Source organism: Carica papaya, chromosome 3, assembly GCF_054855325.1.
Source record: "Carica papaya isolate Zhongbai chromosome 3, ASM5485532v1, whole genome shotgun sequence".
Lineage (NCBI taxonomy): Eukaryota > Viridiplantae > Streptophyta > Magnoliopsida > Brassicales > Caricaceae > Carica > Carica papaya.
In genome coordinates, this window is record NC_142311.1 from 19,110,164 (window position 1) to 19,182,252 (window position 72,089).

The 72,089-nt window shown below is 36.7% G+C and overlaps 3 protein-coding genes and 1 long non-coding RNA gene across 6 annotated transcripts; 1 reads left to right on the plus strand and 3 right to left on the minus strand.

The window, feature by feature from the left end:
• The first annotated feature begins 11,792 nt into the window (after positions 1-11,792).
• LOC148266768 (uncharacterized) lies at positions 11,793-13,513 on the plus strand. The gene is made up of 2 exons (XR_015817901.1): positions 11,793-12,492; positions 12,570-13,513. It is a non-coding gene; the product is annotated as an uncharacterized LOC148266768 (long non-coding RNA).
• A 6,520-nt stretch (positions 13,514-20,033) lies between these two features.
• Positions 20,034-23,903, minus strand: LOC110826362 (Peptidase M20/M25/M40 family protein). Its single transcript, XM_022056985.2, has 10 exons — positions 23,495-23,903; positions 22,919-23,163; positions 22,716-22,824; positions 21,652-21,790; positions 21,512-21,569; positions 21,394-21,411; positions 21,125-21,247; positions 20,831-20,984; positions 20,699-20,732; positions 20,034-20,247 (listed from the first exon to the last, which is right to left on the minus strand). Exons 1-10 carry the CDS (start codon positions 23,825-23,827, stop codon positions 20,144-20,146), a joined length of 1,317 nt encoding a protein of 438 aa, XP_021912677.1. The 5' UTR covers positions 23,828-23,903; the 3' UTR covers positions 20,034-20,143.
• Positions 23,904-24,874: 971 nt separating this feature from the next.
• LOC110826363 (uncharacterized) lies at positions 24,875-29,392 on the minus strand. Its single transcript, XM_022056986.2, has 9 exons — positions 28,911-29,392; positions 28,333-28,484; positions 27,832-27,927; positions 27,209-27,271; positions 26,611-26,679; positions 26,385-26,487; positions 26,228-26,299; positions 25,567-25,655; positions 24,875-25,335 (listed from the first exon to the last, which is right to left on the minus strand). Exons 1-9 carry the CDS (start codon positions 29,254-29,256, stop codon positions 25,186-25,188), a joined length of 1,140 nt encoding a protein of 379 aa, XP_021912678.1. The 5' UTR covers positions 29,257-29,392; the 3' UTR covers positions 24,875-25,185.
• A 1,088-nt stretch (positions 29,393-30,480) lies between these two features.
• LOC110826360 (basic helix-loop-helix (bHLH) DNA-binding superfamily protein) lies at positions 30,481-52,015 on the minus strand. 3 transcript variants are annotated; one of them, XM_088216186.1, is made up of 6 exons: positions 51,444-52,015; positions 48,221-48,537; positions 44,695-44,826; positions 32,832-32,897; positions 31,626-31,694; positions 30,481-30,859 (listed from the first exon to the last, which is right to left on the minus strand). In XM_088216186.1, the coding sequence occupies exons 1-6, from the start codon at positions 51,823-51,825 to the stop codon at positions 30,806-30,808; spliced, it is 1,020 nt and encodes a 339-aa protein (XP_088072312.1). In that variant the 5' UTR covers positions 51,826-52,015; the 3' UTR covers positions 30,481-30,805. The 3 variants fall into 3 exon arrangements, 2 of the variants coding, with proteins under 2 accessions (XP_088072312.1, XP_088072311.1); XR_015817902.1 differs by lacking the exons at positions 30,481-30,859; positions 31,626-31,694; positions 32,832-32,897; positions 48,221-48,537; positions 51,444-52,015 and adding exons at positions 32,904-34,514; positions 34,740-38,375; positions 38,810-40,068; XM_088216185.1 differs by lacking the exons at positions 30,481-30,859; positions 31,626-31,694; positions 32,832-32,897; positions 48,221-48,537; positions 51,444-52,015 and adding exons at positions 32,904-38,375; positions 38,810-40,068.
• Positions 52,016-72,089: the final 20,074 nt, after the last annotated feature.

Sequence of the window (72,089 nt, forward strand, 5' to 3'; positions counted from 1 at the left end):
AAAGTGAGTCCCAAAAACCCGATTCAAGTAGGTGAGTTAAAAAATCCTGATGGTTTACCGTTTTAAATTTAAGGTTAATTAATCATATTTAATTTTAACACGGTAAATTATTTACTCGATTTAGAATTAGGAATAAGTATTGGCGTAGGTGTTTAAAATTAGGAGATACCTAATTCACTATCTACCCAGTGAGAATATCATTGTAACAGGTTGAATTGGTATCACGGGGATAATTTCAAGAATTAGATTCAAGAACCAAAATAAGATAAATGTGTAAGTGTTTATAAAATGTAGTTTAATATGTTTAAGAAATTAAAATTATAGTGTTCTAATAATTAATAAAATTATTTTTAAATTATAAATTAGTACAGGATTCTGATGAAATTTTATTATTGACTCTTATATTCTTATTAATGTTTATTATTGAAATTGATAATGCGTTGCTATGTTCTGTTTTGTAACTGAATCTAAATATGTATTAATTACTAGGTATTAATTGTGAGTATATCAAGGGTATGAAGAAGAGTCAATGATGATGAATGTTTACAGTATACGTGTTACATGTATAGGAAGTATTAAAGCACAAAATTAGAGAATTTATCAGTAAATCAAAATAAATAAAAATATTAAAAGACTTCGAAAATCAATTTAACCAGTATCACCAATGGGTTGGTGTGTATTCAGCTTTTTGGCGTGTGATTGTGGTGAACCCTACTCATGAATATGGCTTTAGCTAAACATAGCAAAGCGATAAGTATTGTGAAACTGTAAACTGTATACTGAGTACTGCGAACTGTGAATTGAACTATGATGTATCCATGCAATAGAGGGGAGTCGTACTACCTTTATTGATGATGACAGAAATGACATTGTGTAATAAAACTATTTTTAATATGATATAAACTGTTAGGAATGAATAGAAAGCATGTATAAAGTTTACGACACTGAAATACTGAATTAATATTTACTGAACTACTTATTGCTTAAATTGTGATACTAAATACTGAATTCTGATATTTATTGAACTGTTTATGCCTTGAGTTATGATATTAAAATACTGAATTCTAAATGTTTACTGAATAAACTGATTTAGAATGTTTGGTGAATAAATTATAGTGTAGATACCATGTGTTTTCCAAATTAAAGAGAAAAGTGATTTGAACTCTCTCATTCTGTAGTCTTATATTTTCTATTAACTTTGCATGATTTACTCTATTATTTGCTAATACTTACATGCTTACTGAGAATATTAAGCTCACTTTATTTATTATTTATTATTTATTTTTTTCTAGATCAGGATAATCACAATCCCGCTCTTGAATAGTGAAAAACTTGTTAGAAGATCGTTTAATTTTTATTTTAATTTGAACAGTACTTAAGGTTAATTATTTCTTTTGTAGTAAGTATTTATTTTAGAGTTTACACATACCTTATGAATACTAGATATTTTGAGCTAAGTATGCAATAGATATACTTTTATTATTTTAAGATTTGGTGTGAGAAGTTTTCATATAAACTATTTTATCATAACATAGTGTGCGTATGGTTAGTATTCTGGATAAAAGTTTAGTCTGTTACAAGGAGCTTTTCTTGACTTTGACTTTCCAAAACCCTATTTTGGCATATACAAAAAAAATTAATTGCATAAAGAATGGCTTCAACTAATTTGATCAATAAAATCATTTGTTATTTAAGATAAAGGAATATGTTTCCTTATCTCTTTTTTTATAATTTAAACTTTTTTCATGATAGGTTCAAAGGTCAATGTAACACCCAAAATTTATTATTTTTATTTTTTAATTTATTTTAATTTATATTAGAACTTTAGTTTAATTTTTTAATATTTAATTTATAAGGTTTTAATTTGATTTAATTTAATTTAATAAAAATAAAAATAATAATAATGATAAAATAGGGTAAAATTATTTTTGAGATTTAATTGAAATTGATTTTGGAAAAAATGGGTAAAAATTTAGATTCTGTGGGTGTTTTTGAAAAAAAAATCAGAAACCGGGGATCAAAACGCAATTTAAGAAAGTTGTGCCACGTCAGCAGCCCAGTCAGCAGCCCCGGCCAACCAGAACACGCCGCGTGGTAAGGAAGCTGACGCGGGAGGCCACGCGGGACGGAGCCACGTGAGCGATCTGCGTGCACGCGATCGTACAGTCCAGATCTCACGCGTGCGGACGGCCCAGATCTCACATGCACGGACAGCCCATATCTCACGCGTGCGGATGGCCCAGATTGAATCACGCACGGACGGCCCAGATCGCATCGCGATGGACGGCTAAGATTTATTCCCATTTTAATCGCGATCGGACGGCCCAGATTAAATCGTGATGGACGGCTGAGATTAAAAGGGAAAGGTTATAAATAACCTCACTCACATCCAACCCCAAACCCTAGCCGCCAGTACCCTCGCCGGAGAAGAAGAACCAGTCGCCAGAGGAGCCGGCCGCCGTCACCCGCCGCAGCACCGGAGGGTTTTTCGACCGCCAAACGAGGTAAATTTTCTCCCATTGGCTCGTTTTTCGATGCTAAATCCACCTATGACCAAATCGGAGCCAAACCACCAGCCAATCGGTCGGAAAACACTACCAAAGTCCAGCGGCGCCGTCGCAGCTTCCCTCGATTTTTGCCTCCGATAAGACCCTTTCTGATTCCCGTTCGATGCAATTTTTACATCACTGTGATCACCGTCCTTTTCTCTACAGGTTGACCGGAGCAAAACATCAAACCGCGACTCGCGCCGGAGAAGCCACCGCACCCGATAGCTCCGCCGCTGGTAAGTCTCGATTTTTCGTAATTTTTTTGGCTCACCGAGGGCCTAGGGTTGTTTTATCGCAGGAAACAATGCAAGTTTGGTCGAATTCGGTCAAAAATAGCCAAAAACGGCGAACTCGAGGCGGATCGCCGCCACGGGCGGCGATGCCGACGACGAGCATGGCGGAGCCGCCGTGCCAAAATTTCGATATTGGCCGAAAGGGGGCCCTGGGTCTGATTTGAAATTTTTTGGAACATGTGCAGGTACCGGTAGTGCGTTTCAGTTTTTCGAAAAAAATTCAAGAAATTTAGGGACAACCCGTAGGCGCATTGTAGAGCCGATTTTAAACCCCGAAACAAGTAAGGATTTCTCACCCTATTTCCTATCACGGTATTAAAGCTCAATAAATAATAAAACGACATTTCATGAATTAATATGTGTATAATTAATTAAGGTTACTAATAGAGCCCGAACCTGATGTATTTTTCGGTCAGTTGTTGTTTGATCTATCTTTCAGTTTTAAATGCAGTATGGTATTTGATGTATTTATTTTATGATTTCGTATGCATGAATCATGGTTTCATTTATTATGGTTTGAATTATGGTGAACTCGATATTGTATTGTTTGTTTGGTGTTCATTACTGGTTTACGTGTTTATGTTTGATTTGATAATTGAGACCAAGGAAAATGAAAAAAGGTTATGTGAATTGAAAAATAGATAATGTGGACAGCCTGACTAGATATCTTGGGAGATGGTGGACGGACCGGGTCCGTAGGGAACCCTACCAGGAATGTGGTCTCTCATATCGGACGGGGTATGAAGACCTTATGTGTTTTGGCGCCCATACCGGACGAGGTATAGGGCCGACTCGTTTCACCCTCATATCGGACGGGGTATTGAGATTTATGATTTTGGCGCCCATACCGGACGGGGTATTGGGGACGACCCGTTTCACCCTCATACCAGACGGGGTATTGAGGTTCATGGTTTTTAGGCACCCATACCGGATGGATTTCTTAATGTTAATGGTTCACGTGTAGCGGGGACCTCCTATGGATCCCCATGGATACTAGTAGGCTGGTAAAAGAGGGAATTTGTTGTCTGATTATTTAAATACAAAAGTATAACATGTGTTATGTTACAAAGTGTATATGATTTTATGATGGTTATAATGTTATTGTTTTCATATGTTATTTTCACAAGTCTCACCGATGTAAGTGGACGGTAAAGGTTTTTATCATTAATAAATGAGTTTGTTATAAATTATGCTCCATTGGTCGTTTTTGTTTTCTACCAACCTTTACTTCTGTGGCATTGAGATAGTGTGATGTCTTTACTGGGCTAGTGTATCTCATTCCTTACTTAACCATTTCAGATCAGGAAGACGTGGTTCCCGAGCCCATTCCGCAGGAAGACGGCGAGTTAGACGCCTAAAGATTTTATAGTTCTATTTATAGTTTTTATTTCGAGTATTTCTTTTGATTAGCTTATTCTTTCATACGTTGAATACGTTTATGGTTATTGTGTAAGAGATGTTAATCAGAATTTTTATTTCGCTTCCGCATTTAAAATTTTTAATACATACATCTTCATTTAAATTTTCGGGGCCGTTACAGTTGGTATCAGAGCCGCATTCCTTGGACTCATCCCTTACACAAAAATGCTTAGAGAAATACCCACCGATAAATCGTTACCCAACTCTTCCTTGTGAAATGCAGGTGCAAAAAAATAAGGAGAGGAAGACCCCCACTAAACCGAGCATCCCAGGATGATTCGCTTCGGAAAGATGTGGACAGAATATTTGAGATGCTGGAAAGGATCATGGCCGCTTAGCAAGGTCGAGAGGAGAGAAGGGAGTTACCTGAACCTCCCCCACTACCACGGGTTGAGCCACCGCTACAGCAAGCAGATCCCGAGCCACCCCGGCACGAGCCTGCTCCACCACAGTACCACCCGGCACCACCGGCGCAGTATGAACTAGTGCCCCAACCACCGTACTACCCAGCACCGCCACAGTACAATCCGGTGCCCCCACCATATCAGCAGGTGCCACCACAGTGCCCCCTAGTCTATCCCCAGCCAGGCCCAGTCCCTCTTCCACGGGACCCAGCTCCTTCCTTGATCGACCCAAGCTACATAGAGAGGTACAGGAGACTGAACCCTTCCACTTTTGTAGGGGGATCCTCTTTCGAAGATGCCCAGTACTGGTTGGCGGAGACTGAGAGAGCTTTCAAGACCTTGGGAGTAATTCCTAAGCAGAGAGATGCCCTTGTTTCCTACATGCTGGTATGGGAAGCAGGTCGTTGGTGGGAGCTCAAGTAGACCACCCTGCCTACACCAGCCACTTGGGAGCAGTTCTTAGCAGCCTTCCATGCGGAGTATTTCCCTGAGCACATCCGACACCTGAAGGAGATGGAGTTTGTTCAGCTGGTCTAAGGAAACATGACGGTATCGGAATATGCTCGTAAGTTCCTAGAGCTGGGCCGATACTCCCCGGAGACATTGATGGATGAAGGCAAGAAGGCCAGGAGATTCCAGTGGGGCCTCCGCCCAGAAATCAAGCAACACTTATTGGTACTGGAGCTCAAGACATACTCAGTCGTTCTAGCAAAGGCACAGATTGTGGAGAGGAATTTCAACACCCGTCCTCAGTCAGTAGGGAGTCACCGACCCTCAGCTCCACCCCGCAGACCAACACCTACTGCGCCGGTCCAACTAAATAAGAGGCCTAGATCAGTGATCCAGGCCCCTCCTCAGGCTCCAGGGGCAGCACGTGGAAAGATCTGCCAGTACTGTGGCAGGGATCACGGGGACCGACCATGCTACTGCTTCAACAACACCTGTCGCATATATGGTAGTGCCCAGCACTATACGAGAGAGTGCCCGAGGAACCAGAACCAAGGAAGACCTCTTTTTCAGGGCAAGGTTTACAACCTTACCCAGCAGGATGCCGACGCCGACCCGGACGTGGTACAGGGTATGTACACTATCTGTTACCATATTGCTCATGTTCTATTTGACACTGGTGTAACGCATTCATTTGTTTCACACGTTTTTGCTTCCAAACTTAATGTATCACTTGATAAACTTGATTCATTGTTGTTTATGTCTACTGCTGGGGAAGAAACACTATTAGAGAAAGTTATCTACAGGGCTTATGCCGTGGAGATAGCAAATAAAAAACTGAGTGTAGACCTGATAGAGTTAGAAACGGGAGATTTTGATGTAATTTTAGGAATGGATTGGTTAGCGGCGCATCACGCCACCATAGATTGCTTTAACAAGAAGGTTGTATTTAATCCTCCCAATTAGGAGCCATTTACAAATTAATAAAATTATTTAGTACTTATTCCTTGATGGTAAGTTTTCTTAATTTTTAATATCTTAATCTTGTTATTTTCTCTAACTAGGCAAACTCAAGAAGAAAATTTGTATCCAAGAGATTCCGGTAGTCCGAGACTTTCCAGATGTATTTTCGGACGAACTACCTGGACTGCCAATGGACAGGGAAGTCGAGTTCACTATAGACTTACAGGCAGGCACCCAGCCCATTTCGGTTGCTCCTTACCGCATGAGCCGCATTGAGATGGAAGAGCTGAGGAAACAAATCACTAAATTATAAGACAGTAGTTTTATTAGACACAGTGTGTCCCCTTGGGGTACTGGAGTCACTCTTGCCAGGAAGGGAGATGGAACGTTGAAACTGTGTATTAATTACAAAGGATTGAACAAGGTTACGATCAAGAACAAATATCCCCTTCCCAGAATTGATGACCTCTTCGATCAACTGTAGGGTGCACAGGTCTTCTCTAAAATAGACCTGTGATCAGGTTACCATCAGATGAAGATAAGAACAGAAGACATCCCCAAGACGGCCTTTCGAACCAGGTACGGACACTATGAGTTCCTAGTCATGCCATTTAGGCTAACCAACGCCCCGACAATCTTTATGGATCTGATGAACAGGGTCTTCAGAGAGTTCTTGGATCAATTTATTATCGTGTTCATCGATGATATCTTAGTCTACTCAAAAAGCAGAGAAGAACACGCTCACCATCTTGCCCAAGTTTTGCAGGTCCTCAGAAACAACAAGTTATATACAAAGTTGAGTAAGTGTAGATTCTGACTTGAGCAGACCGCCTTTCTAGGACATATCATATCGAAGGAAGGAGTATCAGTGAATTCCGAAAAGGTTGAAGCGGTACTTGGCTAGGAGAAATTGACATCAATTAAGAAAATTCAGAGTTTGGGGATGGCAGGTTATTACCGCAGGTTTGTTGAAGGATTCTCCAGCCTAGTAGCTCCTCTAACCTGACTCACAAAGTAGAATGCCAAATTTGAGTGGAATGAGGACTGCGAAAGAAGTTTTTCAGAATTAAAGAAGCGGCTGACTACTGCACCCGTACTGGCTTTACCGAGTGGATCAGGGGGATATACAATTTATAGTGATGCCTCCTATCTAGGCCTGGGTTGTGTCCTGATTCAGCATGGAAAAGTCATAACATATGGGTCCAGGCAGTTAAAGAATCATGAGAAGAATTATCTCACCCATGACTTGGAGCTTGCCGCAATCATACACGCTTTGAAAACTTGGCGCCACTACTTATACGGAGAGACCTTTCAGATCTATACCGATCATAAGAGTTTGAAACACATATTCACTCAGAAAGATCTCAACATGTATCAGAGAAGGTGGATAAAACTCCTTAAAGACTATGATTGTGATATCTTATACCATCCGGGTAAGGGCAACGTGGTAGCATATGCTCTCAGGAGGAAAAGTGCAGGTATCTTATCCCATTTGATGGTTTCAAAATGCAGGCAAATTAGGGCCACACAACAGGTTCAACTTCAAGACTTGATGAGAGTCACATGTTTGGGCCGCCTGACAGTCCAGCCCGAATTAATCCAAAGAATAAGAGAAGCCCAGTCAGTCGACCTCGCCCTGGTAGCCCGCAAGAAGGATGCTGAATAGGGAGTGAGCTCAGAATTCTGAATCTCTACCAATGGATTACTTTGTTTTCAAGACAAGGTGTGTGTCCTAGATGACAGTGAGTTAAAGAGAGACATCATAACAGAGTCCCATAGCTCGAAATTTGCCATGCATCCAGGAAGCACCAAAATGTACCAAGGCATGCGACCTCGGTTTTGGTGGAATAGGATGAAGAGAGACATAGCCGACTTTGTATCCAAGTGCTTGGTATGTCAGCAGGTCAAGGCAGAGTATCAACGCCCAAGTGGGCTACTTCAGCCGTTACCGATTCTTGATGGAAGTGGGAACACATCACCATGGACTTCGTAACGGGATTACCCAAGGCACGTTCAGGACATGACGCCATCTGGGTTATCGTTGACCGGCTTACCAAATCTTCTCACTTCTTGGCCATCAGAATGATCGACCCCTTGGACAAGTTGGCAAGAATGTATATCCGAGAAATAGTCAAATTGCACGGAGTTCCAGTAACAGTTGTATCTGACAGGGACCCCAGGTTCACTCCTCGGTTTTAGAGTAGCTTTCAACAAGCCATGGGAACAAAGCTGTCTCTCAGTACTGCATTTCATCCTCAGACTGATGGATAATCAGAAAGGACAATTTGTACATTTGAGGATATGCTCCGAGCATGTGTCCTTGACTCCGGGGGTCATTGGGACGACCATCTACCCCTGATAGAGTTTGCCTACAACAACAGCTACCAAGTAAGCATCGACATGGCTCCATATGAGGCGTTATATGGGCGCCTGTGCAGATCACCGATTTATTGGGAAGAAGTGGGTGATAGAAGATTGTTCGACTCAGAGTTGGTAGAGGAGACCACGTTTAAAATAGTTAAAATCAGAAAGAACATTCAGACGGCTCAAAGCAGGTAAAAGAGTTATATGGACACCCGAATGAGAGATCTAGCGTTTGAGAAAGGCGACCGGGTGTTCCTTAAGGTCACTCATTTCAAGGGAATTAGTAGGTTCGGCATAAGGGAAAAATTGAACCCCCGATTTATTGGACCTTTGAAAATCTTGGACAGGATTGGTACTGCTGCCTACAGACTATCACTACCTCCAGAGCTCTCCAAGGTCCACAATGTGTTCCATGTATCCATACTATGTAAGTACAACCCGGACCTCTCTCATGTCTTGGCTCATGAACTGCTTCCACTATAAGAGGACTTATCTTATGAAGAAGTACCAGTCGGTATCACGGACCGAAAGAGCAGGATACTCCGCAACCGAAAAATATCATTTGTAAAGGTCGTGTGGCAGAACCACACGCCAAGGGAGGCTACCTGGGAGCTAGAATCAGATTTTAGAGCCCAGTATCCTCATTTGTTCGATCAAGAGTAAAAGGCAAATTTGGGGGACCAAATTTCTTTAAAGGGGGGAGAGTTGTAACACCCAAAATTTATTATTTTAATTTTTTAATTTATTTTAATTTATATTAGAATTTTAGTTTAATTTTTCAATATTTAATTTATAAGGTTTTAATTTAATTTAATTTAATTTAATAAAAATAAAAATAATAATAATGATAAAATAGGGTAAAATTATTTTTGGGATTTAATTGAAATTACTTTTGCGAAAAAAGGGTGAAAATTTGGATTCTATGGGTGTTTTTGAAAAGAAAATCAGAAACCGGGGGTCAAAACACAATTTAAAAAAGTTGTGCCACGTCAGCAGCTACGTCAGCAGCCCTGTCAGTAGCCCTGGCCAACCAAAACATGCCGCGTGGCAAGGAAGCTGACGCAGGAGGCCACGCGGGACGGAGCCACGTGAGCGATCTACGTGCACACGATCGAACAGTCCATATCTCACGCGTGTGGACGACCCAGATTGAATCACGCACGGACGGCCTAGATCACATCGCGATGGACGGTCCATATTTATTTCCATTTTAATCGCGATCGGACGGTCCAGATTAAATCGTGATGAACGGCTGAGATTAAAAGGGGAATGTTATAAATAACCTCACCCACACCCGACCCCAAACCCTAGCTGCTAGTACCCTCGCCGGAGAAGAAGAACCAGTCGCCAGAGGAGCTGGCCGCCACCACCCGCCGCCGCACCGAAGGGTTTTCCGACTTCCAAATGAGGTAAATTTTATTTCCTTGGCTCGTTTTCGATGCTGAATCTGCCTATGGCCAAATCGGAGCCAAACCACCGGCCAATCGGCCGAAAAATACTGCCGAAGTCCAGCGGCACCGCCGCGGCTTCCCTCAGTTTTTGCCTCCGATGAGGCCCTTTCCTGTTCCCGTTCGATGCAATTTTTACATCACTGTGATCACCGTCCTTTTCTCTACAGGTTGACCAGAGCAAAACATCAAACCGCGACTCGCGCCGAAGAAGCCGCCGCACCTGAGAGCTCCGCCGCCGGTAAGTCTCGATTTTTCGTGATTTTTTTGGCCCACCGAGGGCTCTAGGGTTGTTTTATTGCAGGAACCAATGAAAGTTTGGCCAAATTCGGTCAAAAACGGCCAACCCGAGGCAGATCACCACCGCAGGCGGCGGTGCTGTCGCCGGAGCACGGCGAAGCCGCCGTGCTGGAATTCTGATATTGGCCGAAAAGGGACTCTGGGTCTGATTTGGATTTTTGGGACACGTGCAGGTACCGGTAGTGCGTTTCAGTTTCTCGGAAAAAATTCAGAAAATTTGGGGACAACCCATAGGCGCATTGTAGAGCCTATTTTAGACCCCGAAATAAGTAAAGATTTCTCACTCTATTTTCTATCACGGTATTAAAGCTCAATAAATAATAAAACGATATTTCATTGATCTCGATCGTCCGATCACACCTAAGGGAGAAACGAATTCGGGTCATTCATACGCACAGGATCGATCCTAGGCCTCTGATTGCGGGGCACGCAAATCGCTCGCGTTGCACCAATGTCAGCATGCCTTGTCACGCGGTACGCTCTGGTTCGTCAAGGCTGTTGATTGGGCAGTCCTACATGGCCGAACTTTCTCTATTTATACTTTGATCCCCTATTTCTAATTTTTTAAAAAAAAACACCCACCGAATTTAAATTTTCATTCCTTTCTTCCAAAATTGCTTTTAATTATATCCCTAATTTATTTTTTCAATTAATTAATAAAACTAAATAAAATTAATTTATAATTAAATTTTTTTATTTATTTCTAAAACATTCAAATTGATCATGGGCCAAATTTCGGGGCTGAGTATTACAAATTTTTTTGTTGATCCATTCACACAGATTAACTAATTCAGTTTAATCATTCTAGTTAAGATTTTTTAAACTATTTTTCATTTGGTTTCTTGAGTGTTCAAGTGTATTTTACTAATTTTTTAGACTAGTTTGGTTAAATTCACATCTTACAATTGCTTTTAGTAAGATAGTGGTAAAGATAACAACTTGACAAAAGTCCAACAAAATTTAGTTATAGTTGTTCATATAATCTACTCAATCACATATAACGCCTTGTTCCAAGTCTTGTCTTTATTGATGCATAAAATATATTGAGATAAATTCTCAATTAATTTGTATTCAATACCAAAATATTGAAGATGTTGTCGTAGTAATAATTATTTGGCATCCATGATGTGTTCTATGTGTTAATGGTACACAAGTATAATCCTGATATGTTTCATATGGTACAACACAAAGCCCTTCCACTAGAGAAGAATTTGTCCTATGAAGAAATACCTAGAAGCATATGGATTGTAAAAAGAATGTATTGAGGTCCAAAATGATTCCTATAGTCAAAGTTTCATGGCAACACCACTCCCAAGAAGAAGCAACCTAGGAACTTGAAGATTAGATGCAAACTAAATACCCTCATTTATTTTGAAATTTTGTAACAATTCGGGGGACCAAATTCTTTAAATAGGGAGAGAAATTGTAACATCTCATGTAATCTATAGTGAATTCAAAAATTTTCATATATATATATGCAATTTAAAAATCTCTTAATTAAATGGGTAAAATACATAAAACAAAATTATTCTAGGAATAAATACGGTTGAATGGAGCAAATATAAACTTAAAATAAATTAAAATTCGGAATTTTGGCCTTAAAAATATAAAAAAATAATAAATGGGGACCAAATTGAAAGAAAACAAAGGTGAAAGGAAAAATATCCAAATATAAAAACCTAAAATACTTCAGTGCTTCAATCATTTTCCCACTTGCTCGTGATCGTTCGTTCGTGCATATCTACTTAAAGCTAGGTATCTCACGGTCGTTCGATCAGCATCTTCAGTCCAAGGGGGTGTATCGTGACTATCCATTTCGGTCCCTCTTCTTTCTGCTTTCTTGCCTGGCCACGCGATTCCTCTTGATTCGTGCAGTGGACAGCTCAAGCACTGTAGACTTGAGACGAGAAGGACAGACGACCGATATTTCGTAGAAAATAGATCTAACGGCCCAAGTTAAACACAAGAGCAAAAGGACAATTTTGCGCCTAATAAAATCCCTATCCAACAGCCTCGATGGAAATTTTCCTCTATATATATATATCCCTTCATCTCTGTTGGGTACAAGGTACCCGGGTAAAAAAATGGAAAGAAATTGGGGGAAGTAAGGGTTCCGAGTGATTCTAGTGAGGGTCGAAGAAGAGAGACTAAGACGAGAAGGGAGACTTTTACATAACAGAGAGTGAGAGAAAGTGACGAGCTGTGTGAGGAAGGATAATGAAGGAAGAGAGTAGAAGTCTAGTCATACCTATAAGTGCATTTTTGGGTGACCAAGGTGCTCTGTAACTCTGACCAGTCGTGTAAGGTAAAGTTCTTCCTCTCCCATTTCACCATTCTCTTCCAGCCTTTACTATCCTTTAATATATGTGCCTAATATTCCAGAAAAAGAAAGCATCAACTTGGTTGTTGTAAACCAAGAGGAAGCACCAGAACACCAGAACATGAGAGCATAAAGTACACATGACCAAAATCGAACCTTTGCATGGATAATTTGTCCAATTTAAAAATGTTTTAAGAAGAATAAATGCATGATGACATAGAGTAAATATAGTAGGACATGCAAAAAACAAGAGATTAAGAAGAATAAAAACCATGCAAGTAGACAAAAAATGTGGAAATATTGGGTTCCAACACTTACCCGAAGAATGAAACTTTTTGTGCAGGTCGAGATTTCTGTTTTTAGGAAATTTTTAGTGATTCTAGTTACCCGTTAGTAATGAAACCTAATAGAAAATGAGGTAAGAATGGGACAGTGTCTTGATGCAGAGGCTTAACATGTTTTTCATGAAATTTCACTTACCATTTTTGTGTCAAATTAGGAAGCATATGCTGGAGATGGGAGAAACAGGCTAGAGAGACTAATACGAAGATTTAAATTTTTCTATTGTGCTTATTACTAAAGAAGCTTCAAGTATATGACTATTTATAGACACTATTATAACTATTATAATTAATTTTAACTATTATGAAACATAATAAATTTAATTTATAACCCACAACTGCTAACAAACTAAGGGATACATGAACACTCTAATTTATAAAATACAACTACTAACAAACTAATTAATTATATTCTTAATTTATAAATTAATTCTAACACTCTTCTTTAATTTGTAAATCTCATTTTCAATCCAATATTAGCGCATAGTTTTTTAAAGACTTCAAACTTGAGCGGTTCGGTAAAAATATATGCTGCTTGATCTTCAGTCTTTAAGTAATTAAGCTCCACTTCCTTTTTTGCAATGCAATCTAGAATAAAATGATATCTTGTGTCCATGTACTTATTTCGGTTATGAAATAATAGATTCCTAATTAATGCTTGTGTAGACTTATTGTCAATAAAAGTTTAGTAGCTTCATCTTGTGTCAAATAAAGTTATTTCAACAATCTTTTAAGTCATATGATATGACAAGCACAAAAGGTTGCTGTCATATATTCAGACTCACAAGTGATAGTGTAATAATGGCTTGCTTCTTAAAACTTCATATAATTGCATAATCACCCATAAAGAATACAAAACCAACTATACTTTTTTTGTCATCAATATTTCCAGCAAAATTACTATCACAAAATCTCACAAGCTTGAAATCATTATAAGATGAATAAAATAATCCAAAATCAATAGTACCTTTAAGGTAATATAGAATTCTTTTAGCAACACTCTTATGGGAGGTGATAGGAGCTTCCATAAAATAATTTATTAGTTCAACTGTAAAAAAAATATTGGGCCTTGTAAATGTCTAGTATTTCAAACTTTCCACATGATTTTTAAAAAGAGTGGGATTAAACTTTTCTCAATTATCAAACTTTGATAACTTGACTCCACATTTTATAAGCCTGTTCTTAAATTTCAAATAACATGTTTTTCTTAAATTCTTCAAACAAGCATAAATTGTTGCTCATGAAGATGAGATCATACACATATAAACACACAAGTAGAATGTCAAAATTGGAATGATACTTCACATAAAGAGCATATTCATGAAGACAACGAACAACCCCATTATCTTTAAAATATTTGTTTATACGACTATTTCATGTTCTTGGCACTTGTGTTAGCCCATATAAATCTTTTTTCAATTTCATTACTTTATTTTTATACCCTTTAACCACAAAGCTTAATAGTTGTTATACACAAACCTCTTCATTATGATAACCATTAAGAAATACTGATTTTACATCAAGTTGAAAAATTTTCCACTTTATTTGAATTGAAATAGCTAAAAGCAAGTGAATAGTCTCTATGCGAGCAATTGGTGTAAAAACCTCATCATAATCAACTCCATGCTTTTGCTTGTATCCTTTAGCAACAAGCATTACCTTATACATTTTCACTTTTCCTTGAGAATCTTTTTTTTCTTTGTAGACCCATTTGACACCAATACCTTTTTTGTCCCTTAGGAAGAGTGGATAGCTCCCATGTGTTGTTATGTTCTACATATTTGATCTCTTCTTCCATGACTTGTCTCCATCTTGCATCTTTAATGGCTTCATCAAAATTCATTGGTTCACTTTAAAAAAAGGACAAAACATATTATTTATATCAAAGTTAGTGATTTTTTCAGTTTTATCATAAAGATCTTGAATGCTCTTCATCTTTTATGGCCTTTCACTTGAACTTCCTTAAAAAGTGGGTGATGCAACATGAGTTGGAGAATAAGGTGGAGTTGCCTCTTTCAAAGGTACCATGGTCTTTTGGTCTTCCTCTCAAAGTAATGGAGAGAAATCACAAACATTTTCTTCTTTCTTCTCCTAATTCCAAGTGGCATTTTCATCAAATTCAACATCTCTACTTACCACAACCTTGTCATTACCTGAATTATATAATTTGTAGCCTTTTGAGTTTGTATCATACCCAAAAAAATATAGTTGACACTTCGATCATCGATCTTGGATCTCTCTTGTTGTGGAATATGAGTATATGTAATACTTCCAAAAACTCGCAAATAGTTGACATTAGCTTCATTCCACTCTATACTTCTTGGTGAGTCATGTCTTTTAAACTTGATGTTAGATATCAATTAGATAAATATATTGCACAAGGAATTGCTTCAGCCCAAAATTTCTTGGGCATATTTTTTGCTTTCAACATGTTTCTACCCATATTAAGAATAATTATATTCTTTCTCTCTATAATTTTATTTTATTGTAGTGATCTTGGAACTATTAAAGAGAGATGAATTTTATTAGATTCAAAGAAATCATGGAATTCTTTGAAAGTAAATTCATCTCCTCTATCTGTTTTTAAAGACTTTATTTCACAATCACAATTTTTTTTATAAGAACTTTGAAATTTTTAAAAGCACAAAAAATGTCTGATTTTTGCTTTAAAAAATATACTTAAATTTTTCTACTAAAATCATCAATAAATAGTAGAAAGTATTTGGTTGCTCTTGTAGTGGCTTCTTTTGGAAAACTCCTTAAATCCTTCCCAAATAGGCATGCTTCACATAATTGATTAAGATGGTTAATCAACGACATCTCTTTCACCATTTTTTCTTCTCTCATCACCTTGAGTGCACCAAGTTTAAATGGCCAAATCTCATATGCCAACACCATGCTTCATCTTCCACACTAATCTTCAAGTATCTTGCTTCAATAGTTTTGAGATTCAAGGTAAACATTCTATTTTTTGACATATGCACTTTAGCAATCAAATTAACACTTTGATCTCTAAGCCAAAGGTAATAATCTTTCACGTGAATTTCATATTCATTTTTAAGAAATTGACCCAAACTCAAAATATTACTTCTCAACTTTGACACATAGAAAATATTTGTAATAAGTGCATATCCACCATTTTTTGAAGAAATTAGAATTGTACATTTTCTTTGAATTTTAACTTTTAAAGAGTCTCCAAAAGAAATAATGCCATTAATTTTCTCATCAAGCTCCACAAATTTTTCTTTGTAGCCGCACATGTGATTGCTTACTCCATTATCAAGGTACCATGAACTATAAGTATCACTATCCCCCTCTTTATATGCTAGCAACAAAGTTATTTCTTTCTCATCTTGTTTATCATTGACAAAATAAGCTTGTTCCTCCTTTTCATTTGAAGTATTATGACATTCCTAAGCATAATGTCTATATTTGTGATAATTATAACATTCAACATTAGATATGTTAGAATTTTTATAGTTACTTTTTCCTCTTCCACAACCTCTATTTGACTGATGACTTTGTCTTCATTTTTGGCATCATCTTGAGTGTCTTTTTTTTTTTACACTTGACCACGACCACAACCATCTCCTCTACCTCTTACTCATCCTCTTTACTTTCCACCATCATTCAAATAGACCTTTGATTTGGGAATTTATTCTAAGGGCCCTTCTTGTCTTCTCTTTAATTTTCTTCATGAGCTTATAAAGATCCCTCTAATTTCTCAAAAGTCAAAGTGTTTAGTCAAATAAAACTTCAATGGCACAAATCACATAGACGAATTTTGGTGGCAAAGATCAAATAATTTTCTACACCACACGAACATCTTCCATTATTTCACCATATCTCTTCATTTGGCTTACTATAGACTTTACCCTTGAGTAAAAATCTGAAATAAACTTAATATCCTTCATTTGTAAAGCTTCAAATTTGCCTCGTAAAGTTTGGAGTTGGACCTTCTTCACCTTGTCAACTCCTTAGAGGGAATTCTTCAAAATCTCCCAAGCTTGATTTGTTTTGGTAACATTAGCCACCTTTAAAAATATAGATTCATCCAAATCTTTATGGATGAGTGCAAAGGCTTGTTGATCATTCTTCCTTATTTTTATAAAAGCATTTTTTCATTTTGAGTTCCTTCATCTTCGGGTGGAGTGAAGCCTCTTTTTACAATATCTCACACATCTTATGAGCCTAGTATGGCTTTCATGTGAAGACACTAACTCTCATAGTTTTCTTTTGTAAAACAAGAAAATTGGAAAGAAAATAAATTATTGCTAGCTGTATGTCTAGAATTTTAGAACAAGAAACCAAGCTCTAATGTTGCTTTGTTGGAGACAGGAGGAAGATATTAGAGAGACTAATAAAAAGACTCAAGTTTTTATATTGTGGTTATTATAAAAAAGCTTCAAGTACATAGCTATTTAGAGGAACTATTAAAATTAATTCTAACAATCATCAAGTATAATAAATCTAATTTATGACCTACAAGTACTAACAAATCAAGGGATATATGGATACTCTAATTTATGAAATACAACTACTACCAAACTAGTTAATTATATTCTTGATATGCAAATTAATTCTAATAGCATATACAAGTGAGAATCGATGGGAAAATGGGACCAACTCAGGCACTATCCTTGCGAGTAGAACTATGGGAATAGTTGCTAAAATGCTTCCTTGAAGGAATTTTCACATTAATTAATTTTGCATTATATATAAATATATTTGTTTGTATGTTTTTGCTCTTCATTTGCATGAAAAGTTTAATGAAGATTGCGCAATAAAGGAAATGATCTAATGGGTCGGATAGGTAAATTTACAAGTGAATTAGGAAAATGTAAAACTTGAAATTTAGTTTTCGCATGCTATAAATTTGATTTTGATTGCTATTTTGATGCATTTATATATGATGATTTGATAAATAGGGAAATTGAAAGGATTAAAACATGGTTATGGTCTAAAAATAAAACAACAAAAACAGAATAGTAATAAATGATTGTACAAAGAAAATTAAAGTAGCAATATAGGTGACTATTGACTGAATTGGGACAAACGAAAAAGTATTGATGGCAATGAGGAAAAATTAGATCTTTGAGTTATTTCAAGTAGCTTAAACTTAAACATAATTAAAGGAATTGATAAGAGGAAAAGAATATGGGTAAAGCCCAATAAGTAGAAAAATATAAAGAACTAAAAAAAAAAAGGGATCACATTATTTATGGGCAATAAGAGATATTACCAAAAGATATAAAAAGAGGCATCGTTAAAGGAAAAATAAAAAAAAATTTAGGGAAAAAGAAAATTTAGATACTTAAATACCAATAAAAATAAAATAAGTGTTAAACAACATTTGACAATAGTAGAAGTAAAAGAAAGAAAAGCACAAAAAAATAATAAATATAAATGCTAAGAAGAGCTATAAAATGAAATTTTTGGAAAGTAGTATTTAAGAATGACTTTATCTCATGATTAATAGTAATTGGAACTAACGACATGGTTGGACTAAAAATGAGTAAAAATATATTTTTGTTTTAAGAATTTAGAAAAGAGACAATGATAATAGTAATAAGAAAACTAGGTCAAATTTAAAAATTAATTGTCATTGGATAAGAATTTGAATGATTAAAATACAAAGAAAGGAGATTAAGGAAATATACAAAGGGTTTAAATAGGAGAAGGTCTAAAATATTAGAAACTAATAATCAGGGGCTGCATTGGCATTATAATGAACTCAAGGGTACATCAATTGAAAAATTTATCATGAAATCAACCTTAGAATTGTGTTAAATCAAAATAAATTAAGTAAGGGATTAAGTATAAAAGTTTGGTAAAATATCAAATGAAAGGATATCAAATAAGACGTAAGGAAAGTTATGATTAATATGAAACGAAGTAGAAAAGAAAAATAACTTAAGAGTGTAATTAAAATACTAAAATCCATTTGACTTGTGTATCAAGGAGGACATTGTGTGTGTGTGGCAAAAATTTAAGGGAATGTATGGTGAACCTTATCAATGAATTGATGATTATGCCCAATGCAAACATGGATGGCACTGTGTTATTTGTGTGGATCATCTAGCGAACATTACTATTATGGCCAATTCAATTTGTGATATATGCTCTTGTCCATGTAATAGAGATGATCCTTTGTACTCTCACTGATACCAGTAAAAAGACATTTTATGATGAACTCTCAATAAGAGCAAAAGTGCATATGTGATTAAATGTGTAAGTGAATTTGTGCTCCAATGTGTTAGCAAATTATGAATTGTGATTACATGTGTAAGTAAATGTGTGAATGTCCACATCAATTAATTTGGTATAGGGAACAGTAAACCTAAAGCAATGAAACATTTCCAAAAAATGAAATAGAAAGAAGTCCCTATGTCATAAATACTAAGATGAAGAATGAAAAAGAATCTATATCTGAGCGATAGTAATAATAATAACACTTTCGAGATACGAAATGTAAAGAAGAATTAGAAAAAAAAAAAATAGCTAATAGTGCAAACAAATAATATAAAAAGTTTTTAACAAAAATAATTGTAAAGAAAATTTTTTTATGAAGTTTTCAGAAGTCTAAAACTCAACATCTTATTATTAAATATATTTTTCCATTCATTTGTATAATAATTGTATTTTGTTGTCTTTGTGGATAAAATACTGTCATACTACTACTGAACAAGTGAAACTCATCCAAATTCATTATAAAAACTTTTTAGATCAGAAGAATCCGGAACAAGTTTCTGACTACTGAGAAACAAGTAAAAGATCCGAACTAGAACTTAAGTAAAACTGTAACTATGGGTAATTGTTCTATTTTTGTTAATTTTTGAAATGGAAACTTAATATGCTACCGAATTTTGATACAATGAAACCACAATAGATGAATTAGTGTAATGTATAAGACTGTTGCATGTATTTAACATGTATGTATTGTCGGCATTATATGAATATTTTAAAACATTTTAGATTCGTTTCAAAATTTGAAAATTTAATATTTCAATAAAATTTCAATTTAAGTAATTGAATTTCAGTTTTAGCCAACTTTTATGGCAGTGTGCTAAAAGATCATGTTGAGAGCATTTGGAGGAACGACCTCTTCTCTGTCTCCTCTTCTTGATATAATACTTGTAAAATTAAAATTGCATGATAGTTTTAATGGTAAAAGATACCTAAACATGATAACAATCACCAAAAACTTATTATCAGATTATGGTACCAAATTGAAACGTCAAAGTGACTTCATCCCGGCATTATATTGCCTTTGAAACAAAAACTTTGATGTTCTATCATTCTTCTAAATCCGAAATTATCTTCACAAAAACATCATAGCCCTGGCACATATCAGAAAGAAGGCAGTACTCGTTCTTCGCATGATATGTTGCCATTAAACCTGCATACATACCAGAATTAGATCAGTCAATTCTGCATTTCATCTTATTAGGGATATATTCATACACTTGATAATAGGCTACTGACAAGTTGGAGTTTCTGTTTCTAGCAAAAAAAAAAAAAAAGTAAATTTTCATTTTCATTATACATGTAAGTGTGAGGGTGATGTCCATGAACTATTCAAGTAAGAATAAAAGCAACTTTTTATAAGTACTAAAACAAATTTTCATCAATTTCAAAACTAATGCCTCATTTTTAATGTTATTTTCTGAAAATTATTTTTAATTTCAAACACTGATATGCCTATTTTAACAATATATATATAAACTTAGGAAATAAAAAGAGGACATATTTATTTATCAAAACAATCCGAATTCTTGCTCTGTTTAAGGGGATTTACTTATTTTGTGAAATAAGATTTAATTGCAGAAGATATTGAAGCAGTGACATACCATAACCTGCAGTTTGAACATCAAAGCCTTCTTCCTGCAAAACGAAAATGGAATGTGATTAAACTGAACTAACAAACTTCATATATAGATATAGATATAGAGAGGGGGGGCGGGCAGGTAAAGAGAGATCACTTGTAGCTCCCGAATGAGAGGCAAACTCCCTGTTATTGAGTAAGGTTTCACATGGCCGACTGCCTCTTCAGTTGCTTTACACAGAACATGAAACCCACGAGAGTCGAGATTACAAGCAACTCCAGACATTGCCTCCTCAAAAATTATTGTAAGGCTGTAGAAAAATTCCAATGTAAACACTTTAAGACATCCCTGGAAGTTTGGATAAGCAGCATGCACAACTAAGGTAGTTTCTTTAATATGTAAAATTTGGCAACTACAACTCAAATATCTGATGATTGAGGGAGAGAGAACCTTCCCCTCAGATTTTCATCAGGTAGTGTATATCTTGAGACCGGGCCCCGTGTATCAAGCTGATGTATGTTCTCATTTATGTCATCAACGTATTCCTGCAGCTTCTGCATCACATCCTTTACACTACAAGGAAAAAAGAAATTGAACGGAAAAAGAAAGAGAACAGGAAAAAGCTTGAGTTTTTCATAAAGATAAAAACATGAACCAGAACATAATTTAAAACATCAGGTTCAGAATTGATGACAATGGATAGGATGCTAGAGGCTTACTTGTAGAAAGGAGTTAACCTGCAACCAAAAGGAAGGCAAAAGGCAGAAAAAAATCATTATTTTGAGAAATCATTTATCTCAGTTTTCTCTATAAATATATTTTAAAAGAACTATAAACCTGACATCTCCTGATATTGTGCACTCAGCAGGAATTTGATTGATTCCACCGCCTGGATCTACAAAAATGGAGGATAACTTTTAAAAGTAGAAGAGATTTTCTTTGTATCCTAACTTGTTAGTAATATGCTCATTTCTTACAACTCCACTGAGTTGGTTTCATGGTTGATGGAGTTGCAAATCCATAAACCTCCTCCTTTGGATGTGGTGGGAAGTCCTTATAAAATCGAGATTGGATTTCTTTAAGTGCTTCCATTGCTAGCTCCAAAGAATTTATAGCCTGCAAAATTTTTTAGGAAGAAAAAAAACAAAAAGAAATTCTTAAAGTTAGTAATTTCACAAAAAATTGTCTATGCACTCAGTTCTCATTTTAAAAGCCACGCATCATTTTCATCAACTGTCTTCACGCAATCATTTTTGGTATAACTACCTTGAATTTCTACCATCCCATTGAATTCTTAGCTAATTCCTAGTTTTACTCTCGTATTAATCTTAATATGCATAATTAGAATATGATACATCATACCACCTTGAATCCCACCATCTCATTCAATTCGTAGTTCTAATTCTTAACAAATTTGTTATTCCCACTTTGAATTCCTTACTGATGGAAATTTTATCCTCACCTTTGAAGGTGGAAGTTGAATTTCAACCGTAAGGTAGGATGTACTAACATAAACCAAAAAATAATATTTTATGCATGCATACTAAACCTAATATGAGAATTTAAACTTAGAACTGAATGGGAAATGAACCAAATGAATAATTAAAGAAATAGTTCAAATATAAATGAACTGAACTCACAAGTGAGCATTGTTATTATCTTACACTAATATTCCTGGAAAGCTATGCATATTTGTTAAAAAAAAAAATTAGGTTCTGTTGATGAACATATCTTCTGCTACATAAAATTGTATTATACAAATTTCAGTACCTAAATCAGTATACCATAGACATTGTCCTTCAAGCACCTACCACTTGCTTGGATTTTAATACCGTATAAAATTATTTCTCCGTGTTTCCAATCCAACCATCTTTTCCTCTAAATTGACACTTCTGGACTTTGTAATCAGAGACAAAAACCAATTCTTCTCCAATGTATATGTATTTCTACAGCAGGAGCAGTAGCAGTAGTAGATTATTTACTTCTGAAGGCAAATAGAAAAATACACACAAAAATGATACTGCCGATATCATGATATTACCTTGTGAGCTAAACCACTATGAAAAAGTTTCCCAGTCACGTGAAGTTTCCAAGGAATCATGCCGCCAGTACCAATGCATGGTTGTTTATCAGCTGTGTCAATCCAGAAACTGCAATGGCAAACGAATCATTCTATAGATTAAAAGAAAGTTGATTACTGTCAGAGATGCCTCATATACATCAATATATACTCCAAGTACTTACAGAGGACCCTCTTTAAGCTTATCAAGGAGTCCATCTTTCACAAGCGCATCCACACCAACCCCAGTTATGGCAGAATTCTCCTCATTCGCTATGAAAACTGCAACAACAGAGGATTTTAATTGAGGTTTTTTCTCACCTAAAGTCCTCATAAGCTCAGTTACAAGAGCAACATGCCCCAAACAGTCAGTGGTTCCCCGGCCACGAAGTTTATCGCCATCAATACTCAGTGAAAATGGATCAAATTCCTGCAGGTACGGTCAAATTGTTATGAAATATAACGCGTAGCATGTAATACACATCTCAGTCTCCTCATAAGCCATGATTCTTGCAATCTGAAATTACAGATGAATCAAAATTCACTAAGCAGACAAGAAACTTGACCGAGTGAAACTGAATTATTCTTATGGAAGTTCCAATTTGACATTAGATTAACAAATACTTCGAATTCGAACAAGGAATAATTAATGGAGAACTGCTGATTGAACAAAATAAATGAAATAAAATGACGAAAACAAAAGAATGCGGAAAAAACGAAAGAGAAAAACACATAAAACTAGACAGAGAGAAGAAAGAGACCCAATCATTAGGATTAGCAGTGACAACATCCATGTGCATGCCAACGAACGACAAGATCTTGTCGGGAACGGTGCCGGGATACTCGACGATCAGATTTCCTCTGCAAGGAAAGTAACTGACATGGTTGACAACGAGGGGTCCTCCGCCAGTGGTGGTGCTGTACGGAAGGAGGGAATCCAGTACATGCTTGACCACCCTGTCCTCCTCTGGAATCAACTCGGGTGGATTGTTTTGCACGTACTTTGATTCTCCGATTAACTTAGTCAGAAGGCAGAGGAATGATTCCTTGTTAAGAAAGCCTAGGGTTTCTCTGAGCGCGTTGCAGGATGGCATGACTTCAGTGATGAACTGCGTGATACGCAATACAGGGAGGTTTATGTGTTGGAAATGGAGGAAAATATTTCACAAATCAGAAGGCATAGTAGGTTTTAAAAATAAAAACTGAAAATAATTTTTAAAAATTTAAGTGTAAATTCTTAATAAAAAATTAAAATAAATTTTTTAAAAACTAAAAAATATAACTTTAGTGTTTGAATATATTAAAAAACATATGTTCATATTAAATTTTATGAAAAATGTTTTAATTATCACAAAAATATTTTAAAAACATATATGTATTAAATTACTTTGATTAAAAATAGCTATAATGTAATAAATTTATAATTTAGTTTAAATATAAATTTTATTTGAAGATAAAAAAATATTTTTAATATTTAAATAATTTTCTAAACATATCTTTGAACTTTAATGTGTCAAAATTGCATTTGGTAAACTATGTAAGTTGCAACATTTACAATTATTATGATATCCATTGTTATTAAAATTTTATGATTCACAATTTATATTTTATATCAATTTAATTAATTAATTAAATTATTCAGAATCTTATAAATGAATCACAGTTTATCATAAATTTTTAATAAATTTTAAGAATTGATAATAAATCACATGATCTCGATGAATTTTGTCATTGATGTTCATATAATTAAAACTAAATTTTAACAAACATTTAGATTAACTATAAGATAGAATATATACATACAATTTTACCTTGAGAACAAATACTTTTTTAGTTATCTATAATATTATTATTTTTTAATTCACGATTTCATTGCTTTAAATATATACACTGAATTTTAGTTAACAAACTATATTCTAAAATTGTTTTCTATTCAATTTAGATTTTTAATTAAAACAATATATATTCTCAACAGTTTACAGTGGTATTTCATCCGCAAGTAATATGATTTTCGTGCACTTTTTAAGGCATGTTTGGAACAGCAAATTATTTTTGTAAAAATTTCAAAATTCATTCTTTTGCTCAAAATGACAATTTTACTTGCAGAAAAAAATAAAATTGAACTCAAAGAAAATTGCATATAAAAACTAAAAACAATAAATTTATCTGCCATATTAATCTCTTGTAGTTGAATATCCATCCTGTGATAGTTTTCTTTTTTTTCTGATACATTTAGTTGGAGTACAAGTCGATGTCTTCACAACAAAAACATCGTATTATCTGATCTACAAACTCTTAGTATCTACTCTATTATGTCTAAACCAAGTATATATTACTAAATCATTTTTTTGCGAAGAAAACACTGCCTTTCAGTATCCTAAGTCTATTAAAGTCTCTAAACTGTATTCTCAGATATAATACAAATTTCCTGGCATTATGAGGTATTGAACTTTTATGAGTGGAGTTTTTTTCCTTCCAACTTAAGCTGCTGGATTCTTTGACGTAGTCGTCTCCGATGATCATGAATCTTCCATAGACCATGCCCCAGTATAACAGCAGAGTAAATGGCATGGGTGATAATTGGTGCCAGAATGTTATTAGTCTGCCAGTCAACAATATAAAGGTTTTTCAGCTTTTATTTCTTAAATTCATTAATTTTATACATATGTTTATTCTAAGAACATGAATAATAGTATGCATTTGCGGAAAGGTTGAGGAATAAACACTTTTTACCATCATTTTCTAAATCTTACATGTATATGTAAATTATGCATGTAGCACACAAGCAATAATCTTATCGAAATAAACAGAATGAGCAAATATCAAGAGTTACCTGGATCCACTCAAAACCAAGGTAGAGAGCTAAAAGTCCTTCTAGCAATGGAGAGTAAATCTTTCTCATTTGTCTTTTCTCATACCAGGCTGCAAGACACAACATCCGCTCAGAAATATCAAATTTAAACCTTTCCATCCCAAGGAGGTCTTTCATCCAGTTTTAAGTACTTACTTATTTTACTAGTTTTCTTATTGCAAAATCCATAATAGTATAATTGTCAAGAACAGAGATTGATTATCAAAACTATAACTGGCAAAAAAATAATCACTCTTGCTCAACCTGAGTGAGAAATTAAAGAACATAGTGATATTGATATGCATGTGCCAATGCCGCGAGTCAAGAAAACTAAGCTATATTCGAGACAAATTAAATATTTGTGTGAATAATCATTTAGCAATTCATTCTTAATTCAATTATCATAGGAATGAATTTCCATTTGAAGAGGATAAGTGATTTTGAGAGAATTTAAATGTAGAGCTTTAATTTCACTCCCGGTTCTTTTTGAGTTTTATATTATCTTGTGGAATTAGATTTCCAGCTAACTATGATTTTTTGATCGAATTTCAACAAAAAAGATTCATTTGTTCCAAAAATAGCATAGCTTTCACAAAATTATACGCTAAATCTAAAAACTATAAGATTAGGAAAGAGGTGGAACCTGCAAATAGCTTTTTCAGATCTTCACGGCCGGAGCGAGATTGCAGAACCGGTGCAACAACATAAGTTGGGTCTGGAATAATGTAGCATGGCAATACCAAATTAAACTTGTGGACTGAATATTAACAAGCCAAGAAAAAGAAATGCTAGAGATCAACCTTTTGGTGAGGCAGCCATGTAATAGAGAGAACCTGTAAGAGCAGCAGTTATAACAGCAGCAAATGCCTGAGCAAATGGCACAAAAGGTGGGAACAGTCCTGTCTGCACTTTGAAAATTAGTAAATGGTTAACCAAAATATAATCTGAAGAAAAACTCAATTATATAAGTCAAATAAAAATGAAAAAGCATTTAAAAAAAAGTAGGAACATAGACTGTAGTTATACCAGAGATGCCATTCCTTTGGTATCTGTAACCAAATCAGTGCCCCTAAGAAATACATCAGCCAAAGCTCCCTATAAAGTCATTAAAAGTACATAAGGATCCATGAATTTGTGCACTGAAAAACAAATAGTACATTAATAGAACTCGGTGTGCATTTCCAAAACAGAAAAAACACACATGAGCCTCCTTTAATTAAAGTTAAAACACTAGTATATCTAACAAAAAGTTCTAGGACCAGGTACCTTTCAAAAGTTATAATTCACTAAATTGGTGAAAATCTAACAAGCTAATAAAAAAATGTTATGATAACTAGCTACCTTTTGGAAAGTTATGTTTCTCCATGGAAATAAACTTGAGAGTTTAGATTAACAAACAAAAGCTTTGAAATATATTTTGTACTACCTTTTGTGTTTCCTCAAATAAAGTTGACTTGATTTTTTAGAAAATATGAAATATCATGATTTATTTCATGCATCAACTTAACTTTCTTGCTCCATCCATTTATAAATGAAATAAAATTTTCATTACCTATTTATTTAAAACAAAAGCCTTAAAGCACCAAGCGCAAAGATGAATCCACAACTAGCTGTGAAAACAGACCTGAACAGCCACGCGGTAGAAAAGCTCCTCACCAACTGAGCTTGCAGCAACAATTAGGATAAACTGAAAATGTTACTTGAATTAATATGAGGACTTTTTTTTAACTGAAATGGAAACTAGTCAAAGAGCAAATACAACAAATCACATAGACCTTGAGAGCTCTTTTAATTGCCAATAAGAGTGAATTTGGTTTTCTCAAATAAAAAAAAAATTGAAATTGGTCGGATTGATTTTTTAGATATGATAAAAGAAACTGAACAAAACAGTATAACCGAATCAACTCAAAAACTAACAAACATTATAAAGCAATTTGGTTCAATTTGATTCAATGTGAATTTTAACAAAAATTATTTTCGATATACTTATATTAACTGTTAACAAAATAAAGTATAAATAATGTTATTTATAAAAACTAGCATTAGTATATAAGCATACGAAGTTTGGACTTTATACAATGATTTCCAATCTGGTTTTCGTTTCAGAATTTTTAGAAACCAAACCAAAATGAAACTACCAGATTCTTTTTTGTTCAGAAACCAAACTGATTTTTTTCTGTTTAATCCGGAGTCAAAAAAGTTAATTAGTTCAGTAAATTATCAATGTGAATTGAATAAGATCACCACCTGCCATGGTGACATTCCATAGAAGAAGCTTCGAAGTTCCTCATCCTCCACATCTCTGATGGCTCGAGCATGAGGCGACAACTTCACTACTTCGTCCTGAAACATTTCGAGTCACTTAGAGTAAGTTCCTAAATCAGCTGACAATATGACACTACACGAGTTACTTAGAGTAAAGTTCCTAATCAGCTGGCAATATTACACTACACGGTTAGACCATACTCTTAACTTCCCTCCTCTTTTATTCCATGGAAATCTCAAGCACCAATAATAGCCAGAAGAAACAAATAAAATTCAGGAATTTAATTTGGAGAACGTTTAGTAGGAAGATGATTTAAACAAGAAATTTTCAATTTCAGAATTCAACAATCAGAAATTTAGAGTTCGAATATGGTCAAAAGCGTTATGCTTTACATGTGAATGACTTGTGAGAAGGAGACCTAATTTTAGAAACACCCGATTGGATAAAATGTGAAATTAAATCAAAATTAAGAACACACGTACGTCTAGGATAAAAAGAAGGGCCATAATTGGAGGAGCGGCATATCCAAGTCCTTGTAAAACAGCATCTAAGGACGGATTAAAACCTCCCATGCAATCAATCCCAGTGAAGGAACATATCAACCTTCCTGCTACAGCCATCCCACCGTAAATACCTGTTTATCACCCAAATCGCATATATTATATGGCCAATTATTTAAGTCAATACGTATCTACCAAAATCACATGTTTTTCTATTTATGGATATTAATCAACATAGATAAGTATATAAGGAATGAGTCTCACAGGAGAAAAGTAGACAAAAAGTTTGGTTGATCAGCGCAGAAAAGGAAATAACAAATTGCTCGTTAAAGAATTAAAAGACATTTCAGCACTTACTATTATCCAAACAGGAAATTCAAATAGCCACCAACCAAACAATCAACCATCATCATTCTTCCAAATTTTTGAAACCCGAATATGTATATATATATATATATATATATATAAAAGAGTATCCTCCACAAAAAGAAAAATCTATAAGAGGTCGTAGTAAAATAAGTAAAGGAGAATGTAGTGGTAGAATAAAATGGAAACCATACCGATTCCGTAGCTAAGTCTAACAACGGCGCCAATTTTCTCCCAAAAGGCGAAGTCAGAAGCGTCATCACTGAAGCTGCGATCGGATGTGGTAACATCCATGGCAGGTCCTCCTACGAAGCTCTCCCTCGCCTCGATTCCTTCGCTGCTGCGCCCAGCGGACGCCTTAACGCACCGTTTATGCACTCTCCCTACTCTGTTGAAGCGAATACCCCTCCTCATCTTCCTCGCCGGAAAATTAACTGTCCTAGTACCATAACAAGGACAGCAATAAAATTCTCGGCAACTGCAAAATGAAGTGATAGAATCATGACGGTTTGACATGGTAGATATCAGCGGCAGCTCCATTTTCTCTCCGTATAGTATTAGTACTGGCGGCTCAGTCCGAAATATCGGAATCCTGCAAGCGTTCAGACAGAGTCGTCTCGACGATGGTCTTCATTCTGGCGAAGGAAAAATATTGACCGTACGTTTTCCAATTTCAAAATTTTTTCTTTTTTGAGGATGCTGCGGGTTGAAGTGGATTTTATTGGTGGTTGAATTGATGAATGATTGGAGATAAGAAAAGAAAATGGAGGAAAATCCAGTTGGCGAATAGAAGGAGGACATATGGAGGAGGGTGTTATTAGAATGTTCCTTTTAAATAAGAACTGTTTACTATTTATATATATATATATATATCCATATTTTTTAGATTGATGTAAATATAAATATTATATATAATTTAAATTGGGTGAAAATATTTAAATTAATTTTTATTTTTATTTTTTATTTTTACATTTTTTAGTTTCTGAACTTATATAAAAAAAAATTAATTTATTCTTTAATTATTAATACAAATAGTTAAATAAATTTTCATTAACTTAATTTTTAATATGACAAAAAATTAATGGGCAACTTCCCCCGAGTCTCCTTCCTCTTCCTCTCATCACTCACAAGCTTCCATTGGGATTTGACCTTGTATATACATGTATATATGTATATATTTATTTACATCTGGAGATTTTGGTATTCCCATATGGAATCAGTTTCCTTCAATACAAACAGAAAATTTAGTAGACATTTTTTTTTTCAGAAGTAACTTAATAAAAAAATTACAGTTTAAATTCCTGCAAGATTTCAAAGATGGACACCAGAGACTTTCATACTAGCATTATCAAGCAACTACAACAGCTAGACTTCATTGCCCTAATTAAGTGTAAGTTCAGAGTTTAAGTTAAAGAGGATTATGGGAAGTTGCCCATTGCAAATTCTCTATTTCAGCAGAAGTAGATAATATTTTTTATTTAACTAATTCATTGATTTTCAATGTTTTAAAATAAACACATAATATTAATTCTATAATTATTAACAACAATTTTAGATTATACTTATTTTTAAAATTAAATATTAATTATCTAGAATAAGCATTATATTAAACAAAATAAATAAAATAAGATAATTATTTTAATAAAAATATTTTCTAAAAATCACTTAAATAATTATAGTAATTATTTTTTTATTATCATTTTAATATTCATTATTTTATAACATAATATTACATTCTACATTGAAAAAAATTTTAACAAAACATTTTTGTCCACCAACCTTTGCTAACAAAATCCATAAATATTACACTTTTGTCCACCGGACTTATTGTGATGAATCAAAATCAGGGGTATAAGATGACCGAATTTTACATACATTTTCACAGTTTAAACAACTCCTTTCTCAGATGAACTACAAAACAAGAGTAACATTTAATACATATATACAATGTAAAGTTCTACTTCTCTACTTCGAGCTATTAAGTCAGGTTTGTTCAGACTATAAAATTTGCCTCCACTGGTCTGAGTCCATTACCTTCGAACTCCATGAATCAAGAACGACTTGCGTCTCGATTCCCTATTAGCAGATGTCATGATGTTTGCTTGCAGCCACATGTGCAATTCCCAAGTTCTTTATGGAGTTTCTGCAAGGAGAAGAGTATAAGATAAAAGATTGAGGATAGACATGAAAAGACCACCTAGTGGAGAACCTGGAAGTATATATATTTATATATACACACACACACACAAAGAACTTATAGTCTAATGTTAAAATGCTGGTACGAACAACTAGCGTAAACTCAAGTTTACAGTACCAGTATTCAAAAAAGTAATCGATTTAACAAAGATTAACATTGACCTGCAGTCAAATAGTGGGGACTTTCATGGTGTAAACAGAATAGTAATTTACAGAAACAGTAGAAAAACAAAAAGGCCAAAAATAATTTCTTCTCTGCCAAGTAGAACACAAAAATACACTTTAGTTTCTGACGTGAGTTCTTAACCATAACCTGGATAATCTTCGCATGGTTCTCGAATATATTATGGGAAGTTAGAATGACAAAGGGACCGCAAAAATTCTGGGTGTAATTGCAAGTTAAATAGTAAAAAGAAGTATCATTGATGGTAGAAATAAGAGATGCTAGGGATATATACGTACATATATATTTGTAGATATATATTATATATAATGGCCTCACAAATGTATTCCATCTAGATTTTAATGTGGATGTGAATCATATAAGTGGACTATGTACTACATCGAGACATTATCCAATGTGATTCAGTCATTTAAATGTCATACCATGGGGAAATAAAAGAAAAACAGATAACCAACTAAATTGTTTTGGTATACTTCAGGGATGCTTCAGGTGCCACGAAATACTGGTTCAAGCATCATATTTTACGCACCTGCACTTGATTTTGAAGGCCTTTGATGTGTTGCACTGCCAAGTCCAGCATATCTGCGTAGCTTGTTTGCTAAAAGAATAATATAGAAACGTTATTACATTAGTCATGTTACCTTAGACTTGGCTAGAACTTCACAGTATATATCCCATAGAAATCTAGGTATCCTTGGTCACCTAATTAACACATTAAACTACAACCAAGAGTCAAGGGTTCTATACCCAATTATAATAAAAGCTGTGCCTTAATACAAATAAAAAAAACACACACACACATTAAACTACAACTTTCAGCAGTCATTCCCTAACAAAGTTTCCTCACTTGGAAAGCAAATCTATTCAATAGGAAAGGCCAAATGCACTTAACCTTTCTCATTTTACTCAATTGGGCGCTCATTTTTTCAGTTTGACTAATTTGGTGCCTAAGATTTATGTTTGGGTTTATTTAGTGCTTAAGATTTATGACTGCATTTAATTGTTCCTCGGTCAATTAAAAATATTGAATCTAATGGCGCATGGCATGCCATGTCATTTACAAACCAAGTCAATACCATAAAAATATATAAAACAACACAAAATAAATGAAAATATGAAAAATATAGTAAGATTAGAAAACAAGTAGAAATTACTGCCTTCTTCCTTGTCTCCTTCATCACTCTGTGTTTTGTCTCAGCAGAAAATTCCGAGTTATGAAGGCAACAAGGGCAGCAGTTGTTAACTTTGTTTGGTCTTTTGTCCTATGATACTTTCCATTTCTTTCATTAGTTTTGTATTCTGTATATATATAGCTATTGATACAATAATGTATTTTTTGTAAATAATGTTGTATGCTAAGAAGTACTAGATTTAATATCCTTATCTAACAAAAATATTCAATTAAAGTGCAACCATAAATATTGGACGATCCAATTAAACACAATCAAAAGCATCAGCTACCTAATTGCTCAAAATAAAAGGTTAGAGAAATAATTTAACAAAATGAGAAAGGTCATTTTTTTTTTGTCAAAATCAAAGTTTTGACACCTAATTAAATGCATAAAATATAAAAAGTTAAAAAACTTTTAAGTGCGTTTATCCAATATAAGTTATGTTCAAAACTTATTATGGGACAACCAGAAAGATTCCTGCTAAACACAGACAAAGTAAACATACTATTCTCACATTCCCATTCAAAGGCAATTTCTAGGAACTTAGTGTATCCTATTTTTACCTTATCCATGTTCGGAACAAGTTCTTGTAGCTTCTTCAGTTTCCCACTAATTCTGGTTCTTCTCTCCTGCATGGATGCACATGAATAAGAATTTTAAGACAGCATAACTGCACATAACAGTTCAAAACCGTTTAAAATTTTCTCGACAAGCAGAACATGACTAACTTGTGAACCAAGGAAAGCAGCCTAATCCAGTGGTAGCAATTATGTAGAAAGCGAGATAAGTACTGGTGTTTCAGTATTTATCACAACTTGCGCCCTTAGCAAAATGTGCAATTTTAATGCAATTGGGCTCATAGTGAAGCAGCCCCGGTAATTCAAAAAAATGGAAATTATATTATAAATATTAAATGCGGAAGCGAGATCAAAATTTCAGTTAACATCCCTTACACGAAAACCAAAAACGTACTTAAAGTATAAAAGATTAAACTAACTAAGAGAGAAACTCGAAAATAAAACTATGAGTATGACTACAGAGTCTCTAGGCATCCCCTTCGTCGTCCTCCTGCGGAACGGGCTCGGGAACCATGTCTTCCTGATCTAAAATGGTTAAATAAGGAGTGAGCTACACTAGCCCAGTAAGAACATCACGATATCTCACCGTCACGGAGGTAAAAGTGGGTAGAAAAACACAAAAGACCAATGGAGCATGATTTACAACAAATCCTTTTTATTTATGATAAAACCTTTACCATCCACTTAGCTCGGTGAAATTCATGAAGCAATATAAGAAAACAATAACATTATCACAAACATGGAATAATATAAGCTGTAAAACATAGCACTTATCACGCCTTTTGTAATTCAATCATTATACAACATATCCTTTTCTCATTTACCAGCCTACTAGTATCCATGGGGGTCCATAGGGGTCCCGCTACCCGTTAACCTTTAACATTCATAATCAGTTTCCAGGGCCGTCCCCATACCCCGTCCGGTATGGGCGCCAAAACCATAAACCTCAATACCCCGTCCGGTATGAGGGTGAAACGGGCCGTCCCCATACCCCGTCCGGTATGGGCGCCAAAACCATAAACCTCAATACCTCGTTCGGTATGAGGGTGAAACGGGCCGTCCCCATACCCCGTCCGGTATGGGCGCCAAAACCATAAGATCTCCATACCCCGTCCGGCATGTGAGACCACAATCCCGGTAGGGTTCCCTATGGACCCAGTCCGTCCACCATCTCCTAGGATATCTAGTCAGGCTAACCCCATCATACAATTATCAGTCTACACAATCTTTCATTTTCCTTTTCCTCAATAAGCATCGTCAATTCACATTTAAGAAAGCAAATCGTAATTCATGCCAAACAGACAACATACAGTATCAGTTCTTCAGTCTTTCAACCCATAAATAAATAAAACAGTAATATATGCATTCGAAACTATAAAATAAACACATCAAACCTCATAATGCATTTAAAGCTGTAAAACAGGCCAAATAACAGTAAATCATAAATCACACTAGACTCGGGCTCCATTAGCAACCTTAAGCAATTTCACACATGCGTTAATTCAAGAAATACTGTTTTATCATTTTGAACTTTAATACCGTGATAGGAAATAGGGTGAGGAGTCCTTACTTGTTTTCGGGATCCAAATACGATTCACAGTGCGCCTACAAGCCGTCCCTAATTTTCCCTGAATTTTTTCCCGGGAAACTGAAACACACTAACGGTACCTGCACGTGTTCCAAAAAAAACCCAAATTAGGCCCAGGGCCTCTTTCGGCCCAAATCGCAACTCCGGCACGGCGGCTCCGTCGTGCTCCGGCGACGGCGAGTCGCCTCGGGTTGGCTGTTTCCGGCCGTTTTCGGCCGGATTCGGCCACACTCGCATCGGTCCCTGTGAGAAAACAACCCTAGGGCCCTCGGGGGGCCAAAAAATCACGGAAAAACGGAGCTTACCGGCGGCGGCGCTCTCGGGTGCGGCGGCTCTCCGGCGAGGTTCGTGTTTTGGTGATTCGGCTCCGGTCAACCTGTAGAGAAAAGAATGGTGATCACGGTGATATAAAAATTGCATCAAACGGAGGCCGGGAAGGGCCTCGTCGGAGGCAAAAACCGAGAGGGGGCGCGGCGGCACCGCTGGTCTTCGGCCGCGTATTCCGGCCGTTTGGCCGGGATTTTGGCTTCGATTTGGCCATAGGAGGAATCAGCGTGGAAAAACGAGTCGGGGGTATGAAATTTACCTCGATCGGCGGTTGGAAATTTCCCCGGTGCGGCGGCGGGTGGCGGCGGTCGGCCTCTGGTTCGTCTTCTCCGGCGAGCGGCAGGCGGCTAGGGTTTGTGGTCTGGTGTGGGGGTTCTATTTATAACCCCTTGCCCTTTGATCTCAGCCGTCCATTTTGTTTTAATCTGGGCCGTCCGTTTTTGATTAAATCTGGGCCGTCCGTGCGATTAAATCTGGGCCGTCCGATCACGCGATTGATCTGGGCCGTCCGATCGCGCCCACGCGGATCGCCAACGTGGTCCGTTCAGGAGCGACGTGGTCTTGCCACGTGGCAGGCCCCGGTTGGCCGGGACTGCCGACGTGGCTTTTTTTTTTTTTTTTTTCTCGGTCCGGGCGCTACAACTCTCCCCCCCATAAAGAAATTTGGTCCCCAAATTTGCCTCATTACTCTTGATCAAACAGATGAGGATATTGGGCCCTAAATTCTGATTCCAGTTCCCAAGTCGCCTCCCTGGGCGTGTGGTTCTGCCACATGACTTTTACAAATGATATTTCCCGGTTGCGGAGTATTCTGCTTTCTCGGTCCGTGATACTGACCGGTATTTCTTCATAAGACAAGTCCTCTCGGAGTGGAAACGGTTCGTGAGCCAAGACATGAGAAGGGTCCGGATTGTACTTACGTAGCATAGATACATGAAACACATTATGAACCCGAGAGAGCTCAGGAGGCAGTGCAAGTCTGTAGGCAGTGGTACCAATCTTGTCTAAGATTTCAAAGGGTCCAATATATCTGGGGTTTAATTTTCCCCTCCTGCCGAACCTGCTAATTCCCTTGAAGGGGGTGACTTTAAGGAACACCCGGTCGCCTTTCTCAAAGGCCAGGTTCCTTCTCCGGGTATCGGCATAACTCTTCTGCCTACTCTGAGCTGTCTGGATGTTCTTCTTGATCTTAACTATCTTGGACGTGGTTTCTTCTACCAAATCCGGGCCAAACAATCTTCTATCGCCCACTTCCTCCCAACAGATCGGCGACCTGCACGGACGCCTGTATAGCGCCTCGTATGGGGCCATGCCGATGCTTGCTTGGTAGCTGTTGTTGTAAGCAAACTCTATCAGGGGTAGGTGGTCGTCCCAATGGCCCCCGGAGTCAAGGACACAAGCTCGGAGCATATCCTCCAGCGTACGAATTGTTCTCTCTGATTGTCCATCGGTTTGGGGGTGGAAGGCAGTACTAAGAGACAGCTTTGTTCCCATAGCTTGCTGGAAACTATTCCAAAACCGAGAAGTGAATCTGGGATCCCTGTCGGATACCACTGTTACTGGAACTCCATGTACTCTGACTACCTCCCGGATATACATCCTTGCCAACTTGTCCAAGGGATCAGTCATTTTGATGGCCAGGAAGTGGGAAGACTTAGTGAGTCGGTCAACAATTACCCATATAGCATCATGTCCCGATCGTGCCTTGGGTAGTCCCGATACGAAGTCCATGGTGATATGTTCCCACTTCCACTCCGGAATCGGTAAGGGCTGAAGTAACCCGCCCGGGCGTTGATGTTCTGCTTTGACCTGCTGACATACCAAACATTTAGATACAAAATCGGCTATATCTCTCTTCATCCCATTCCACCAGAACCGAGGTCGCATAGTTTGGTACATTTTCGTACTTCCTGGATGCATGGCGAACCTTGAACTATGGGACTCTGTCATGATGTCTCTTCTTAACTCACTGTCGTCTGGGACACACACTCTGTCCCTGAAACGAATCAATTCGTCGGCAGAGATCTGAAATTCTGAGTTCACTCCCTGTTCTGCATCCTTCTTGCGGGTTACTAGGGCGGGGTCGATTGACTGGGCTTCCTTTATTCTTTGGATTAACTCGGGTTGAACTGCTAGATGGCTCAAACATGTGGCCCTCTTCAGATCTTGCAGTCGAACCTGCTGCGTGGCCCCAATGGACCTACATTCTGAAACCATCAGATGGGCCAGGGTGCCTGCACTTTTCCTGCTGAGGGCATCGGCTACTACGTTGCCCTTACCTGGATGGTATAGGATGTCACAATCATAGTCCTTGAGGAGTTCCATCCACCTTCTCTGACGCATGTTGAGATCCTTCTGAGTGAAGATGTGCTTCAAACTCTTATGATCGGTGTAGATCTGAAAGGTCTCTCCATACAAATAATAGCGCCAGATTTTCAGGGCGTGTATGATTGCGGCAAGCTCCAAGTCATGGGTAGGATAGTTCTTCTCATGATTCTTTAGCTGTCTAGACCCATATGCTATAACCTTTCCATGCTGCATCAGGACACAACCCAGACCCAGATAGGAGGCATCGCTATAAACTGTATACCCTCCTGATCCACTCGGTAGAGCCAGCATAGGTGCAGTAGTCAGTCGCTTCTTCAATTCTGAAAAACTCCTTTCGCAGTTCTCATTCCAATCAAACCTTGCATTCTTCTTTGTGAGTCGGGTTAGAGGAGCCGCTAGGCTGGAGAACCCTTCGACAAACCGGCGGTAATAACCTGCCATCCCTAGGAAACTGCGAATTTCCTTAACTGTTGTCAGCCTTTCCCAACCAAGTACCGCTTCAACCTTTTCGGGGTTCACTGACACCCCTTCCTTCGATATAACATGTCCTAGGAAAGCGGTTTGCTCGAGCCAAAATCCACACTTGCTCAACTTTGCATACAACTTCTTTTCCCTGAGTACCTGTAGGACTTGGGCAAGATGACGAGCATGTTCTTCTCTACTTTTTGAGTAGACTAAGATATCATCGATGAACACGATGACAAATTGATCCAAGAACTCTCTGAAGATTCTGTTCATTAGATCCATAAAGATGGCCGGGGCGTTGGTTAGCCCAAACGGCATAACCAGGAACTCGTAGTGTCCGTACCTGGTTCGGAATGCCGTCTTGGGGATATCCTCCGCTCTTACCTTTACCTGATGGTAACCTGATCGTAGATCTATTTTAGAAAAGATCTGTGCACCCTGCAACTGATCGAAAAGGTCATCAATCCGAGGAAGAGGATATTTGTTCTTGATTGTTACCTTGTTTATCCTTCTGTAATCAATGCACAGTCTCAACGTTCCATCTCCCTTCCTTGCAAAAGTAACCCCGGCACCCCATGGGGAAACACTGTGCCTAATGAAGCCACTGTCTTGTAGCTCAGTGATCTGTTTCCTTAGTTCTTCCATCTCGATGCGACTCATTCGGTAAGGAGCTACTGAGATGGGCTGGGTACCTGGCTGTAAGTCTATGGTGAACTCGACCTCCCTGTCCCTTGGTAGACCGGGCAGTTCATCCGGAAATACGTCTGGAAAGTCTCGGACTACTGGAATCTCTTGGATACAAACTTCTTTCTTGGGTTTACCTAGTTAGAGAAAATACAAGATTAAGGCACTGGAAATCAAGAAAAACTTTCCATTCGGGAAACCAGTACTGGATAATTTTATTAACTTGTAAAAGGCTCCTCGTTGGGAGGATTAAATACAATCTTTTTATTAAAGCAGTCTATGGTGGCGTGATATGCCGCTAGCCAATCCATTCCTAAGATTACATCAAAATTCCCTGTGTCTAACCCTATAAGGTCTACCCTCAATTTCCTATCTGCTATCTCCACGGCACATGCCCTGTAGACAACCTCTCCTAGCAATGTCTCCCCCCCAGCGGTAGATACAAGCAATAATGAATCAAGTCTATCAGGTGATACACAAATTTTGGAAGCAAGAACATGTGAAATAAAAGAATGTGATGCACCAGTATCAAACAAAATATGAGCAATGTGGCCAGAGATAGTATACATACCATGTACCACGTCCGGGTCTGCGTCGGCATCCTTCTGGGTAAGATTGTAAACTCTGCCCTGGATTGGAGGCCTCCCTTGATTCTGGTTTCTAGGGCACTCCCTCGCATAGTGCTGGGCACTGCCGCATATGCGACAGGTGTTGTTGAGGCGGTAGCAGGGTCGGTCCCCATGATCCCTGCCGCAGTACTGGCAGATCTTTCCACGTCCTGCCCCCATAGCCTGAGGAGGGGCCTGAACAGCAGGCCTGGGTCTCTTACTGGGTTGGACAGGCATGGTAGGCGCTGGCCTGCGGAGCGGGGCTGAGGGTCGGGAACTTCCCGCTAGCTGAGGGCGGGTGTCGAAGCTCCTTTCTATGATCTGCGCCTTTGCCAGGACTGCCGAATATGTCTCGAGCTCCATCACCAATAAGTGCTGTCTGATCGCCGGGCAGAGGCCCCACTGGAATTTCCTGGCCTTTCGGCCCTCATCCAACAATGTCTCCGGGGCATGTCGGCCCAGCTCCAGGAACTTGTGGGCATACTCCGATACTGTCATATTACCCTGGACCAATTGAGCAAATTCCAATTCCTTTAAATGTTGGATGTGTTTAGGGAGATACTCCGCATGGAAGGCCGCTAGGAACTGCTCCCAAGTAACTGGTACAGGCAAGGTGGCCCGCTTGAGCTCCCACCAGCGTACCGCTTCCCCTACCAGCATGTAGGAGGCAATGGCAGTCCTCTGCTCAGGAATTACTCCCAAGGTCTCAAAAGCTCTCTCAGTCTCTGCCAGCCAGTATTGGGCCTCTTCGAACGAGGATCCCCCTGAAAAGGTAGAAGGGTTCAGTCTCCTGTACCTCTCTATGAAGCCGGGGTCGATCAAGGAGGGAGCGGGGTCCCGAGGTAGAGGGACTGGGACCGGCTGAGGGTGAACTGGGGGACCCTGTGGTGGAACCTGCTGATGTGGTGGGGGCACTGGAAAGTGCTGTGGCGGCGCCTGCTGGTACTGTGGCTGTGGTACCGGGTCGTACCGCGGCTGTGGTGCCGGTTGGTACTGTGGAGGAACAGGCTCCTGCCGGGGTGGTACGGAATCAGCCTGCTGTAGTGGGGGCTCAACCTGCGCTAGCGGAGGAGGTCCGGGTAACTCCCTTCTCTCCTCTTGCCTTCGCTGGGCATCTACGAGAGCCTCCACCATCTCATACAGTCTGTCAAGATCCTCCCGAAGCGAATTATCCTGAGCCGCTCGATTTAGTGGGGGCCTTCCTCTCCTCATTCCCGTGTACCTGCATTCACAAGGAATGATTGAATAACGATATATCGGTGAGTATTTATCTAAGGCACTATTGTGTAAGGGATGGGTCCGAGGAAATGCGGCTCTGATACCAACTGAAGCAGCCCCGGTAATTCAAAAAAATGGAAATTATATTATAAATATTAAATGCGGAAGCGAGATCAAAATTTCAGTTAACATCCCTTACACGAAAACCAAAAACGTACTTAAAGTATAAAAGATTAAACTAACTAAGAGAGAAACTCGAAAATAAAACTATGAGTATGACTACAGAGTCTCTAGGCATCCCCTTCGTCGTCCTCCTGCGGAACGGGCTCGGGAACCATGTCTTCCTGATCTAAAATGGTTAAATAAGGAGTGAGCTATACTAGCCCAGTAAGAACATCACGATATCTCACCGTCACGGAGGTAAAGGTGGGTAGAAAAACACAAAAGACCAATGGAGCATGATTTACAACAAATCCTTTTTATTTATGATAAAACCTTTACCATCCACTTAGCTCGGTGAAATTCATGAAGCAATATAAGAAAACAATAACATTATCACAAACATGGAATAATATAAGCTGTAAAACATAGCACTTATCACGCCTTTTGTAATTCAATCATTATACAACATATCCTTTTCTCATTTACCAGCCTACTAGTATCCATGGGGGTCCATAGGGGTCCCGCTACCCGTTAACCTTTAACATTCATAATTAGTTTCCAGGGCCGTCCCCATACCCCGTCCGGTATGGGCGCCAAAACCATAAACCTCAATACCCCGTCCGGTATGAGGGTGAAACGGGCCGTCCCCATACCCCGTCCGATATGGGCGCCAAAACCATAAACCTCAATACCCCGTCCGGTATGAGGGTGAAACGGGCCGTCCCCATACCCCGTCCGGCATGTGAGACCACAATCCCGGTAGGGTTCCCTACGGACCCGGTCCGTCCACTATATCCCAGGATATCTAGTCAGGCTAACCCCATCATACAATTATCAGTCTACACAATCTTTCATTTTCCTTTTCCTCAATAAGCATCGTCAATTCACATTTAAGAAAGCAAATCGTAATTCATGCCAAACAGACAACATACAGTATCAGTTCTTCAGTCTTTCAACCCATAAATAAATAAAACAGTAATATATGCACTCGAAACTATAAAATGAACACATCAAACCTCATAATGCATTTAAAGCTGTAAAACAGGCCAAATAACAGTAAATCATAAATCACACTAGACTCGGGCTCCATTAGCAACCTTAAGCAATTTCACACATGCGTTAATTCAAGAAATACTGTTTTATCATTTTGAACTTTAATACCGTGATAGGAAATAGGGTGAGGAGTCCTTACTTGTTTTCGGGGTCCAAATACGATTCACAGTGCGCCTACAAGCCGTCCCTAATTTTCCCTGAATTTTTTCCCGGGAAACTGAAACACACTAACGGTACCTGCACGTGTTCCAAAAAAAACCCAAATTAGGCCCAGGGCCTCTTTCGGCCCAAATCGCAACTCCGGCACGGCGGCTCCGTCGTGCTCCGGCGACGGCGCCGCCGCTGGCGGCGGCAAGTCGCCTCGGGTTGGCTGTTTCCGGCCGTTTTCGGCCGGATTCGGCCACACTCGCATCGGTCCCTGTGAGAAAACAACCCTAGGGCCCTCGGGGGGCCAAAAAATCACGGAAAAACGGAGCTTACCGGCGGCGGCGCTCTCGGGTGCGGCGGCTCTCCGGCGAGGTTCGTGTTTTGGTGATTCGGCTCCGATCAACCTGTAGAGAAAAGAATGGTGATCACGGTGATATAAAAATTGCATCAAACGGAGGCCGGGAATGGCCTCGTCGGAGGCAAAAATCGAGAGGGGGCGCGGCGGCGCCGCTGGTCTTCGGCCGCGTATTCCGGCCGTTTGGCCGGGATTTTGGCTTCGATTTGGCCATAGGAGGAATCAGCGTGGAAAAACAAGTCGGGGGTATGAAATTTATCTCGATCGGCGGTCGGAAATTTCCCCGGTGCGGCGGCGGGTGGCGGCGGTCGGCCTCTGGTTCGTCTTCTCCGGCGAGCGGCAGGCGGCTAGGGTTTGTGGTCTGGTGTGGGGGTTCTATTTATAACCCCTTGCCCTTTGATCTCAGCCGTCCATTTTGTTTTAATCTGGGCCGTCCGTTTTTGATTAAATCTGGGCCGTCCGTGCGATTAAATCTGGGCCGTCCGATCACGCGATTGATCTGGGCCGTCCGATCGCGCCCACGCGGATCGCCAACGTGGCCCGTTCAGGAGCGACGTGGTCTTGCCACGTGGCAGGCCCCGGTTGGCCGGGACTGCTGACCGGGCCTGCTGACGTGGCTGCCGACGTGGCTTTTTTTTTTTTTTTTTTTTTCCTCGGTCCGGGCGCTACACATAGTCTCTCTTAATAAGCAAACAAGTTATGTTTAATAATTATTGTCTTTTGATCATAATAAAGATGAGGCCAAAAGTATTTAATTCATACAACACGACACTCTTTAATAGAGTCATAGATTTATTCATCTAACACCTTCTACTTACAAACAAAGACCAAGGAATGGTATATAGTGTATATGTATGGAACTAGTGCGAAAATCTATCAGGAGAGTATGGTTGACTAAGCCAAGATTAAACTATCATATTGGTATACGGGAAATAGTTAGTTGGATAATTAATTACATCAGTAGGCCTATAAAAGAGGAATGGAACTATCTGTATTAATCAATGAAATTAGAATTCTCTCCTATCTGCTACTTTTTTTACTTGTTTTTTCACAGTTAAATCTTTCTCGTTTTTCTGAATTCTTTTTTCTCACAGTTAAATCTCTCTCTTTCTGGATTTTCTCTCATCTCTTTCTCTCCCTCTCCCTCTGCTATTTCCCTTCTCTATTATGTATTCTGTCTTCAAGTTTTCTTATATAATTTGTATTAGAGCCAACGACCTGACACCATGATAGTTTCTGAAAACAAGAGGACCCAAGAATCTAAAAGGCTGGAAGAAGTTGCCAAACAAATTAATTATTTGGAGAAAATGCTGGATAAAAAATCAAGCAAATTGAGGCAATTACTAATTAGTCAGACCTAAAATCTGCTGGGGTTGTACTGATAGAACTAAACAAGAATTTGTTACCACAAGAAGGCAAAATTGTAGAGCCAAATCAAATGAAAGAAATATTGCAAAAAAAAAATCTACTTGAATCAAGTATCTTTGGAAAACCCATCAGTGATCATAGAGGAAGTGACTATCACTAGCTTGGCGCAAATGATGATAAAGATGGTTGGGGGTATGCGTGATGCTGATGATTCCACTTTTTTTTATTTTTATTTTTTTTTTTTATTGGAGATAATGATGCTGATGATACAAAGAGGATATTCAAAATGTGTGTAGACCAAATATTGACCATTATGATCTTAACTTGGCAAGGTCTCCCTCTTATTAACAAAGGTCTCCCCATACACCTTTACAAATAAGGTATGACTACAAATGTAGGCAGGGGCTCAAGAAATCTAGTGTTGGTGAAGGCTTTAGGCATGCAATTTAAATCTTCTCACAAGTCGTACTTCGTTGGATCCTTCTAAGAAAATTTGGTTGTATTGGAAATTTTACCCAACAAATTGGACGGCGACCTTTCAAGAATTCTATTTTAAAGAAATTGATTTAATTTAAAGTTTTACAATGGACAAATTAATTAAATCTTTATGAATAAAAATAAACCTCTACATTTAATTGATTAGATAATAAATGCACATTAAACACAACTCAACTTTCTAATGATAATATATGGGAACACGTAATTTAAATCGAATTTACAATCTCTTACGAAAACACACAAGTACCTGTCATTCAGTTAAAAAATAATTGATCAAGTTTTTATCGTTTTAGGAAGAGATCAAATACAGTCATTACTTTACTATTAATCGCCTTCCTGAATGGTTAATATTAATGCTAAATATAATTGCATTAATGAAATTCAACAAATTTGGATTCTAATGTTTGAATTTAAATATTCTGTTACGAGTTGGAGAATAGATATTCATGCCATGTGGTGACGGCAAAATTATAACAATTTTGGAGTTCAAGAAGGTGGAAATTAATTTTTTGTCCAAATGATACTTTTCAATCTTGTGTGGTAGTTATATCTTAAGCCACAATCAAAGATATTTTTTATTGAGGTGGATCTTAAGTTAAAAAAAAAAATACAATAACTACACAAAATTTTCTTTATTTTTCAACAATCATAAGCTTTATAAACTTATGAATCTTATTAAAAAATAATAATAAATAAATAAAGATAACCAAATAAGTTGCTTTTCTATTATGAGTGGACCGACACTGGGGGCCTTGCTAGGCAATCAGCAAAGATTCTTTTTGGATCTTGATAATGTTTTTTGTTTTTGTTTTCTCTTTAAAAATAAAATTTAAAATGAAACTAATAGAAAATTTGAAAACAAAAGTAAAGTTGTTTTCCATGTTTTCATTGTTTTATTTCCAAAAGATAATTTTTCGTTATTTTATAAAATTATTTTTTGTTTTTGTTTTTTGAAATTAAAAACTAAAAAATATTTTAAATAACTCAAGTGTAAGAAATCTCCATTCAACTTTAATACGGACGATATCCATCTAATCAATGACATACCCTTTCAGCAATGCTGCGAGGATGAGTAGCACAGCCACGCTTGGCACGAATTTTGCATGGGACAGAATCCTCAGGGATGTTTAGTAGTTTCTCCACTGTGGCCATCTCAAGAGATGTTTGCGGCAGGCTAAACTGAAAGAAGAAAATGGATCAGATATTTTTATTTATAATTCCAATAGGAAATATCATGGTTATTAATCATAATCAAGGTAAGCAAACAATTTTGATCCACAGGAAAATCGTAAGCCGTAAGTTTATCAACTTCTAAATCATGCTTCTATCTACAAACCTGGGAGAAAAAGGTATTTGTGGGTTGTAATTTTCAATGGATAAATTTTTATCCTTTCCATTTGATTTTTTTTTTACTTTTTTTTTTTTGGATAAAAGAAAAAATTTGATTAGATCTTCAATCTGTTGTGATTATCCCAACTATGAAAACCTATTAGTCACAAGATGTTCCTTTCACATAAAAACGTCAAAATTTATTCTAATTTAGTTATTGAATTAAATATTATAAGCAAACCATCATCAATCCATCATACATTCACAAAATAACGAGATATACATCTTTAACGAAATTTAAACTCGTAATATTTAACTTTTTTATTTGATGTTTAAAATAATTTAATATTTTTTAACCTTATTTTATCTCATATGTGAATGGGACAACATGGAGAGCATCAAAGAAACTCAAATTAGTGCATAATGATGCATGTGGTCCTATAAAAATCCCTTCACTTGACAATAGCAGATATTTCATCTTATTTATTGATGATTACTCTCGGATGACATAAGTATATTTCATGAAAAATTGGTTCGAAATCTTTAAAATTTTCTACAAATTCAAGAGTTTTGTTGAAAAAGAAAGTTCCTGCCAACTCAAGAATCTCATAAGTTATAATGGGGAGGAGTTTATGTCCTAAAAATTCAATAAATTTTGTGATGGGGAATATATACATCATCAACTTATTATTCTATATATTGCACAACAAAATGGTATATCAGAAATGAAGAACCGAACTGTTATGGATATGGTAAGATCAATGTTGAAGGATAAAGGTTTACCTAAAAAGTTTTGGGCTGAAGTATACATCGCTTTATCTCCAAAATTAGCTATCTACGAAAGCTGTTGAAGGATGTACACCTATTGAAGCATGGTCTAGACATAAACCATCTGTTAGTCACTTAAGAGTATTTAGGTGTATTTGTTACATTTATATACCGGCAAAAAAACGACACAAGCTTGATGATAAAACATAGAAAGGAATCTTTCTTGGCTACAATTCTCAGTCACAAAGTTATAAAGTGGATAACTCATACACTTGTAAAGTTCAAGTTAATAGAAATGTTGTGTTTGATTAAAATGTTTCTTGAAATTGGGAGCATAATAATATTGAAAAGACGTATGTCACAACTCAACCATTCCAGTAAGAAGAAGCTTGCCCACCAGTACCAACATCAGTCAATAAACCAGGTCAACATTCCCAGGAAGAGACTAGTAGTAGCTCTAATGATACTGATTCTCCTAAATATGAGTATAATAGTTTATCTGACACATTACCTAAGAAGCTTTGGAGATTGTCAGAACTATATAGAGATACTCAATAAATTCCTGATCTTGATGCTGAACAATATGAGTTTTATTATTTTACAACTCATGAACTAAATTACTATGAAGAAACATCTCAATATGAAGAATGGAGAACTGCCATAAAGGAAGAAATTCGTGTAATCGAAAAAAGTCACACGTGGGAATTATTAACCAAACTACCAAACAAAAGTGTTATTGGTGTGAAATGGATATTTAAGACAAAACTTAATTTAGATGGTTCAATTCAAAAGTACAAAGCCAGATTGGTAGTTAAAAGATATTTATAACAATTTGGCGTGGATTACAATAAGACTTTTGTTCCAGTATCGTGACAAAATATGATCTAAATTATTATTGTTCTGGTAGCACAAGGAAGATGGAAGATTTATCAATTTGATGTGAAATCTATCTTTCTTAATGAATTTCTTCAAGAAAAAATTTATGTTGAACAACCCACCAAAATATTTTATGATAGTAATAGCTATAACAAAAAATCCAGTTCAATATAAAAAGACTAAACATATCAAAATTAAATATCGTTTCGTTCAAAAAGTTGAAAATGAAGAAAAAATCAATGTAATCCATTACAGCTCAGAAGAACAGTAAGCTCATATATTCACTAAAACACTTCCAAAAAGGAAGTTTGATTTATTCAGAAATAAACTTTGTATTCAGAGGAATTTCTTCAAGGAGTGTTAAAAAATAAAAAGAAATTTTTCAGTCATTATTTCATAATTACTATAATTAAATTACCTATAATTTAAATGGTATATAATATAAATTATTTATAACCATATGAATGTTTATGGTTGTAATTTATCCCTTACTTGTATAAATAAGTGCATGTAATTCATTAAATATAATACTAAATAAAGAAACAAATATTACAAAAAAATACATTCATTCTTTCTCATTTTTTTCTTACGTTTAGCATTATTTGTACAATTAACTCCAATATTTCCAACAAGATTGTACCAAATTATTCTCTCATTTAATCTTTATCTTCTACTTTAAGACTGTGATAAATCATTCTCTCATTCTTATCTCCACAATTTCCTCATTGTATAAATATGGGCAAAATGCCCTCATATCAATAAAACTAATTATTATTATTTTCTCTAAACTTTACAGTATGAAGTTTATCATGGCAGCCTGTATTTCATAACTTATTTTAAAAATGAGTCTAAATCACTAAAAACGTTTTCATCGCCTGTTCTAATGAGATCATAATTATTTGTTAAGCTGTTAAATGTTACACAGCCTGATTATAATTCCTACAGCCTTTGGCTGTTATTCAATAATATCTATATTTTTACTCTTCAAAAAGGAAAAGAGAAAAAGAAGATAACTACATTATCCTTAATTTACACATTTGCATACGCATATATATATATATCCATGTAAACTAGAAGAGATAAAGGAAAAGCATAAATTCTTGATTATCATTGTTAATTTCTTTCATGAGCTTATTAAAGTATAAACTTTTCATATATGTGCAAAATGCTACAGGTAAAGTATTTGACAGAGAAAATTGGATGGACATAAAGGATGCGTAATGACTAATTTCAGAACTGAAACTATGCCAGTCCGAACCTACAAGGAGATAAGACCATATTTGTGACAGAGTGGCAAGGTACAAAGTACTAGCAATTTATTATCTTTATTAATAGTATGCTTCCTTTTACTTTGGAAAGAAAAAAACTAATGATGCGGGAAGAAGGGCTCGAGCTGAGAGATGTTCTTATCAGTAACCTAAACCTGCAGGTCTACTAACAGTTTCCTACTTATTTAGTACTCACTTCATAGCTGATTCAGATTTTTGTTTTACTCCTGTTCCAATTTGATTGCGGAAGATGCTTATATGATCAAATGTTCTATTTTCTTTGAGATCAAACAAGTAACAGGCAAGATATGAACAACGTTAACATTTGGTACCTGGGTCTCCAAGGTGTTGAGACAAGTAAAAAAATCTCCTTCAATATTTTTAACTCGTTCATTGGGTTGAGTGGAAAATACAATTGAACTTGCATTCTCCCAGGAATCCATAGCAAAGCTAGCGGGTGGATAAGAATGTGTAGCATTTTGGTGTCTGTTACTAGTTCCATTGATAACACCCTCATTCACTTCAGAGATCTGAGAGAGAGAATCTTGCCTGGTGAAGCTCAGCTGAGAGTTCAATCTTGATACTCCATGCCTACCATTCGAGCACCCTTGTGAACTGAAGTTTTCAGTTACATTGGTAACAGAAAAACCTGCTCTCAAAGGTGTCCAAATAGATAGATTATTCAAAACCGAACAATAATGATAACAATCATAAGGAAAATTAATAACAATTCATGCACATGTTCAAATTTTAAAATTTACTGAACATGTATCCATCAGGTGGATTATTTCAAAAAAAAAAATGTATCCATCAGGTAAAAAGCAGACTCCACGTGAATCTAGAAATAGCACATTTAAGAGGCTTTGAAGCACAATATGTCATGCTTATAAATATTCAATCATTAGACAATAACCCAGCTTCCTTAGAGGTGTACCGCTGAAGGTACCGTCACTAGACCAGCCAGGCAGGACTGGCCGAGAGGAGCCAATCACAGAGAGAGAGAGAGAGAGAGAGAGAGAGAGAGAGAGAGAATTTTAACCCAAACTTGCACTTCTCTATGTGAAGTTCGTACTTGCTCTCCTCTTTATGATGAATAGATCTGAGTCAAGAGTATGTAGTTTTAATGTCTTCTCTCGTTAAAGATTAATTGTATTATTTCTTTACAATACAATTAATTATATTATTTATTTGTTTATTTATAATGTTATTTGTAAATAACTGCTATGATAATGTATAAATTTTTATTTAGAAAAGTTCTTAATATTTATGTATTAATAAGCTACTTTTGTATTGAATGTTAATTAAAAATCTATTGACCTACTAGTAAATTATTACTAAAGATTTATTCCTCTTCTCCTCTCACCAACAATCTCTTGCTTCTCTCACGACAACCAACTTCACGGTAGTCACATTTTTTCTACATACCGACGCATTCTCCATGATCATCATCATATCCTCTCTTTTTATCTGTGCACTTTCTTTCTTTACAATAAAAGCACTTCTGTTGCCGAATAACATATTGCCTTCACCAGCTGTCTTTAATCTCTAATAAGTGGTTAATGACAACGAGGAGAAAGGCACAAAAAGTCAATGGAGCCATTCGCTTCCATTTTTATTACTGAGGATTTGAGAACACAGGTTCCTCATGCTGAATCTCAATAAGGACCTAGGAATGGTGATTGCATTCTTGGTGGCCAGAGGAACATAAGAGAAAAGTGGTGAATGATGAATGGTGGTGATGGACCTTAGAGTAAATTACCATTATACATTAATTTAAACTAAATAACTATCCTGATCTGTTTAATTCATGAAAATCTTAGAATTTAGGGTATTAAATTGTTTTATCAAGAAAAAAAAATTGTCTTTAGTATTTTCTTTAAAAATGCTTATCTAAGTTTCTATTGTTTGTAGTGCAATAACATAAATATTTTTCTTTAATTTTTTTTAAAATTTATTTTTATTTAGAGGATGTTATTGTAAAGACCTGATACTAAAATGAGACACAAAATTTTAGTATCTACAAATTAATTTGACCTAAATTACTATTGTCATATGTTAAATTGTTAGAATCTTAGATATAGAAAATACTAAATTTGTTTTATTTAGTATAAATAAAAAAATATCTTTAGTATTTTCATAAAAATGTAATAACATAAATATTTTCTTAATTTTAAAGTCTTTTTTAGGATCTTTAACGTTTTGTTTTTATTTTAATATTATGTTAAAATCATTTTATTTATTCTTACTCTACAAAATACACATGTATTTATGAATAAAAATATTTATAAGCATATAACTTTCAAAAAAAAATAAAAAAATAAAAGTTTATAAATATTTTGAAGGATAAAAATTGTCTACCACCACAACCAAAGCTCACGCGGGTTTCAAGGTCTAGGTTCGACACTCTATGCTGCCAGTAGGGATAAGGGACAGAAACAAAACAAAAATAAGGGCGACAAACCATGCAATAGTAGAAGCTGAATATTACCCTATACAAAAATCAAAACTAAGGACGACAAACCAAGACAAATCTGAAGGCACACAAACATGTGCTTCTTCGCTGGGCTAAACTGGAGGACTCTTACGTCATTTCAAAATAGAGTTTCTGTCACTTCACATGCAAGTCAACGGCCATCCAGGGTGGCCAGGCCATGAAAGCCAGCGGAGGTTGGGATTAATTTTAAAGCCAGAAATGTCTTCTTTTTCTGGGTTTAAGACAATACGGTGTCGTGTCCACAGTTAATTAGTTTCTTTTTTTTTTTTTTTTAATTTTTTCCAATAATCTCAGTTTTTCTAAAATTAATTTATAAGATGTTTAGGAAATATTTTATTTCGAATTAACCCACGCTATGCTCAGAATATATTTATAATTTTTATATAATTTATTTATTAATTTATATACATTTAGTATTTAGAAGTTAATTATTAAGGTAATTTTATTTATATATTTTTGAATAAAAATTTATGTATTTTAATAATTAGATAGTACTTATTTATATTATCATTAATGAAATTAAAATTAAACGGGATTCACCTTACTTTAAAATTCGTTTTAAAATGATAAAAAATTAATCTCACATATAATTTTATGTGCAACTAAAATAACATATCCTAAATTTAATAACATTTGGTCAAATTTAAAATATATTATTTTAATTAGAGATAAAATTTAGTTTTTATTATCTCCTAATAAAATGTAAACCATTTCTTAATTAAGTAAAAATTTATAAATAAATTCTATAAAATGTATAAATTAGACTAAATTCGAAGCTGTGCTAAATTCCTGAGTGAAATGTTTAACTAATGAGTTGAAATCAATCTTAAAGAGGTTCTATTCCGTAAAAATAAATTAATTTTTTATCAATTAACCAGGTTCTTCCTCCCAACCAACCAAACCTCCTATGCCCATGCCTTGTGATTTACTATAAGTGTAAGGAAAAGTCGCATTCAGTGTGAATCAATGACAAGGAGGCTAAAATCGTCATTGTACTAAACGTGAGCCCCAAACTAAAAATCCAATAAATAATAATAATAATAATAAAGAAAGAAACGCACCGTTTTCAGTGGAAAGATGGCTGAAAAAACCAGCTGGAGAACTTTTCTGCCTAACCAAACACGAAGATCCACCAGCGCTACTTTGCGCCATCTCACTCAAGTCGTAGGATCTCTTCAACGCGCCTTTGCGGTGCTCTTTTGGATCGATAGATGAGCTGACTTTGCAAGTTGATTCCGAGGTCAGCGAAGAAGAATCACCGGAGAAATAATGTCCAACGAGGTTCGGTTGGAGCGGTGATCCGAGCGTCGAGAATTCACGGCTAGTTCCAATGACAGATTCGACGGCGGAGTTAAGGAGCGATCCTGGAGCGGAGCCGTACCGGATTAGGCCGCTCGGGACTGTTGATTTCTGTGGGGAGGAGGAGGAGGACGAAGGATACATGGTTCGTTTGTCTGTTTTTGTCAACAGAAAATTATGAAAACCTACAGAACGGAATTAAGTTTTGCAAGAACAGAGAGAGAGAGAGAGAGAGAGAGAGAGAGAGAGAAAGAAAGAAAAGGGAGAAACGAGCATTCCCCGCTGTTCTAAAAGGAAAATGAACGTTCGTTGATGGGAGGATGCTTGTTGGGGAAAAGTCTTATGAGGGAGATATGATTGTGTCACCAGGAGGTGAGCTATCGCCGTCACGTTCTTATTATTATTATAATTATTATTACCATAACTCTTATTATTATTTTATTTTGTATGATTTTCTCGTCACGTGCTAAAGTACACTGACCAACCTTTTCTCCGGTGAGACTTCTTGTTTATGTTTTATTTATATATAAAAATGGGTGGTAATTAACCCTGACACAACTTTTAGATCAAAATATTATATCTTTAATATTATAAATTTATTTTAATTTAAATATGTACATATCCAGCATATATTTTTATGCACAAGTAATAATCATCAATACCACATTTTAAATTTTTATTTTCTAATATTTAAATAATATTCAAAATTCTTAATTTGAATTCTCAAAATTCTTATTTTTTAAAATAATATTTAAAATATAAAAATAAGAAATTTCAATAAATAATTATATAATTTTGAGTAATTATATAATTAATAAGAATCTAATTTATTTCCAATTAGTAAGAAACAATGAATCTATAATTTATTTCAATTTTTTAAAATATAAAAATAGAATTTAAATTTTTAACTAAAGAATAATGGAATAAAAATACTGTATATTTGATTTTTAAAATATTCCTGTGTAAATATATAAATAAAATTTAAATAATACTCAAAATTATTAATTATAATAACTATTTAATAAATATTTATCATATTCATGTTTTTAATATAATTTGTATATATCTGATTAAAATAAAAATGAAAAATATAGTTATTACTTGTAATAAACAGAAGTTTGATTCAAAGGTCAGTTATTAGCTAATTAAAATTTTAATGCAAATCTTTCGTTTTCATACATTTATTGTTACTTAGCATAATATGTTCATATTTTGTATGTTAAATTATGAGTTTGAACTAACTAATATATTTGTAACTAAAATATATAAGTATAACAATTTATTTTATAAAAAATAAACTGTCTATGTTAAATATAAATTATTCACTTCAGTAATTTTTTTTTTTTAATGAAAATTTATTACTATTATGTCTTTATAACTAAAATTATATATAACACAAATCTAGATACTTTGGAAAATTTATGATATATATATATATATGTCCTACTTTTTTACTACTATTTTAGTTTGTCTACTAGAATAAGATCCAATTAAATTTGAAACACTCTGCCATCAATAATTCATATTGGGAGAATAGCTATTTTTTATCTTAATTTTATTTTTGCTATATCTATTACATTACTTTATTATTTACATTTAATAAATTTGTTTATGTAATCCAATTTATGTCTTTCTTTTTAGTTTATAAACCTTGTGTTGATATTTTTATATCATATCTTCTAAAAGATTGAGTGTCTTTTTTTTTTTCCTTCAAATCATTAAACAAGAGCATTTAGGATAAAGATTATGGTTGTAACACCTGAATCCGAAAATTTAGCCCGGGATAATTTAATATTGATAAAATAATAAATCAAAATGATTTAAATTTTTAATTCTTTTTAATTTTTGTTAATTTTGGAGAAATATGGATTTAGGATGAGATTGAAATTTATTTTGAAAAAATTGGGTGAAACTGTGAATAAGAAGAGGTTATTTGAAAGAGAAATTTAAAATAGGGAGTCAAATCGCAAATAAAAAGAATACGAACCACGTGGGACGGCAACATCAGCAGCAACGATGAGTCAGAATGCCGTATGGCGGACACGCTAGCATCGGTTCCATACGTGAGCCATGCAGGTGATCTGCATGCCTAGACGATCCAACCGCCCATATTCGTTTCCTCTTCAGATACGATCAGACGACTAGATTTGATCGTGATGGACGACCCAGATTTAGACATGGATCAGCCTAAACGAGCTTCAAATCGGACAAACCTCCTTGCTGCACGTCGACGTGAGTGAATGGTCAGGATTAAGAGAAGAGAGGTACTTAAACCTCTCTTTAGCGGGCTCCCAAAACCCTAACTGACACCCTTGATCGGAGGAGAAGAATAAGGGCGGTCGGAGGGAAGCTCAGCCACCGGAGGGACACTGTCGTCGCCGCACTGGAGCCACCCCGAAGCCGAAAAAGGTAGAATTTTTTCCCTTATGCTTGGAATCGAATTTTGAACGTCCCCACACCCATATTAGAGCAAAAAGTGCAACGAGTGAGTCGAAAAATACGAGCAAAGCTCGGCCAAGCTGTCGTAGCTACAACCCAAAAACCTCTTCGATGACCCCCTTCTCGTTTTTCATTTCCCGTTTCTCTCAATTTTTTTACCATCGTATTCTTCGTTTCTTTCTAGTGTAGGTTAGCCGAAGAAAAATCCTGACTGCAAAAGAGGAACGGTGAAGCCATTGCACCGGGAGACCCCTCTACTAGTAAGATCTCGATTTTCTCCTTTTCCGGCTGACAGAGGCTCCCTAACCTTATTTTTCGTAGGTTTCCATGCTGACAGAGGCTCCCTAACCTTATTTTTCGGCCAAAACTAGTCTAAACTAGCCGAAAATAGCCAAGTCGAGAGGAACTACTGCCATGGACAGCGAAGCCGGTGCCAGAGCACGACGCGCCATCGTGCCGGAACCCTAAATCGGCCGAAAAAGTTCAAAAACACTTATTTTGACTTTTTTGGAGTATTTTTAGATACATGACATGTATTTTTTATTTCTACAGGAAAAACTTAGAAAGACCGAGAACCGTCAAAAGGTGCAGTGAAAAGTACATAATTTTGAACGCCGATCCAGGATAAGAATCTCTCACTTTTTTTTCCATTATGGTGAATTAAAGTTTAATAATTAATGACAGTGTGTTTTCTAAAAAGTAGAAAATCTTAAAATTAATTACAAGTCACCAGTGGAGCCGGTAACTGGTCCGTACGAAATTACCTATTTTGTCTATGCTGTTTATCTATTACTAGGATATATTTGTTGGCTTGCCGCGTGTACTTTTATTTGTAGATTTATTTATCTTCTCATTATTGATTGCTTAACTGTTTCTCTCATTTGTTGATTGATTAAAATAAATGTGCTAATCACATTTTCTTGATTTACATATTGTTTATTTGCATGACTTACTGTTGATTGGTAAAAATGAGATGTTGGTATGAGATTGATGATTGGTTGATGGTGTGGAACATATGAAAGGTTTATTGGGCACCTTGGGTGTACGGACTCGGTGCATAAAGAAAATCCTACCGTGGACATTACCATAGTCTAACAGGGTTGAGAAGTCTCATACTTGAAGGGATTAGGAGGTATAGTTCATCCTCATAACAAACGAGATATTAAGACAGTAATATGTTTGGTGTCCATTATCGGACGGGATATGGGAACAACTGGTTAATTGATAAATTGAATATTGGGTCCACGCATATTGGGGATCTCTATGGACCCCTAGAGGTATTAGTAAGCATGTAAGAAATAAGTTTATTGTTATTGCTCATTTGAATATTCAATCAGAACGATATTCAGGTTATTATCTTCATAGGTCGATTTTGAAAACTCATAAGGGTAAGTATGAAATAACGGTTTTTAAATTAAATGAATTTATTTTTTAAAAAATAATGGCTCATTGGTTGTTTGATAATTTTTACCAACCTTTGATTTTTCGCATCAGTATTAAGTGTGAAATTCTTACTGGACTAGTGTAGCACATCCCCCCTTATTTAACCATTTCATATAAGGAAGACCAAGATCCAGATCCTGAACAACAAGAAGGTTGTGAATGAAAACTGCCTTCCAAATCCCATCAGTGTTGTCTAGTGGAGATTAACCCTATAGGAGTTTTAGATATGTTTTGTTTGATTTATTTATTCCGTTATTTGAATTTCTTTAAAGAGGACATCTCTATAGCCATATTTGATATCCTAATTTACTGTGTAAGGAATGTAAATCCTAAACTCTTAATCGCTTCCACTTATAATTACTTAATTTAATATTTCCACTTCTTTAAGTGTTGGGCCTTTATAATGGTGATGACATAATTAAACAAAAAAATTTTAATTAACTAACTGTCTCCTCTCTCAACTTTTCCTCTCCCTCAAAGATCACGACCATACCTTCATCCTTCAAGCCCTTTCATTCACAAATCTAAAATTTATATTACAATACAATCAAATGCCTAACACTAAGAACATACTAAGTACTTATTCACCTTTCATTGGCCAGTCATCTTTCCCACATTTATAAAACTCAACTTATTAGTCCATATATCATAGAAGAAAACATTAATTCAAATTCCTTGCCTTTAATAAAAGCAACAATCTCCAGCAAGCCAAAAAAGACAAGATATACATTATATGATATTTTATTAATTAAAAGTAGAAGTAGGGCAGATGAAGACAAAAACATTAGTAAAAAATGAAAACAACTACTTGCAACAAATACAAGCAACGTATCTATAAATAATTTTATCCTTATAGTTGATGAAAACAATTACTCAAAGAGTTAGGAGTTATCTTAAATAGGTAAGATCATATATAATAAAATTATCTCATTTAAAATAATTCAACAGATCGTAAACATAATATACACCATAGGAAAGGAGGTAGCTTTAAACCCATAGGAAAAATATGTTTATCAACTCCTTCAATCATGAAGTAGACAAAAAAAAAACATTCTAAAACGACGTACAGCGTGTTAGAGGAGCCTTCTAAGTTTTGATCAATAAGTCTAAAACAAAACAAATTGTAAAAACAATAAGAACTCTCATTATGGAGTTGATTTAGCTACATTAGGATTAACTACATTAGGATCAAAACAAAAGTTAACATCAAGAAGCCACTTGTATATGTGTTCATTTTTTCATAAACATATTATTTCAGTCATTAGATCCAATTTAAGTATGAGAGACTTCTACATTTTTGCTATAATTATGGTCAAATAAGAAATGATATAGAAGCATGTCAATAAAAAAATCATTAATAATAAAATCACCATCTCGTCTATGGCCAAAACCTTATTGTCCTTGGTTAAGGTATGATCCAAATACATAAGCTGCATACTCGTGTCTAATATAGAAACAAGTTAAAGCATATCTACAAAGAGAAGTTAACAGTTTAAAAGAGATAAAAGAAGAAGTCACCTTTATTGAGTTTTGCATAATTCCTAAACACCGAAGGAGGCTCAAGCTCCAAAATTCTTAAAACTTAGTGGGCTTAAGTACTAAATTAGTCCCTATACTATTTTTAAACATTCAAAATGATCTCTATACTAATTTTTTGCTCATTTGATCCCTCTAACTTTAAAAATATTTGTATTAATTTTTTTATTAAATTTATTGATATCATTAATTCATTTATCAACTGACAATAAGTTAGACACATAACTATTTTTGGTTGAATAATATTTCACGTTAGTGACATAATATTTGATGTGCAAAAAGTATTTTAATTTTTAATATACAAATAATTACATTTAAAATTAAAGGCATAAAATTATTAAAAAAAATAGCAGAAGTCCAGGCTTTCATAACCTCCATAAACAAAAAGAGAGAGAGAAATAGAGAGAGAGAGTGTGTGTGTGTATGCGTGTGTATACACACTTCTTTTCACCTAACCACTTTCATCACAGAAGCAAACTTCGAGCAGTACTCCCTATATCTCTAGGTCTCTTCTGTTTTCTACTCTCATTTTTTTTAGTATTTCTTCTTTTTTTGCTTCGTGGAACTTGGATTTGCGGCTTCCTCTTTCTCATATTATCCTCTCTTCTTCCTACATGTTTTCACATTTTTCAAAACCTAAAATCCTTCTCCTTTTCTGTCGAGAAAGGAAGAAGAATGTTAGTCCTCTCAAATAGCAGTCATTTAAATTAGGCAGATGTAATGGCCCCATAAATTAAAAGGAAACGTATATATATAAAAATTCTAAGTGCGGAAACGAAATAAAATATTATGATTAACATCCCTTACACAATAACCAAAATGTATTAAACGTATGAAAGAATAAACTAACTAAAGTAAATACTAGAAATGAATACTATAAAGAAAACTATAAAATCTTTAGGCATCTACTCGCCGTCTTCCTGCGCAACGGGCTCGGGAATCAAGTCCTCCTGATCTGAAATGGTTAAGTAAGGAATGAGCTACACTAGCCCAGTAAAGATGTCACACTATCTCACTGTCACAGAAGTAAATGCTGGTAGAAAATAAAAAACGACCAATGGAGTATAATTTATAATAAATTCATTTATCAATGATAAAACTCTTTACTGTCCACTTACCTCGGTGGGATTCATGAAAACAACTTATGAAAACAATAACATTATAATATCATGAAATCATACGCACTTTGTAAAATAACACATGTCATACTTTTAATATTTCAATCATCAGGTAATAAATTTCCTCTTTTATCAGCCTACCAGTATCCATAAGGACCCATAGGGGTCCCCGCTACACGTGAATCATTCACTTTAACAACTTAATTTCAGGACCGTCCCCATACCCCATACGGTATGGGTGGCAAAACATTTAAAATCTCCATACCCTGCCTGGTATGAGAGACAACGTTCCCGGTAGGGTTTTTTATGGACCCAGTCCGTCCACCATCTCCCAGGAATCTAGGGAGGCTGTCGACTTATTCATTCATCAATTCACATACCTTTTCTATTCTTTTCTTAGTTTTCTATTTCTCACATAATCATGAATATTTAAACCAATAACGAGCATCCAACAATGCAGACATATCATCGGATTCATAAAATCAAACCATAATGAAGTAAACAGTGATTCATGTATTCAAAATCATAGAATAAATAAATCAGATACCATAATACATTTAAAACTATAAAATAACTAAAACAGCAACTGACCGAAAATATATCAGATCCGGGCTTCATTAGCAACCTTAATTAATTATACATATCTATTAATTCATAAAATATCATTTTATCATTTATTAAGCTTTAATGTCGTGATAGAAAATAGAGTGAGCGATCCTCACTTGATTCGAAGTTTAAGACCAGTTTTTCATTGCGCATACGGGCGGTCCCTAAATTCCCTGAATTTTTTTCCAGAAACTGAAACGCACTTCTGGTACCTGCACTTGTCCCGAAAAAACTCCAAATCAGACCCGGGGCCTACTCGACCAATTTCAGAAATTCCGGCACGGCGGCTCTGTCGTGCTCCGGCGATGGCTCCGCCGCCTGCGGCAGTGATCCACCTCGGGTTGGCTGTTTTCGGCTGTTTCCGGTCGAATTCAGCCAAACTAGCACTAGTTCTTGCGAGAAAACACACGTAAGGCCCTCGGTGGGTTGAAAAACTAAAAAAAATTTAGACCTACCGGTGGCGGAGCTCTTGGGTGCGGTGGATCCTCTGTCGTAAGTCGCGATTTGATTTTTTGCTTCGGTCAACCTGTAGAAGAAAGGATGGTAGTCACAGTGGTGTAAAAATTACATTGAACGGGAATCGGGAAGAGCCTCATTGAAGGCAAAAATCGAAGAAACCCGCGGCGGCGCCGCTGGGCTTTAGCAGCATTTTCTGACCAATTGGCCGGTGGTTTGGCTTCGATTTGGCCACAGGCAGGTTTAGCATCAAAATCCAAGCCAAAAGAAATTTTTTTACCTCGTTTGGCGGCCGAAAAGTGTTCTGGTGCTACGGCGGGTGGCAGCGGTCGGTTCCTCTGATGGCTGGGCTGTCTTCTTTGGCGAGAGCTCTGGCAGCTAGGGTTTGGAGTTCGGTGTGGATGAGATTATTTATAACCTTCCCCTTTTAATCTTAGTCATTCATCACGATTTAATCTGGACTGTCCGATCGCAATTAAATTTGAAATGAATCTGGGCCGTCCATCACGGTGTGATCTGGGCTGTCCGTGCGTGATTCAATCTGAACCGTCCGCACGCATGCAATCTAGGCCGTCCGCATGCGTGTTTGATCTGGGCTGTTCGTGCACGCAAGAACGGATCTCAGCCATCCAATCGCGTGCACGCGGATCGCCCACGTGGCTCCGTTCTGCGTGGCCTCCCGCGTCAGCGTCTCTGCCACGCGACGTGACCTGGTTGGTCAGGGCTGCTGACCGGGCTGTTGACGTGGCTGCTGACGTTGTGCAATTTTTCTAAATTGCGTTTTGACCCCCAGTTTCTGATTTTCTTTTCAAAAATACTCCCATAATCCGAATTTTCATCCCTTTTTCCAAAAATTATTTTCAATTAAACTCCAAAAATAATTTTACCATTTTTTATCATTATTATTATTTTTATTTCTATTTAATTAAATTAAACTAAATTAAAACCATATATTATTACTTAAATAATCATTTATTTCATTTAAAATTTACAAAAAATTTAAGTAAAACAAAAAATAATATTCATAAAAATAATAATAAAATTTTGGGGTGTTACAACTCTCCCCCCCCCCCCCCAAGGAAATTTGGTCCCCCAAATTTGCCTCTTACTCTTGATCGAACAAATGGGGATACTGGGTTCTAAAGTCTGATTCTAACTTCTAGGTAGCCTCTTTTGGTGTGTGGTTCTGCCACACGACCTTTACAAATGACATTTTCTGGTTGCGGATTATTCTGCTCTTTCGGTCCGTGATACCGACTGGTACTTCCTCATAAGATAAGTTCTCTTGGAGTGGAAGCGGTTCATGAGTCAAGACATGAGAGGAGTCTGGCTTGTACTTACGTAATATGGATACATGGAACACATTGTGGACCTTGGAGAGCTCTGGAGGCAGTGCTAGTCTGTAGCCGGCAGTACCAATGCTGTCCAAGACTTCAAATAGTCCAATAAATCGAGAATTCAATTTTTTCCTCCTGCCGAATCTACTAATTGCTTTGAAAGGAGTGACCTTAAGGAACACCCGGTCGCCTTTCTCAAATGCTAAATCTCTCATCCGGGTGTCCGCATAACTCTTCTACCTGCTCTGAGCAGTCTGAATGTTCTTTCTGATTTTAACTATTTTAGACGTGGTCTCTTTTACCAACTCCAACTCGAACAATTTTCTATCACCCACTTTTTCCCAACAAATCGGCGATCTGCATGGGCGCCCATATAACGCCTCATACGGAGCCATGCCAATGCTCGCTTGGTAGCTGTTGTTGTAAGCAAATTCTATCAGGGGCAGATGGTCGTCCCAATGGCCCCCAGAGTCAAGGACACAAGCTCAGAGCATATCCTCAAGTGTACGGATTGTCCTTTCTGATTGTCCATCAGTATGAGGATCGAAGGCAGTACTGAGAGACAACTTTGTTCCCATGGCTTGCTGGAAGCTACTCCAAAACCGAGAAGTGAACCTGGGGTCCCTGTTAGATACCACTATCACTGGAACTCCAAGCAACCTGACTATTTTCCGGATATACATTCTTGCCAATTTGTCCATGGGATCGATCATCCTGATGGCTAAGAAGTGGGAAGAATTGGTAAGTCGGTCAACAATTACCCAGATGGTGTCATGTCCTGAACGTGCCTTGGGTAATCCCGTTACGAAGTCCATGGTGATATGTTCCTACTTCTACTCCGGGATCGGTAAAGGCTGAAGTAACCCGTTTGGGCACTGATGCTCTGCCTTGACCTGCTGACATACCAAGTATTTAGATACAAAGTCAGCTATATCCCTCTTCATCCCATTCCACCAAAACCGAGGTTGCATGCTTTGGTACAGTTTGGTGCTTCCGGGATGCATGGCAAACTTCAAGCTATGGAACTCTGTCATGATGTCTCTCTTTAACTCATTGTCGTCTGGGACACACACCCCGTCCTAGAACCGCAGTAATCCATCGGCAGAGACTCGAAACTCTGAGCTCACTCCCTGTTCTGCATCAATCTTGTGGGCTACTAGGGCGGGGTCGACTGACTAGGCTTCCCTTATTCTCTGTATTAACTCGGGCTGGACATCTCAACATTCCATCCCCCTTCTTGGCAAAAGTGACTCCGGTACCCCAAGGGGACACACTGTGTCTAATAAAGATATTGTCTTGTAATTCAGTGATCTGCTTCTTCAGCTCTTCCATCTCAACGCGGCTCATGCGGTAAGGAGCAACCGAAATGGGCTAGGTGCCCGGTTGTAGGTCTATAGTGAACTCGACTTCTCTATCCACTGGCAGTCCGAGTAGTTCGTCCGGAAACACATCTGGGAAGTCTCGGACTACCGGAATCTCTTGAATACAATTATCTTTCTTGGGCTTGCCTAGTTAGAGAAAATAACAAGGTTAAGGTATTTGATAATTAAGAAAAACTTGCCATCAAGGAATAAGTACTTACTGATTTTATTAATTTGTAAATGACTCCTCATTAGGAGGATTAAATAGAACCTTCTTGCTAAAGCAATCTACGGTGACGTGATACGCCGCTAGCAAATTCATCCCTAAAATTACCTCAAAATCTCCCATGTCTAAACCTATTAGGTCTACACTCAGTTTCCTATTTGCTATCTCCACGGCACAAGCCCTGTAGACAACTTCCCCTAATAGTGTTTCACCCCCAGCAGTAGATACAAATAATATTGAATTAAGTTTAGGTAATACATTAAATTTGGATACAAAAACATGAGAAACAAATGAATGTGATGCACCAGCGTGAAATAAAACATGAGCAATATGGTTACAGATAGTGTACATACCCTGTACCACGTCCAGGTCGGCATCAACATCCTGCTGTGTGAGGTTGTAAATCCTGCCCTGAATAGGAGGTCTTCCTTGATTCTGGTTCCTCAGGCACTCTCTCGCATAGTGTTGGGCACTTCCACATATGTGACAGGTGTTGTTGAGGCGGTAGCATGGTCGGTCCCCGTGATCCCTGCCGCAGTGCTGACAGATCTTACCACGTGCTGTCCCTGGAGCCTGAGGGGGAGCCTGAGTCACCGTTCTGGGTCTCTTATTTTGTTGGACAGGCGCAATAGGTGCTGGTCTACGGGGTGGAGCTGAGGGTCTGTGACTCCCTGCTAACTGAGGAAGGGTGTTGAAACTCCTCTCCACAATCTGCGCCTTTGCCAGAACGGCTGAGTATGTCTTGAGCTCTAGTACAAGTAAGTATTACTTGATCTCTGGGCGGAGGCCCCACTGGAACCTCCTAGCCTTCCTGGCCTCATCTATCAATATCTTACAGGAGTATTAGCCCAGCTCTAGGAACTTACGAGTATATTCCGACACCGACATATTTTCCTGGACCAACTGGACAAACTCCATCTCCTTTAGATGTCGGATGTGCTCGGAGAGGTACTCTGCATGAAAGGCTGCTAAGAATTGCTCTCAAGTGACTGGTGTAGGTAGGGTGGTCTGCTTGAGCTCCCACCAATGACCTACTTCCCCCACCAGCATGTAGGAAGAAAGGGTAACCCTCTGCTCGGGAACCACTCCTAAGGTTTTGAAAGCCTTCTCTGTCTCCGCCAACCAGTACTGGGCATCTTTGAAAGAGGATTGCCCTGCAAAAGTTGAAGGGTTCAGTCTTCTGTACATCTCTACGTAGTCCGGGTCAATCAGGGAAGGAGCTGGGTCCCATGGAAGAGGGACTCGGCCGGGCTGAGGATAGATTGGGGGGCCCTGTGGTGGCACCTGCTGATATAGTGGGGGCACTGGATTATACTATGGCGGTGCTGGGTAGTACTGTGGCTAGGGCACCAGATTATACTGCGGTGGTGGTGCCGGGTGGTACTGTAGAGGAGCAAGCTTGTGCTGGGGTGGCTCGGGATCCTCTCGCTGCAGCGGTAGCTCAACCTGTGGTAATGGGGAAGGGTCGGGTAACTCCCTTCTCTCCTCTCGCCCTTACTAGGCAGCAATGATCCTTTCTAGCATCTCAAATATTCTGTCCACATCTTCCCGAAGCGAATCATCCCGGGCTACTCGGTTTAGTGGGGGTCTTCCTCTACTCATCTCTCTGTACCTGCATTTCACAAGAAAGGGTTGAGTAACGATTCATCGATTGGTATTTCTCTAAGTATTATTGTGTAAGGGACGAGTCCGAGGAAAGTGGCTCTGATATCAACTGTAACAGCTCTGGAAATTAAAAAGAAATGTATATATATAAAAATTCTAAGTGCAGAAGCGAAATAAAATATTATGATTAACATCCCTTACACAATAACCAAAACGTATTAAACGTATGAAAAAATAAACTAACTAAAGTAAATGGTTAAGTAACTTTCCTTTTTTTCCAAACTTGCTAATACCCTTAAAGGGGGTGAATTTAAGGAACACTCTATCGCTTTTCTCAAATTCAAAATATCTCTTTCGGGTGTCGACATAACTCTTTTGCCTACTCTGGGCTATTTGAATATTCTTCCTAATTTTGACTATATTTGTTGTAGTCTCATCTACAAAGTTTGAGCCAATTAATTTCCTATCACCCACTTATTCCCAACAAATCGATTACAGGGTCGGCCATACAACGTCTCATATGGAGCCATGTCAATAGTTACTTGATAATTGTTATTGTAGACGAAGTCTATTAAAGGTAGGCGATCATCTCAATATCCTCTGAAGTCTAGAACATAAGCCCTGAGTATATCCTTCAGTGTACGAATGGTTCGTTCTGACTATCTATCTATTTGAGGGTGGAATGTTGTGCTGAGAGACAATTTTGTTTTTATTGCTTACTGAAAACTTAACCAAAACCGAGAGGTAAACTTGGGATCTTTGTCTGATACCACTGTCATCAGAACTCCATGTAGCTTGACTATCTCCCCAGATATAGATTCTTGCTAGCTTATCTAAGAGGTTAGTTATTCTAATGGCTAAGATTGCATCATGCCTCGAGCGTGCCTTAGGCAACCCTATTACAAAATTCATAGTGATATATTCTCATTTCCACTCTAGGGTTGGTCGTGGTTGAAGTAGCATGATTGGGCGTTGATGCTTTATCTTAACCTGCTGACATACAAGACACTTGGAGACGATATTGGTAATCTTCCTTTTCATCCCACTCTGCCAGAATCGGGGTTGCATGCTTTGATACATCTTAGTACTTATAGGATGCATTGTGAACTTTGAATTGTGAGCCTCTGTTATGATATCTCTTTTTAATTTACTGTCATTTGGAACACATACCCTATTCTAAAACCTAAGCAACTCATCGTCAAATATTCAAAATTCTGGATTTATACCCTGTTCTGTATCCTTTTTGAGAGTTGCTAGAGTGGGATCGGACAGTTGGCTTCCTTTATTCTCTGAATCAATTCAGGTTGGATAGTTAGGTGGGTCAGACATATGGCCTTTTTCAAATTCCGAACCTGTATTTGTTGTGCAACCTTTATTACTCTGCATTCAAAAACCATTATGTGAGCCAACATACTTGCATTTTTCCTACTGAGAGCGTCAGCCACTAAATTACCTTTACCTGGGTGATATAAGATCTTACAATTGTAATCCTTGAGGAGTTCTATCCAATACCTCAGACACATGTTGAGATCCTTTAGGGTGAATATATATTTTAAGCTCTTATGGTTTGTATAGATATCAAACGTTTCCTCATATTGGTAGTGAAGTCAGGTTTTCAAGGCGTGGATAATAGCAGCAAGCTCCAAGTCGTGACTGAAATAATTCTTTCATGACTTTTTAACTACCTGTCCCCATAGGTTATGACATTTCTGTGTTGCATCAGAACGCAACCTCATCCTAGGTAGGAAGTATCACTGTATACTGTATATCCACCTGTCCCACTCAGCAGAGCTAAAACTAGCGCGGTAATCAATCTCTTCTTGAGTTCTATAAAGCTCCTTTTACAGTCATCATTTCATTCAAACTTGATGTTTTTCTTCGTAAGTTGAGTCAAGGGGGTGGCTAGGCTTGAAAACCCTTTTACAAACCTGCGGTAATAACCTGCCATATCTAAAAAGCTTTAAACTTCCTTAATTGAGGTTAATTTATCCCAACTCATTATTGCCTCAATATTCTTGGGATTCACTAGCACCTCATCCTTTGATATTATGTGTCCTAAGAATGTAGCCTGCTCAAGAAAAAACCCACACTTGTTCAGTTTTGCATATAGTTTATTTTCCCTAAGAACCTGTAAAACCTAAGTTAGGTGTTGAGCATGTTCCTCTCTGCTCTTTCAATAGATTAGGATATCATCAATAAATACTATGAAAAACTTATCCAAGAACTCCCTGAAGACCCTATTCATCAATTCCATAAAAATGGCACGTGTATTGGTTAACTCGAATGGCATGACCAGGAACTCATAGTGCCCATACCGGGTTCTGAAGATCGTATTGAGGATGTCCTCTACCCTAATTTTTACCTTATGATAATCCAACGCAAGTCAATCTTGGAAAAAACCTGAGCACCCTGTAACTGATGGAAAACATCATCGATCATGGGTAGGGGGTACTTGTTCTTGATTGTGACTCTATTCAATCCCCTATAGTCAATACAAAACCTCAAGGACCCATCACCTTTCCTTATAAACGTGACTCCAGCACCCTAAGGAGATATACTGTGTCAAATAAACCCATTGTCCTGTAATTCTTTAATCTTTTTTCTCAGCTTTTCTATCTCAACACAACTCATTCGGTAAGAGACAACTTAAATAGACTAGGTATAGGCTGAAGATTTATGGTGAATTCAGCTTCTCTATCCACCAATAGTCTTGATAGTTCATCAAAAAATATGTTCGAAAAATCTCAGACCACAAGAATCTCTTGAATCCAAATTTTTTTCTTAGGCTTGCTCTGTATCACTTCTAGGTTAGCTTCAACATCCTACTGAGTGAGGGTATAGGCTCTGTCTTGGATTGGAGGTCTGACTTGATTTTGATTCTGTGGACACTCTCTCGTATAGTGTTGGACACTTCCACATATGCAGCAGGTATTGTGGAGGCGATAGCCAGGTCGGCCCCCATGATCCTTACCACAGTGCTGACAAGTTCTGTTGCGTCTTATTGTTAGGGCTCGAGGAGAAGCTTGAGTCACAGATCTAGGTCTCTTGTTCTACTGAATCAATGTAATGGGTACTGGCCTACGATGTAGAACTGAGGTCCTGAACTTTCCCAACACTTGAGAAAAAAAGTGGATGTTCATTTCTATCAGTTGTGCATTTACCAAAACTACTAAGTAAGTGCTGAGCTCGAATACATATAGCTGTTGTTTGATTTTAGGACAGAGGCCCCACTCAAACTTTATTGTCTTTCTGCCTTCGTCCATCATTTTCATAAGAGAGTATTGGCCCAACTCTAGTAATTTTTGGGCATACCCAGACACTGTCATATTAACTTGAACCAGGTGTCCAAATCCATCTCCTTTAAATGTCGAAGGTGTTCTAGGTGGTACTCTGCATTGAAAGTTATTAGGAATTGTTCCCAGGTGATCGAAATGAGTAGGGTGGCCCGTTTCAGTTGCCACCAACGACCTGTCTCACCCACGAGCATATAGGTAGCAATGATGACCTTGTGCTCAGGAACTACTCCAAGAGTTGTGAAGGCTTTCTCTGTCTCTGTCAGCAAGTACTCAGCTTTTTCAAAAGTGGATGCCCCTGTAAAGGTCGATGAGTTAAGTCTCTTGTACCTCTCAATGTAGCTTGGGTCCAGCATGGGTGAAACTAAGTCCTGTTGAAGAGAAACTAGATTATACCGAGAGGGACTGAGTCACCCTATGATGATACCTGATTGTATGGTGGGGGCACTAGATTGTACTGTAACAGTATCAGATGATACGGTGGTGGAGCAAGATTTTACTGAGGTGGCACTGGATCTTTCTGTTGCAAGGGTGACTCATACTGTGGCAGGGGTGGAGGATTAGGAAACTCCCTCCTCTCTTTCCTGATATGCTGGGTAAAGATGAGTCTCTCTAGTATCTCGAAGATCCGATCGACATCCACACGAAGTGACCCATCCCAGACTGCTCTGTTCAGTGGGGGTCTTCCTCTCCTCCTATCTTTGTACCTGCATTTCACAAGAAAGGGTTGGGTGTTGGGTTGTATTGAATGATTCTATCCTCTGTGCAAGGAATGGTTTTGAGAAACGTGACTATGATACTAACTATAAAGGCCCAAAACTTAAGAGAAATGAATATATTAAATTAATAGAATAATAGTGAAAGCAATTAAGATTTTAAGGTGTACATTCCTTACACAGTAAATTAGGATGCCCAATAGGGTTACAAGAATATCCCTTTAAGGAATTTCAAGTAACGGAAAAAAAAAACCATAACTAAAATCCTATAAGGTTAACCTCCACTAGGCAACTTTGATGAGATGCGGGAGATAACTTTTAGTCACAAACTTTTTGCTGTTCAGGATCTAAATCTTGGTCTTTCTGATCTGAAATGGTTAAGTAAGGGGGGTGAACTACACTAGCATAATAAGAATGTCAACATTTAACACCGATACAGAAAATCAAATGTTGGTAAAAATTATAAAACAACAAATAGAGCCATTTTTTCTTTTAAGTAAATTCATTTAAAAAATGTAAGCTTAATATTCACCTTTTAAGTTCTCGAATTTGACTTATGAAAAAAATAATCAAGTTAACAACTCATTATACATTTCAAGGAAATAATAATCATCAACCTTATCTCTTTTCTGACCTACTGGTACCTCTGGGAGTTTAAGGGGTTCCCCCTATATGGGAACCTAATATCCAATTCATTAATTAACTAGTTGTCTCCATATCCCGTCCGCAAATGGGTGCCAAACATACCACCACCTCTATACCCCATCCGGTATGAGGTTAAACAAATACTTTCCAACCCCTTCTGATATGAGACTTTCCAGCCCCGTTCGACTGAGGTAATATTCACGGTAGGGTTTGCTCTATTTACTGGGTCCGTACACCCTTTTCTATGATACCCAGTAAGCCCTTATGCATACATGTTCACATCATCCACCAGCCACCGATCACATATAAGCAACTTAATCCATATTAGCAAAACAGTAGAGCGTTAATTATATAGATAGTAAAAATTAATAGATTAACAACTAAAGGAGACATGATCAAGGCATTTATTACAAACCAATTAACAGATAGTGATGAAAATGATTGAGTAAAACAATGAATAAAAAGACAATTAAAACGAATAAATTAAAGTACACAAAGTAACGGTAAGTAAGTAAAGCAATATAGCAATGAATAGGCAGTTAAGGTAAGGCAATTATAACTGACCAGTTACCACTCCACTGGTGACTTGTATTTAATTAATTAGGGATTCTTAATTTTTTTACAAATTACACCGTTATATATATATATATATTTTTTAAACTTTAATTAACAGGGAAAAAGGATGAGGGATTCTTAACCTGGGTCAATGTTCGAAACATTGTCTTTTTACTACGCTTCTTGTCGGCTCTCGAGCTTCTTGAGTTTTTCTGCGAAAATTAAAAACACGCGTTATGTATTCCAAAATTTTCCAAAGATGCCAAAATTAGTATTTTTAAATTTTTTCGTCCGGTTTAGGGTCCCGACACGGTACCGCCACTGTGCTTCGGCACTGGCTCCACCGCCCACAACGATCAATCCTCTCAACCTGGTCATTTTCGGCCGGTTTTGGCCAGTTTTGGCCGATTTAGCATGAAAGCTTGCAAGAAACAGCGTTAGACAGCCTCTGTCGGCTTGAAAAAGAAAAAAGTGAAGCCTTACCAGGGGGTGATTTCCAGGTGTGGCAACTCCGTCGTTCCTCTCTTGCGGTTGGGGTTCTCTTTAATTAACCTACCACATAAAAAATGAGGAACATAAGGGTCAAAGAATCAAAGGAAACCAGAAAAGGGAAAGGGCTCATCAGAGTGGTTTTGGGTAACAGCCGCGGGGGCTCAACTGAGCTTCGCTTATATTTCTTGGCTTACCTTTGGCCTTTGGCTCCGATATGGATGTGGGGAGGTTTAGAATTGAATTCTGAACAAGAAGGGGAGAAAATATTACCTCTTCAGCGTCGGCGGTGGCCCCGTTTTAGTGGCAATGACGATTAATCTTCTTCTCCAGTGACTGGTTCACTTCCGGCCGCTATTCTTCATCTTCTTTTTTGATCTCCTCTTGACGGCTAGGGTTAGGGTTTCTTGTAGAAGAGGAGTTTAAATACTCATTTTCATTAAATCTAGGTCGTCTGTTCAAGAAGACGTGACCCATTGTCAGCCATTGGATCAATCCTATATGGGAAATGAATCTGAACTGCACGATTAGATAAAATTCGGACCATTCGGTCGCACCTGAAAGAAAAATGAATTTGGGTCATCCGTGTGTGCGGGAGGAGATCTGGGCCATTGGATCTGCTGGCACGCAGATCGCCCACATGGATATGTGTTCACGTGTCTGCTACACGGCGCACGGTGATCGGTCGCGCTGTTGACGTGGCAGTCTACGTGACCAAAGTTTCATTATTTTCACTTTTACCCAAATTTCCAAATTTCTTTTTTAATAAGTCCTTCCTTATTTCTACTTTGACCCTGATTTTTAAAAATATTTTTAAATACATTTAAAACACAAATTTTCTTCAAAAATCCACAAAAAATTAAAATTGAATTATTTTAATTTAATTTATTATTATTATTAAATTATCCGTACCTAATTTTTGGGTTTGGGTGTTACAGATAATCTATTGGTTTAACTTCAAGAGACAAATCAACCAACTCCTAAAGTTTTATTTTTAAGATAGGATCAATCTCCTCTTGAGCTATTTTTCCTTTTTCAAAAAATTGTACCAAAAAAGAAATGACTTCATCTAAGTTAATGGATAATTATCAACAAGAAATGTACAAAAGTCATTTTCAAAACTTTTATCCCAACTTTCTTTGATTCAACATTAGAATTATCATTTTGTTATGTTAACTTCAAAAGTTTATTGCAAGAAATGCATTTTTAAGATTTGTTTTTGAAGGAATATTATGTCGAAATAACTAAAAATTTTTGTTTTCAATGATTTAGAATCACGAATATCAATTTTAATAACAACAAATTCATAAGTAATACTAGATTTGGTATATACAATGAACACGCAATAAAAAAGAAATTTATTATACCTTCATTTTATTCGGTTTAGGTGAACAAATATTACAAGATATACTCAAAAATCTTAAATATTTTAAGTTAGGTTAATAGCCATTTCCTAATTCATAAGGTATTTTACCATTTTTTCTCTAACAAACTTTATTTTTGCATGTGACATATAGAAATAAGAGTTTCTCTCCGTAAATCATTTATGAGCAAAATAAAAAATAATATCTTTTGAATCTTATTTTTTTTATTTTAACTACACCATTTGATCAGGAGAATATGAAAGAGTTATTTCATATTTAGAAAAAAAAATTCATTTGCTCCAATATGCTCTTCACTTCTCTCGAGTCCAATTCTTTTAATTTTCTTATTAAATTGGGTTTTACTTGAGCTTTGTAATTTAAAAATATATTTAACACTTCACCATAATTTCTTAACGCATATAATGTAGAATATCTAGAAAAATCATCTACAAATCTCATATAATATCTTTTCTACCTCTAGTTATAGTTTGTTTTAGATCCTTAAATCTGTGACAATTAAACTTAAGAATTTAGTTTTTCTTGCAGCTTATTTGCAATTTTTTTGTTAGTTAATTCTAGGTTCACAACATATTTCACATTTTTTCATTTTATTAATAATTCTATAAATCAAATCAAGCTCATGCATTTATTTCATATAAAAAAATTAATATATCATAATCTATCATGCCATAAATTAAAATCATGCAAATAGACAGAACTACAATGGCCTATGTGCATAAATATGTGACATTATCACATAGCTCATGGAATAGTATAAGATAATATCAAATTTTTAATATAGTGATTAACAAGTAATATTTAAAATAAGGTTCTAAAAGATCACTATATTAAACTCTACAAGCAATACTAATCCTTAATATTCTTTAAGATATTGTCTATATTTTATCATTCTTTATAACTTTTGTAAATATATATGAAGCTTTAATTGTCCACTTCAAGAAACATACCCAAAATTTTATTGTAAGTATCCTAAATCTATATTTAGGACTCTATAAAAAATGATGTAAGAAATGTAACGGCCCGAAAATTTAAAATGAAATATGTGTATTAAAAATGTCAAATGCGGAAGCGAAGTCAAAATTTCGATTAATATCCCTTACACTAAAACCAAGAACATGCTCAAAATATAAAAGATCAAACTAACTAAAGGAGAAACTCGAAAGTAAAAGCTATGAATATGACTATGGAGTCTTTAGGC

Excerpts from the sequence above, each read along its gene's own strand:
- LOC110826363 (XM_022056986.2), bottom strand. The coding sequence starts at position 29,256 with ATGGAGCTGCCGCTGATATCTACCATGTCAAACCGTCATGATTCTATC. Across the intron at positions 26,488-26,610 it reads CCAAAGGAATGGCATCTCTG|ACAGGACTGTTCCCACCTTT; the intron begins GTATAACTACAG and ends TTCAAAGTGCAG. Across the intron at positions 25,656-26,227 it reads TCTGAAAAAGCTATTTGCAG|CCTGGTATGAGAAAAGACAA; the intron begins GTTCCACCTCTT and ends TGTGTCTTGCAG.
- LOC110826362 (XM_022056985.2), bottom strand. The coding sequence starts at position 23,827 with ATGCCATCCTGCAACGCGCTCAGAGAAACCCTAGGCTTTCTTAACAAG. Across the intron at positions 21,570-21,651 it reads GAAACCAACTCAGTGGAGTT|ATCCAGGCGGTGGAATCAAT; the intron begins GTAAGAAATGAG and ends CCATTTTTGTAG. Across the intron at positions 20,985-21,124 it reads GATGAAAATCTGAGGGGAAG|CCTTACAATAATTTTTGAGG; the intron begins GTTCTCTCTCCC and ends ATTTTTCTACAG.
- LOC110826360 (XM_088216185.1), bottom strand. The coding sequence starts at position 40,058 with ATGAGGAGAGGAAGGCCCCCACTAAATCGAGCGGCTCAGGATAATTCG. Across the intron at positions 38,376-38,809 it reads AGACCCGGACGTGGTACATG|GTAAACCCAAGAAAGAAGTT; the intron begins GTATGTATACTA and ends TTCTCTAACTAG.